We start from the raw sequence: 65,275 nt of genomic DNA, 5'->3' as shown, positions 1-65,275 counted from the left end.
GGCAGTTCAGTGGTGTTCGGGCAGTATAGGGGGTCGTGCTGGGGGTGGTGTTTCAGGGTTTAGGGCAGGGCAGTGGTATTCGGGCAGTGTAGGGGGTCGTGCTGGGGCTTGTGTTTCAGGGTTTAGGGCAGTGCACTGGTATTTGGGCATTGTAGGGGAACGTGCTGGGGCTAGTGTTTCAAGGTTTAGGGCAGTGCAGTGGTGTTCGGGAAGTGTAGGGGGTCATGCTGGGGGTGATGTTTCAGGGTTTAGGGCAGTGCAGTGGTGTTCGGGCAGTGTAGGGGCACATGCTGAGGCTGGTGTTTCAGGGTTTAGAGCAGTGCAGTGGTGTTCGGACAGTGTAGGGGATCATGCTATGGCTGGTGTTTCAGGGTTTAGGGTAGTGCAGTGGTGTTCGGGCAGTGTAGGGGGTCGTGCTGGGGCTGGTGTTTCAGGGTTTAGGGCAGTGCAGTGGTGTTCAGGCAGTGTAGGGGGTCTTGCTGGGGTGATGTTTCAGGGTTTAGGGCAGTGGTTTTCGGGCAGTGTAGGGGGTTGTGCTGGAGGTGGTGTTTTAGGGTTTAGGGCAGTGCAGTGGTGTTCGGGCAGTTTAGGGGGTCGTGCCGGGGCTGTTTTTTCAGGGTTTAGGGCAGTGCAATGGTGTTGGAACGGTGTAGGGGGTCATGCTGGGGCTGGTATTTCAGGGTTTAGTGCAGTGCGGTGGTGTTCGGGCAGTGTAGGGGGTCATGGGGTGTGTTGTTTCAGGGTTTAGGGCAGTGCAGTGGTGTTCGGGTATTGTAGGGGTCATGCTGGGGGTAGTGTTTTAGGGTTTAGGGCAGTTCAGTGGTGTTCGGGCAGTATAGGGGGTCGTGCTGGGGGTGGTGTTTCAGGGTTTAGGGCAGGGCAGTGGTATTCGGGCAGTGTAGGGGGTCGTGCTGGGGCTTGTGTTTCAGGGTTTAGGGCAGTGCACTGGTATTTGGGCATTGTAGGGGAACGTGCTGGGGGTAGTGTTTCAGGTTTTAGGGCAGGACAGTGGTGTTCGGGTATTGTAGGGGTCATGCTGGGGTAGTGTTTTAGGGTTTAGGGCAGTTCAGTGGTGTTCAGTCATTGTAGGGGTCATGCTGGGGGTAGTGTTTTAGTGTTTAGGGCAGTGTTGTGGCGTTCGGGCAGTGTAGGGGGTCGTGCAGGGTGTGATGTTTCAGGGTTTAGGGCAGTGCAGCGGTGTTCGGGCAGTGTAGGGAGTCTTGCTGAGGGTGGTGTTTCAGGGTTTAGGGAACTGGTGTTCGGACAGTGTAAGGGTCTTGCTGGGGGTGGTGTTTCAGGGTTTAGGGCAGTGCAGTGGTGTTCAGGCAGTGTAGGGGTTGTGCTGGGGCTGGTGTTTCAGTGTTTAGGGCAGTGCAGTGGTGTTCGGGCAGTGTAGGGGGTCTTGCTGGGGGTGATGTTTCAGGGTTTAGGGCAGTGGTTTTTGGGCAGTGTAGGGGGTTGTGCTAGATGTAGTGTTTTAGGGTTTAGGGCAGTGCAGTGGTGTTTGGGCAAGGTAGGGGGTCGTGCTGGGGCTGGTGTTTCAGTGTTTAGGGCAGTGCAGTGGTGTTCGGGCAGTGGAGGGGGTCTTGCTGGCGGTGATGTTTCAGGGTTTAGGGCAGTGGTTTTCGGGCAGTGTAGGGGGTTGTGCAGGGGCTGGTGTTTTAGGGTTTAGGGCAGTGCAGTGGTGTTCAGACAGTGTAGGGGGCCGTGCTGGGGCTGGTGTTTCAAGGTTTTGGGAAGAGCATTGGTGTTCGGGCACTGTAGGGGGTCGTGCTGGGGCTGGTGTTTCAGGGTTCAGGGCAGTGCAGTGGTGTTCGGGCAGTGTAGGGGGTTACACTGGGAGTGGTGTTTCAGGGTTTAGGGCAGTGGTGTTCGGGCAGTGTAGGGGGTCGTGCTGGGGCTGGTGTTTCAGGGTTTTGGGCAGAGAAGTGGTGTTCGGGCAGTGTAGTGGGTTATGCTGGGTCTGGTGTTTCAGGGTTTAGGGCAGTGCAGTGGTGTTCGGGCAGTGTAGGGGGTTGTGCTGGGGTGGTGTTTCAGGGTTTAGGGCAGTGGTGTTCGGGCAGTGTAGGGGGTCTTACTGTGGATGGTGCTTCATGGTTTAGGGCAGTGCATTGATGTTCGGGCAGTTTAGGGGGTCTTGCTGGGGTAGTCTTTCAGGGTTTAGGGCAGTGCAGTGGTGTTCGGGCAGTGTAGGGGGTCGTGATGGGGGTGTTGTTTCAGGGTTTTGGGCAGTGCAGTGGTGTTCGGGCAGTATATGGGGTCGTGCTGGGGGTGGTGTTTTAGGGTTTAGGGCAGTGCAGTGGTGTTCAGGCAGTGTAGGGGGTCGTGCTTGGGGTGGTGTTACAGGGTTTAGGGCAGCGCAGTGGTGTTCGGGCAGTGTAGGGGCTCGTTCTGGGGCTGGTTTTTCAGGGTTTAGGGTAGTGTAGTGGTGTTCGGGCAGTGTAGGGGGTCATGCTGGGTCTGGTGTTTCAGGGTTTAGGGCAGTGCACTGGTATTTGGGCAGTGTAGGGGAACGTGCTGGGGGTAGTGTTTCAGGGTTTAGGGCAGAGCAGTGGCGTTCGGACAGTGTAGGGGTCATGCTGGGGTAGTGTTTTAGGGTTTAGGGCAGTTCAGTGGTGTTCATTTATTGTAGGGGTCATGCTGGGGGTAGTGTTTTAGTGTTTAGGGCAGTGTTGTGGTGTTTGGGCAGTGTAGGGGGTCGTGCAGGGTGTGATGTTTCAGGGTTTAGGGCAGTGCAGCGGTGTTCGGGCAGTGTAGGGAGTCTTGCTGAGGGTGGTGTTTCAGGGTTTAGGGCAGTGGTGTTCGGACAGTGTAAGGGTCTTGCTGGGGGTGGTGTTTCAGGGTTTATGGCAGTGCAGTGGTATTCAGGCAGTGTAGGGGTTGTGCTGGGGCTGGTGTTTCAGTGTTTAGGGCAGTGCAGTGGTGTTCGGGCAGTGTAGGGGGTCTTGCTGGGGGTGATGTTTCAGGGTTTAGGGCAGTAGTTTTTGGGCAGTGTAGGGGGTTGTGCTGGATGTAGTGTTTTAGGGTTTAGGGCAGTGCAGTGGTGTTCGGGCAAGGTAGGGGGTCGTGCTGGGGCTGGTGTTTCAATGTTTAGGGCAGTGCAGTGGTGTTCGGGCAGTGGAGGGGGTCTTGCTGGGGGTGATGTTTCAGGGTTTAGGGCAGTGGTTCTCGGGCAGTGTAGGGGGTTGTGCAGGGGCTGGTGTTTTAGGGTTTAGGGCAGTGCAGTGGTGTTCGGACAGTGTAGGGGGCCATGCTGGGACTGGTGTTTCAGGGTTTTGGGAAGAGCATTGGTGTTCGGGCACTGTAGGGGGTCGTGCTGGGGCTGGTGTTTCAGGGTTCAGGTCAGTGCAGTGGTGTTCGGGCAGTGTAGGGGGTTTCACTGGGAGTGGTGTTTCAGGGTTTAGGGCAGTGGTGTTCGGGCAGTGTAGGGGGTCGTGCTGGGGCTGGTGTTTCAGGGTTTTGGGCAGAGAAGTGGTGTTCGGGCAGTGTAGTGGGTTATGCTGGGTCTGGTGTTTCAGGGTTTAGGGCAGTGCAGTGGTGTTCGGGCAGTGTAGGGGGTCTTGCTGGGGGTGGTGTTTCAGGGTTTAGGGCAGTGGTGTTCGGGCAGTGTAGGGGGTCTTACTGTGGATGGTGCTTCAGGGTTTAGGGCAGTGCATTGGTGTTCGGGCAGTGTAGGGGGTCTTGCTGGGGTAGTCTTTCAGGGTTTAGGGCAGTGCAGTGGTGTTCGGGCAGTGTAGGGGGTCGTGATGGGGGTGTTGTTTCAGGGTTTTGGGCAGTGCAGTGGTGTTCGGGCAGTATATGGGGTCGTGCTGGGGGTGGTGTTTTAGGGTTTAGGGCAGTGCAGTGGTGTTCAGGCAGTGTAGGGGGTCGTGCTTGGGTGGTGTTACAGGGTTTAGGGCAGTGCAGTGGTGTTCGGGCAGTGTAGGGGCTCGTGCTGGGGCTGGTTTTTCAGGGTTTAGGGTAGGGTAGTGGTGTTCGGGCAGTATAGGGGGTCATGCTGGGTCTGGTGTTTCAGGGGTTAGGGCAGTGCGGTGGTTTTTGGCCAGTGTAGGGGGACGTGCTGGGGCTGGTGTTTCAGGGTTTAGGGCAGTGCGGTGGTGTTCGGGCAGAGTAGGGGGTCGTGCTGGGGCTGGTGTTTCAGGGTTTAGGGCAGCGCAGTTGTGTTCGGGCAGTGTAGGGTGTCGTGCTGGGGCTAGTGTTTCAGGGTTTAGGGCAGTGCAGTGGTGTTCGGGAAGTGTAGGGGGTCGTGCTGGGGGTGATGTTTCAGGGTTTAGGGCAGTGCAGTGGTGTTCGGACAGTGTAGGGGGCCGTGCTGGGGCTGGTTTTTCAGGGTTTTGGGAAGAGCATTGGTGTTCGGGCAGTGTAGGGGGTCGTGCTGGGGCTGGTGTTTCAGGGTTCAGGGCAGTGCAGTGGTGTTCGGGCAGTGTAGGGGGTTTCACTGGGAGTGGTGTTTCAGGGTTTAGGGCAGTGGTGTTCGGGCAGTGTAGGGGGTCGTTCTGGGGCTGGTGTTTCAGGGTTTTGGGCAGAGAAGTGGTGTTCGGGCAGTGTAGTGGGTCATGCTGGGTCTGGTGTTTCAGGGTTTAGGGCAGTGCAGTGGTGTTCGCGCAGTGTAGGGGGTCTTGCTGGGGGTGGTGTTTCAGGGTTTAGGGCAGTGGTGTTCGGGCAGTGTAGGGGGTCTTACTGTGGATGGTGCTTCAGGGTTTAGGGCAGTGCATTGGTGTTCGGGCAGTGTAGGGGGTCTTGCTGGGGTAGTCTTTCAGGGTTTAGGGCAGTGCAGTGGTGTTCGGGCAGTGTAGGAGGTCGTGATGGGGGTGTTGTTTCAGGGTTTTGGGCAGTGCAGTGGTGTTCGGGCAGTATATGGGGTCGTGCTGGGGGTGGTGTTTTAGGGTTTAGGGCAGTGCAGTGGTGTTCAGGCAGTGTAGGGGGTCATGCTTGGGGTGGTGTTACAGGGTTTAGGGCAGTGCAGTGGTGTTCGGGCAGTGTAGGGGGTTGTGCTGGGGCTGGTTTTTCAGGGTTTAGGGTAGTGTAGTGGTGTTCGGGCAGTGTAGAGGGTCATGCTGGGTCTGGTGTTTCAGGGTTTAGGGCAGTGCGGAGGTGTTCGGCCAGTGTAGGGGGACGTGCTGGGGCTGGTGTTTCAGGGTTTAGGGCAGTGCGATGGTGTTTGGGCAGAGTAGGAGGTCGTGCTGGGGCTGGTGTTTCAGGGTTTAGGGCAGCGCAGTGGTGTTCGGGCAGTGTAGGGTGTCGTGCTGGGGCTAGTGTTTCAAGGTTTAGGGCAGTGCAGTGGTGTTCGGGAAGTGTAGGGGGTCGTGCTGGGGGTGATGTTTCAGGGTTTAGGGCAGTGCAGTGGTGTTCGGGTAGTGTAGGGGCACATGCTGAGGCTGGTGTTTCAGGGTTTAGAGCAGTGCAGTGGTGTTCGGACAGTGTAGGGGATCATGCTAGGGCTGGTGTTTCAGGGTTTAGGGTAGTGCAGTGGTGTTCGGGCAGTGTAGGGGGTCGTGCTGGGGCTGGTGTTTCAGGGTTTAGGGCAGTGCAGTGGTGTTCAGGCAGTGTAGGGGGTGTTGCTGAGGTGATGTTTCAGGGTTTAGGGCAGTGGTTTTCGGGCAGTGTAGGGGGTTGTGCTGGAGGTGGTGTTTTAGGGTTTAGGGCAGTGCAGTGGTGTTCGGGCAGTTTAGGGGGTCGTGCCGGGGCTGTTTTTTCAGGGTTTAGGGCAACGCAATGGTGTTGGAACGGTGTAGGGGGTCATGCTGGGGCTGATATTTCAGGGTTTAGTGCAGTGCGGTGGTGTTCGGACAGTGTAGGGTGTCATGGGGTGTGTTGTTTCAGGGTTTAGGGCAGTGCAGTGGTGTTCGGGCAGTGTAGGAGGTCGTGCTGTGGGTAGTGTTTCAGGGTATAGGGCAGTGCAGTGGTGTTCGGGTATTGTAGGGGTCATGCTGGGGGTAGTGTTTTAGGGTTTAGGGCAGTTCAGTGGTGTTCGGGCAGTATAGGGGGTCGTGCTGGGGGTGGTGTTTCAGGGTTTAGGGCAGGGCAGTGGTATTCGGGCAGTGTAGGGGGTCGTGCTGGGGCTTGTGTTTCAGGGTTTAGGGCAGTGCACTGGTATTTGGGCATTGTAGGGGAACGTGCTGGGGCTAGTGTTTCAAGGTTTAGGGCAGTGCAGTGGTGTTCGGGAAGTGTAGGGGGTCATGCTGGGGGTGATGTTTCAGGGTTTAGGGCAGTGCAGTGGTGTTCGGGCAGTGTAGGGGCACATGCTGAGGCTGGTGTTTCAGGGTTTAGAGCAGTGCAGTGGTGTTCGGACAGTGTAGGGGATCATGCTATGGCTGGTGTTTCAGGGTTTAGGGTAGTGCAGTGGTGTTCGGGCAGTGTAGGGGGTCGTGCTGGGGCTGGTGTTTCAGGGTTTAGGGCAGTGCAGTGGTGTTCAGGCAGTGTAGGGGGTCTTGCTGGGGTGATGTTTCAGGGTTTAGGGCAGTGGTTTTCGGGCAGTGTAGGGGGTTGTGCTGGAGGGGGTGTTTTAGGGTTTAGGGCAGTGCAGTGGTGTTCGGGCAGTTTAGGGGGTCGTGCCGGGGCTGTTTTTTCAGGGTTTAGGGCAGTGCAATGGTGTTGGAACGGTGTAGGGGGTCATGCTGGGGCTGGTATTTCAGGGTTTAGTGCAGTGCGGTGGTGTTCGGGCAGTGTAGGGGGTCATGGGGTGTGTTGTTTCAGGGTTTAGGGCAGTGCAGTGGTGTTCGGGTATTGTAGGGGTCATGCTGGGGGTAGTGTTTTAGGGTTTAGGGCAGTTCAGTGGTGTTCGGGCAGTATAGGGGTCGTGCTGGGGGTGGTGTTTCAGGGTTTAGGGCAGGGCAGTGGTATTCGGGCAGTGTAGGGGGTCGTGCTGGGGCTTGTGTTTCAGGGTTTAGGGCAGTGCACTGGTATTTGGGCATTGTAGGGGAACGTGCTGGGGGTAGTGTTTCAGGTTTTAGGGCAGGACAGTGGTGTTCGGGTATTGTAGGGGTCATGCTGGGGTAGTGTTTTAGGGTTTAGGGCAGTTCAGTGGTGTTCAGTCATTGTAGGGGTCATGCTGGGGGTAGTGTTTTAGTGTTTAGGGCAGTGTTGTGGTGTTCGGGCAGTGTAGGGGGTCGTGCAGGGTGTGATGTTTCAGGGTTTAGGGCAGTGCAGCGGTGTTCGGGCAGTGTAGGGAGTCTTGCTGAGGGTGGTGTTTCAGGGTTTAGGGAACTGGTGTTCGGACAGTGTAAGGGTCTTGCTGGGGGTGGTGTTTCAGGGTTTAGGGCAGTGCAGTGGTGTTCAGGCAGTGTAGGGGTTGTGCTGGGGCTGGTGTTTCAGTGTTTAGGGCAGTGCAGTGGTGTTCGGGCAGTGTAGGGGGTCTTGCTGGGGGTGATGTTTCAGGGTTTAGGGCAGTGGTTTTTGGGCAGTGTAGGGGGTTGTGCTGGATGTAGGGTTTTAGGGTTTAGGGCAGTGCAGTGGTGTTTGGGCAAGGTAGGGGGTCGTGCTGGGGCTGGTGTTTCAGTGTTTAGGGCAGTGCAGTGGTGTTCGGGCAGTGGAGGGGGTCTTGCTGGCGGTGATGTTTCAGGGTTTAGGGCAGTGGTTTTCGGGCAGTGTAGGGGGTTGTGCAGGGGCTGGTGTTTTAGGGTTTAGGGCAGTGCAGTGGTGTTCGGACAGTGTAGGGGGCCGTGCTGGGGCTGGTGTTTCAAGGTTTTGGGAAGAGCATTGGTGTTCGGGCACTGTAGGGGGTCGTGCTGGGGCTGGTGTTTCAGGGTTCAGGGCAGTGCAGTGGTGTTCGGGCAGTGTAGGGTGTTTCACTGGGAGTGGTGTTTCAGGGTTTAGGGCAGTGGTGTTCGGGCAGTGTAGGGGGTCGTGCTGGGGCTGGTGTTTCAGGGTTTTGGGCAGAGAAGTGGTGTTCGGGCAGTGTAGTGGGTTATGCTGGGTCTGGTGTTTCAGGGTTTAGGGCAGTGCAGTGGTGTTCGGGCAGTGTAGGGGGTTGTGCTGGGGTGGTGTTTCAGGGTTTAGGGCAGTGGTGTTCAGGCAGTGTAGGGGGTCTTACTGTGGATGGTGCTTCATGGTTTAGGGCAGTGCATTGATGTTCGGGCAGTGTAGGGGGTCTTGCTGGTGTAGTCTTTCAGGGTTTAGGGCAGTGCAGTGGTGTTCGGGCAGTGTAGGGGGTCGTGATGGGGGTGTTGTTTCAGGGTTTTGGGCAGTGCAGTGGTGTTCGGGCAGTATATGGGGTCGTGCTGGGGGTGGTGTTTTAGGGTTTAGGGCAGTGCAGTGGTGTTCAGGCAGTGTAGGGGGTCGTGCTTGGGGTGGTGTTACAGGGTTTAGGGCAGTGCAGTGGTGTTCGGGCAGTGTAGGGGCTCGTGCTGGGGCTGGTTTTTCAGGGTTTAGGGTAGTGTAGTGGTGTTCGGGCAGTGTAGGGGGTCATCCTGGGTCTGGTGTTTCAGGGTTTAGGGCAGTGCACTGGTATTTGGGCAGTGTAGGGGAACGTGCTGGGGGTAGTGTTTCAGGGTTTAGGGCAGAGCAGTGGCGTTCGGACAGTGTAGGGGTCATGCTGGGGTAGTGTTTTAGGGTTTAGGGCAGTTCAGTGGTGTTCAGTCATTGTAGGGGTCATGCTGGGGGTAGTGTTTTAGTGTTTAGGGCAGTGTTGTGGTGTTTGGGCAGTGTAGGGGGTCGTGCAGGGTGTGATGTTTCAGGGTTTAGGGCAGTGCAGCGGTGTTCGGGCAGTGTAGGGAGTCTTGCTGAGGGTGGTGTTTCAGGGTTTAGGGCAGTGGTGTTCGGACAGTGTAAGGGTCTTGCTGGGGGTGGTGTTTCAGGGTTTATGGCAGTGCAGTGGTATTCAGGCAGTGTAGGGGTTGTGCTGGGGCTGGTGTTTCAGTGTTTAGGGCAGTGCAGTGGTGTTCGGGCAGTGTAGGGGGTCTTGCTGGGGGTGATGTTTCAGGGTTTAGGGCAGTAGTTTTTGGGCAGTGTAGGGGGTTGTGCTGGATGTAGTGTTTTAGGGTTTAGGGCAGTGCAGTGGTGTTCGGGCAAGGTAGGGGGTCGTGCTGGGGCTGGTGTTTCAATGTTTAGGGCAGTGCAGTGGTGTTCGGGCAGTGGAGGGGGTCTTGCTGGGGGTGATGTTTCAGGGTTTAGGGCAGGGCAGTGGTATTCGGGCAGTGTAGGGGGTCGTGCTGGGGCTTGTGTTTCAGGGTTTAGGGCAGTGCACTGGTATTTGGGCATTGTAGGGGAACGTGCTGGGGGTAGTGTTTCAGGTTTTAGGGCAGGACAGTGGTGTTCGGGTATTGTAGGGGTCATGCTGGGGTAGTGTTTTAGGGTTTAGGGCAGTTCAGTGGTGTTCAGTCATTGTAGGGGTCATGCTGGGGGTAGTGTTTTAGTGTTTAGGGCAGTGTTGTGGTGTTCGGGCAGTGTAGGGGGTCGTGCAGGGTGTGATGTTTCAGGGTTTAGGGCAGTGCAGCGGTGTTCGGGCAGTGTAGGGAGTCTTGCTGAGGGTGGTGTTTCAGGGTTTAGGGAACTGGTGTTCGGACAGTGTAAGGGTCTTGCTGGGGGTGGTGTTTCAGGGTTTAGGGCAGTGCAGTGGTGTTCAGGCAGTGTAGGGGTTGTGCTGGGGCTGGTGTTTCAGTGTTTAGGGCAGTGCAGTGGTGTTCGGGCAGTGTAGGGGGTCTTGCTGGGGGTGATGTTTCAGGGTTTAGGGCAGTGGTTTTTGGGCAGTGTAGGGGGTTGTGCTGGATGTAGTGTTTTAGGGTTTAGGGCAGTGCAGTGGTGTTTGGGCAAGGTAGGGGGTCGTGCTGGGGCTGGTGCTTCAGTGTTTAGGGCAGTGCAGTGGTGTTCGGGCAGTGTAGGGGGTCTTGCTGGGGGTGATGTTTCAGGGTTTAGGGCAGTGGTTTTTGGGCAGTGTAGGGGGTTGTGCTGGATGTAGTGTTTTAGGGTTTAGGGCAGTGCAGTGGTGTTTGGGCAAGGTAGGGGGTCGTGCTGGGGCTGGTGTTTCAGTGTTTAGGGCAGTGCAGTGGTGTTCGGGCAGTGGAGGGGGTCTTGCTGGCGGTGATGTTTCAGGGTTTAGGGCAGTGGTTTTCGGGCAGTGTAGGGGGTTGTGCAGGGGCTGGTGTTTTAGGGTTTAGGGCAGTGCAGTGGTGTTCGGACAGTGTAGGGGGCCGTGCTGGGGCTGGTGTTTCAAGGTTTTGGGAAGAGCATTGGTGTTCGGGCACTGTAGGGGGTCGTGCTGGGGCTGGCGTTTCAGGGTTCAGGGCAGTGCAGTGGTGTTCGGGCAGTGTAGGGGGTTTCACTGGGAGTGGTGTTTCAGGGTTTAGGGCAGTGGTGTTCGGGCAGTGTAGGGGGTCGTGCTGGGGCTGGTGTTTCAGGGTTTTGGGCAGAGAAGTGGTGTTCGGGCAGTGTAGTGGGTTATGCTGGGTCTGGTGTTTCAGGGTTTAGGGCAGTGCAGTGGTGTTCGGGCAGTGTAGGGGGTTGTGCTGGGGTGGTGTTTCAGGGTTTAGGGCAGTGGTGTTCAGGCAGTGTAGGGGGTCTTACTGTGGATGGTGCTTCATGGTTTAGGGCAGTGCATTGATGTTCGGGCAGTGTAGGGGGTCTTGCTGGGGTAGTCTTTCAGGGTTTAGGGCAGTGCAGTGGTGTTCGGGCAGTGTAGGGGGTCGTGATGGGGGTGTTGTTTCAGGGTTTTGGGCAGTGCAGTGGTGTTCGGGCAGTATATGGGGTCGTGCTGGGGGTGGTGTTTTAGGGTTTAGGGCAGTGCAGTGGTGTTCAGGCAGTGTAGGGGGTCGTGCTTGGGGTGGTGTTACAGGGTTTAGGGCAGTGCAGTGGTGTTCGGGCAGTGTAGGGGCTCGTGCTGGGGCTGGTTTTTCAGGGTTTAGGGTAGTGTAGTGGTGTTCGGGCAGTGTAGGGGGTCATGCTGGGTCTGGTGTTTCAGGGTTTAGGGCAGTGCACTGGTATTTGGGCAGTGTAGGGGAACGTGCTGGGGGTAGTGTTTCAGGGTTTAGGGCAGAGCAGTGGCGTTCGGACAGTGTAGGGGTCATGCTGGGGTAGTGTTTTAGGGTTTAGGGCAGTTCAGTGGTGTTCAGTCATTGTAGGGGTCATGCTGGGGGTAGTGTTTTAGTGTTTAGGGCAGTGTTGTGGTGTTTGGGCAGTGTAGGGGGTCGTGCAGGGTGTGATGTTTCAGGGTTTAGGGCAGTGCAGCGGTGTTCGGGCAGTGTAGGGAGTCTTGCTGAGGGTGGTGTTTCAGGGTTTAGGGCAGTGGTGTTCGGACAGTGTAAGGGTCTTGCTGGGGGTGGTGTTTCAGGGTTTATGGCAGTGCAGTGGTATTCAGGCAGTGTAGGGGTTGTGCTGGGGCTGGTGTTTCAGTGTTTAGGGCAGTGCAGTGGTGTTCGGGCAGTGTAGGGGGTCTTGCTGGGGGTGATGTTTCAGGGTTTAGGGCAGTAGTTTTTGGGCAGTGTAGGGGGTTGTGCTGGATGTAGTGTTTTAGGGTTTAGGGCAGTGCAGTGGTGTTCGGGCAAGGTAGGGGGTCGTGCTGGGGCTGGTGTTTCAATGTTTAGGGCAGTGCAGTGGTGTTCGGGCAGTGGAGGGGGTCTTGCTGGGGGTGATGTTTCAGGGTTTAGGGCAGTGGTTCTCGGGCAGTGTAGGGGGTTGTGCAGGGGCTGGTGTTTTAGGGTTTAGGGCAGTGCAGTGGTGTTCGGACAGTGTAGGGGGCCGTGCTGGGGCTGGTGTTTCAGGGTTTTGGGAAGAGCATTGGTGTTCGGGCACTGTAGGGGGTCGTGCTGGGGCTGGTGTTTCAGGGTTCAGGTCAGTGCAGTGGTGTTCGGGCAGTGTAGGGGGTTTCACTGGGAGTGGTGTTTCAGGGTTTAGGGCAGTGGTGTTCGGGCAGTGTAGGGGGTCGTGCTGGGGCTGGTGTTTCAGGGTTTTGGGCAGAGAAGTGGTGTTCGGGCAGTGTAGTGGGTTATGCTGGGTCTGGTGTTTCAGGGTTTAGGGCAGTGCAGTGGTGTTCGGGCAGTGTAGGGGGTCTTGCTGGGGGTGGTGCTTCAGGGTTTAGGGCAGTGCATTGGTGTTCGGGCAGTGTAGGGGGTCTTGCTGGGGTAGTCTTTCAGGGTTTAGGGCAGTGCAGTGGTGTTCGGGCAGTGTAGGGGGTCGTGATGGGGGTGTTGTTTCAGGGTTTTGGGCAGTGCAGTGGTGTTCGGGCAGTATATGGGGTCGTGCTGGGGGTGGTGTTTTAGGGTTTAGGGCAGTGCAGTGGTGTTCAGGCAGTGTAGGGGGTCGTGCTTGGGTGGTGTTACAGGGTTTAGGGCAGTGCAGTGGTGTTCGGGCAGTGTAGGGGCTCGTGCTGGGGCTGGTTTTTCAGGGTTTAGGGTAGGGTAGTGGTGTTCGGGCAGTATAGGGGGTCATGCTGGGTCTGGTGTTTCAGGGTTTAGGGCAGTGTGGTGGTTTTTGGCCAGTGTAGGGGGACGTGCAGGGGCTGGTGTTTCAGGGTTTAGGGCAGTGCAGTGGGACTCGGGCAGTGTTGGGGGTCGTGCTGGGGGTGATGTTTCAGGGTTTAGGGCAGTGCAGTGGTGTTCGGGCAGTGTAGGGGGTCGTGCCGGGGCTGGTGTTTTAGGGTTTAGGGCAGTGCAGTGGTGTTCAGGCAGTGTAGGGGGTCTTGCTGGGGTGATGTTTCAGGGTTTAGGGCAGTAGTTTTCGGGCAGTGTAGGGGGTTGTGCTGGAGGTGGTGTTTTAGGGTTTAGGGCAGTGCAGTGGTGTTCGGGCAGTGTAGGGGGTCGTGCCGGGGCTGTTGTTTCAGGGTTTAGGGCAGTGCAATGGTGTTGGAACGGTGTAGGGGGTCATGCTGGGGCTGGTGTTTCAGGGTTTAGTGCAGTGCAGTGGTGTTCGGGCAGTGTAGGGGGTCATGGGGTGTTTTGTTTCAGGGTTTAGGGCAGTGCAGTGGTGTTCGGGCAGTGTAGGAGGTCCTGCTGTGGGTAGTGTTTCAGGGTTTAGGGCAGGGCAGTGGTGTTCGGGTATTGTAGGGGGTCATGCAGGGGGTGGTGTTTCAGGGTTTAGGGTAGGGCAGTGGTATTCGGGCAGTGTAGGGGGTCGTTCTGGGGCTTGTGTTTCAGGGTTTAGGGCAGTGCACTGGTATTTGGGCAGTGTAGGGGAACATGCTGGGGGTAGTGTTTCAGGTTTTAGGGCAGAGCAGTGGCGTTCGGGCAGTGTAGGGGTCATGCTGGGGAGGTGTTTTAGGGTTTAGGGCAGTTCAGTGGTGTTCAGTCATTGTAGGGGTCATGCTGGGGGTAGTGTTTTAGTGTTTAGGGCAGTGCAGTGGTGTTCGGGCAGTGTAGGGGGTCGTGCAGGGTGTGATGTTTCAGAGTTTAGGGCAGTGCAGCGGTGTTCGGGCAGTGTAGGGAGTCTTGCTGAGGGTGGTGTTTCAGGGTTTAGGGCAGTGGTGTTCGGACAGTGTAAGGGTCTTGCTGGGGCTGGTGTTTCAGTGTTTAGGGCAGTGCAGTGGTGTTCGGGCAGTGTAGGGGGTCTTGCTGGGGGTGATGTTTCAGGGATTAGGGCAGTGTAGGGTGTGGTGCTGGATGTAGTGTTTTAGGGTTTAGGGCAGTGCAGTGGTGTTCGGGCAGGGTAGGGGGTCGTGCTGGGGCTGGTATTTCAGGGATTAGGGCCGTGCAATGGTGTTGTAACAGTGTAGGGGGTTGTGTTGGGGCTGGTGTTTCAGGGTTTAGTGCAGTGCAGTGGTGTTCGGGCAGTGTAGGGGGTCGTGTGGGGGTGGTGTTTCATGGTTTTGGGCAGTGCAATGGTGTTCGGGCAGTGTAGGGGGTCTTGCTGGGGGTGGTGTTTCTGGGTTTAGGGCAGTGCAGTGGTGTTTGGGCAGTGTAGGGGGTCATGCGGGGTTGGTGTTTCAGGGTTTAGGGCAGTGCAGTGGTGTACGGGCAGTGTAGGGGTTCGTGCTGGGGCTGGTGTTTCAGGGTTTTGGGCACTGCAGTGGTGTTCGGGCAGTGTAGGGGTTTGTGCTAGGGCTGGTGTTTCAGGGTTTAGTGCAGTGCAGTGGTGTTCGGGCAGTGTAGGGGGTCATGCCGGGAGTGGTGTTTCATGGTTTTGGGCAGTGCAATGGTGTTCGCACAGTGTAGGAGGTCTTGCTCGGGGTGGTGTTTCAGGGTTTAGTGCAGTGCAGTGGTGTTCGGGCAGTGTAGGGGGTCATGGGGTGTGTTGTTTCAGGGTTTAGGGCAGTGCAGTGGTGTTCTGGCAGTGTAGGAGGTCGTGCTGTGGGTAGTGTTTCAGGGTTTAGGGCAGTGCAGTGGTGTTCGGGTATTGTAGGGGTCATGCTGGGGGTAGTGTTTCAGGTTTTAGGGCAGTGCAGCGGTGTTCGGGCAGTGTTGTGAGTCTTGCTGAGGGTGGTCTTTCAGGGTTTAGGGCAGTGGTGTTCAGGCAGTGTAGGGGGTCATGCTGGGGCTGCTGTTTCAGTGTTTAGGGCAGTGCAGTGGTGTTTGGGCAGTGGAGGGGGTCTTGCTGGGGGTGATGTTTCAGGGTTTAGGGCAGTGGTTTTCGGGCAGTGTAGGGGGTTGTGCAGGGGCTGGTGTTTTAGGGTTAGGGCAGTGCAGTGGTGTTCGGACAGTGTAGGGGGCCGTGGTGGGGCTGGGGTTTCAGGGTTTTGGGAAGAGCATTGGTGTTCGGGCACTGTAGGGGGTCGTGCTGGGGCTGGTGTTTCAGGGTTCAGGGCAGTGCAGTGGTGTTCAGGCAGTGTAGGGGGTTTCACTGGGAGTGGTGTTTCAGGGTTTAGGGCAGTGGTGTTCGGGCAGTGTAGGGGTTCGTTCTGGGGCTGGTGTTTCAGGGTTTTGGGCAGAGAAGTGGTGTTCGGGCAGTGTAGTGGGTCATGCTGGGTCTGGTGTTTCAGGGTTTAGGCCAGTGCAGTGGTGTTCGGGCAGTGTAGGGGGTCTTGCTGGGGGTGGTGTTTCAGGGTTTAGGGCAGTGGTGTTCGGGCAGTGTAGGGGGTCTTACTGTGGATGGTGCTTCAGGGTTTAGGGCAGTGCATTGGTGTTCGGGCAGTGTAGGGGGTCTTGCTGGGGTAGTCTTTCAGGGTTTAGGGCAGTGCAGTGGTGTTCGGGCAGTGTAGGGGGTCGTGATGGGGGTGTTGTTTCAGGGTTTTGGGCAGTGCAGTGGTGTTCGGGCAGTATATGGGGTTGTGCTGGGGGTGGTGTTTTAGGGTTTAGGGCAGTGCAGTGGTGTTCAGGCAGTGTAGGGGGTCATGCTTGGGGTGGTGTTACAGGGTTTAGGGCAGTGCAGTGGGGTTCGGGCAGTGTAGGGGGTCGTGCTGGGGCTGGTTTTTCAGGGTTTAGGGTAGTGTAGTGGTGTTCGGGCAGTGTAGGGGGTTGTGCTGGAGATGATGTTTTAGGGTTTAGGGCAGTGCAGTGGTGTTCGGGCAGTATAGGGGGTCGTGCCGGGGCTGTTGTTTCACGGTTTAGGGCAGTGCAATGGTGTTGGAACGGTGTAGGGGGTCGTGCTGGGGCTGGTATTTCAGGGTTTAGTGCAGTGCAGTGGTGTTCGGGCAGTGTAGGGGGTCATGGGGTGTGTTGTTTCAGGGTTTAGGGCAGTGCAGTGGTGTTCGGGCAGTGTAGGAGGTCGTGCTGTGGGTAGTGTTTCAGGGTTTAGGGCAGTGCAGTGGTGTTCGGGTATTGTAGGGGTCATGCTGGGGGTAGTATCTTAGGGTTTAGGGCAGTGCAGTGGTATTTGGGTAAGTGTAGGGGATCATGCAGGGGGTGGTGTTTCAGGGTTTAGGGCAGGGCAGTGGTATTCGGGCAGTGTAGGGGGTCTTGCTGGGGGTGGTGTTTCAGGGTTTAGGGCAGTGGTGTTCGGGCAGTGTAGGGGGTCTTACTGTGGATGGTGCTTCAGGGTTTAGGGCAGTGCATTGGTGTTCGGGCAGTGTAGGGGGTCTTGCTGGGGTAGTCTTTCAGGGTTTAGGGCAGTGCAGTGGTGTTCGGGCAGTGTAGGGGGTCGTGATGGGGGTGTTGTTTCAGGGTTTTGGGCAGTGCAGTGGTGTTCGGGCAGTATATGGGGTTGTGCTGGGGGTGGTGTTTTAGGGTTTAGGGCAGTGCAGTGGTGTTCAGGCAGTGTAGGGGGTCATGCTTGGGGTGGTGTTACAGGGTTTAGGGCAGTGCAGTGGGGTTCGGGCAGTGTAGGGGGTCGTGCTGGGGCTGGTTTTTCAGGGTTTAGGGTAGTGTAGTGGTGTTCGGGCAGTGTAGGGGGTTGTGCTGGAGATGATGTTTTAGGGTTTAGGGCAGTGCAGTGGTGTTCGGGCAGTATAGGGGGTCGTGCCGGGGCTGTTGTTTCACGGTTTAGGGCAGTGCAATGGTGTTGGAACGGTGTAGGGGGTCGTGCTGGGGCTGGTATTTCAGGGTTTAGTGCAGTGCAGTGGTGTTCGGGCAGTGTAGGGGGTCATGGGGTGTGTTGTTTCAGGGTTTAGGGCAGTGCAGTGGTGTTCGGGCAGTGTAGGAGGTCGTGCTGTGGGTAGTGTTTCAGGGTTTAGGGCAGTGCAGTGGTGTTCGGGTATTGTAGGGGTCATGCTGGGGGTAGTATCTTAGGGTTTAGGGCAGTGCAGTGGTATTTGGGTAAGTGTAGGGGATCATGCAGGGGGTGGTGTTTCAGGGTTTAGGGCAGGGCAGTGGTATTCGGGCAGTGTAGGGGGTCGTGCTGGGGCTGGTTTTTCAGGGTTTAGGGTAGTGTAGTGGTGTTCGGGCAGTGTAGAGGGCCATGCTGGGTCTGGTGTTTCAGGGTTTAGGGCAGTGCGGTGGTGTTCGGCCAGTGTAGGGGGACGTGCTGGGGCTGGTGTTTCAGGGTTTAGGGCAGTGCGGTGGTGTTTGGGCAGAGTAGGGGGTCGTGCTGGGGCTGGGGTTTCAGGGTTTAGGGCAGCGCAGTGGTGTTCGGTCAGTGTAGGGTGTCGTGCTGGGGCTAGTGTTTCAGGGTTTAGGGCAGTGCAGTGGTGTTCGGGAAGTGTAGGGGGTCGTGCTGGGGGTGCTGTTTCAGGGTTTAGGGCAGTGCAGTGGTTTTCAGGCAGTGTAGGGGCACATGCTGAGGCTGTTGTTTCAGGGTTTAGAGCAGTGCAGTGGTGTTCGGACAGTGTAGGGGATCATGCTAGGGCTGATGTTTCAGGGTTTAGGGTAGTGCAGTGGTGTTCGGGCAGTGTAGGGGGTCGTGCTGGGGCTGGTGTTTCAGGGTTTAGGGCAGTGCAGTGGTGTTCAGGCAGTGTAGGGGGTCTTGCTGGGGTGATGTTTCAGGGTTTAGGGCAGTGGTTTTCGGGCAGTGTAGGGGGTTGTGCTGGAGGTGATGTTTTAGGGTTTAGGGCAGTGCAGTGGTGTTCGGGCAGTATAGGGGGTCGTGCCGGGGCTGTTGTTTCAGGGTTTAGGGCAGTGCAATGGTGTTGGAACGGTGTAGGGGGTCGTGCTGGGGCTGGTATTTCAGGGTTTAGTGCAGTGCAGTGGTGTTCGGGCAGTGTAGGGGGTCATGGGGTGTGTTGTTTCAGGGTTTAGGGCAGTGCAGTGGTGTTCGGGTATTGTAGGGGTCATGCTGGGGGTAGTATCTTAGGGTTTAGGGCAGTGCAGTGGTATTTGGGTAAGTGTAGGGGATCATGCAGGGGGTGGTGTTTCAGGGTTTAGGGCAGGGCAGTGGTATTCGGGCAGTGTAGGGGGTCGTGCTGGGGCTTGTGTTTCAGGGTTTAGGGCAGTGCACTGGTATTTGGGCAGTCTAGGGGAACGTGCTGGGGGTAGTGTTTCAGGTTTTAGGGCAGAGCAGTGGCGTTCGGGCAGTGTAGGGGTCATGCTGGGGTAGTGTTTTAGGGTTTAGGGCAGTTCAGTGGTGTTCAGTCATTGTAGGGGTCATGCTGGGGGTAGTGTTTTAGTGTTTAGGGCAGTGTTGTGGTGTTCGGGCAGTGTAGGGGGTGGTGCAGGTTGTGATGTTTCAGGGTTTAGGGCAGTGCAGCGGTGTTCGGGCAGTGTAGGGGGCCGTGCTGGGGCTGGTGTTTCAGGGTTTTGGGAAGAGCATTGGTGTTCGGGCACTGTAGGGGGTCGTGCTGGGGCTGGTGTTTCAGGGTTCAGGGCAGTGCAGTGGTGTTCGGGCAGTGTAGGGGGTTTTACTGGGAGTGGTGTTTCAGGGTTTAGGGCAGTGGTGTTCGGGCAGTGTAGGGGGTCGTGCTGGGGCTGGTGTTTCAGGGTTTTGGGCAGAGAAGTGGTGTTCGGGCAGTGTAGTGGGTTATGCTGGGTCTGGTGTTTCAGGGTTTAGGGCAGTGCAGTGGTGTTCGGGCAGCGTAGGGAGTTGTGCTGGGGGTGGTGTTTCAGGGTTTAGGGCAGTGGTGTTCGGGCAATGTAGGGGGTCTTACTGTGGATGGTGCTTCATGGTTTAGGGCAGTGCATTGGTGTTCGGGCAGTGTAGGGGGTCGTGATGGGGGTGTTGTTTCAGGGTTTTGGGCAGTGCAGTGGTGTTCGGGCAGTATATGGGGTCGTGCTGGGGGTGGTGTTTTAGGGTTTAGGGCAGTGCAGTGGTGTTCAGGCAGTGTAGGGGGTCGTGCTTGGGGTGGTGTTACAGGGTTTAGGGCAGTGCAGTGGTGTTCGGGCAGTGTAGGAGCTCGTGCTGGGGCTGGTTTTTCAGGGTTTAGGGTAGTGTAGTGGTGTTCGGGCAGTGTAGGGGGTCATGATGGGTCTGGTGTTTCAGGGTTTAGGGCAGTGCACTGGTATTTGGGCAGTGTAGGGGAACGTGCTGGGGTAGTTTTTCAGGTTTTAGGGCAGAGCAGTGGGGTTCGGGCAGTGTAGGGGTCATGCTGGGGTAGTGTTTTAGGGTTTAGGGCAGTTCAGTGGTGTTCAGTCATTGTAGGGGTCATGCTGGGGGTAGTGTTTTAGTGTTTAGGGCAGTGTTGTGGTGTTCGGGCAGTGTAGGGGGTCGTGCAGGGTGTGATGTTTCAGGGTTTAGGGAAGTGCAGCGGTGTTCGGGCAGTGTAGGGAGTCTTGCTGAGGGTGGTGTTTCAGGGTTTAGGGCAGTGGTGTTCGGACAGTGTAAGGGTCTTGCTGGGGGTGGTGTTTCAGGGTTTAGGGCAGTACAGTGGTGTTCAGGCAGTGTAGGGGTTGTGCTGGGGCTGGTGTTTCAGTGTTTAGGGCAGTGCAGTGGTGTTCGGGCAGTGTAGGGGGTCTTGCTGGGGGTGATGTTTCAGGGTTTAGGGCAGTGGTTTTTGGGCAGTGTAGGGGGTTGTGCTGGATGTAGTGTTTTAGGGTTTAGGGCAGTGCAGTGGTGTTCGGGCAAGGTAGGGGGTCGTGCTGGGGCTGGTGTTTCAGTGTTTAGGGCAGTGCAGTGGTGTTCGGGCAGTGTAGGGGGTCGTGCTGGGGCTGGTGTTTCAGGGTTTTGGGCAGAGAAGTGGTGTTCGGGCAGTGTAGTGGGTTATGCTGGGTCTGGTGTTTCAGGGTTTAGGGCAGTGCAGTGGTGTTCGGGCAGTGTAGGGGGTCTTGCTGGGGGTGGTGTTTCAGGGTTTAGGGCAGTGGTGTTCGGGCAGTGTAGGGGGTCTTACTGTGGTTGGTGCTTCAGGGTTTAGGGCAGTGCATTGGTGTTCGGGCAGTGTAGGGGGTCTTGCTGGGGGTGGTGTTTCAGGGTTTAGGGCAGTGGTGTTCGGGCAGTGTAGGGGGTCTTACTGTGGATGGTGCTTCAGGGTTTAGGGCAGTGCAGTGGTGTTCGGGCAGTGTAGGGGGTCGTGATGGGGGTGTTGTTTCAGGGTTTTAGGCAGTGCAGTGGTGTTCGGGCAGTATATGGGGTCGTGCTGGGGGTGGTGTTTTAGGGTTTAGGGCAGTGCAGTGGTGTTCAGGCAGTGTAGGGGGTCGTGCTTGGGGTGGTGTTACAGGGTTTAGGGCAGTGCAGTGGTGTTCGGGCAGTGTCGGGGCTCGTGCTGGGCTGGTTTTTCAGGGTTTAGAGTAGTGTAGTGGTGTTCGGGCAGTGTAGGGGGTCATGCTGGGTCTGGTGTTTCAGGGTTTAGGGCAGTGCGGTGGTGTTTGGCCAGTGTAGGGGGACGTGCTGGGGCTGGTGTTTCAGGGTTTAGGGCAGTGCGGTGGTGTTCGGGCAGAGTAGGGGGTCGTGCTGGGGCTGGTGTTTCAGAGTTTAGGGCAGCGCAGATGTGTTCGGGCAGTGTCGGGGGTCTTGCTGGGGTGATGTTTCAGGGTTTAGGGCAGTGGTTTTCGGGCAGTGTAGGGGGTTGTGCTGGAGGTGGTGTTTTAGGGTTTAGGGCAGTGCAGTGGTGTTCGGGCAGTGTAGGGGGTCGTGCCGGGGATGTTGTTTCAGGGTTTAGGGCAGTGCAATGGTGTTGGAACGGTGTAGGGGGTCATGCTGGGGCTGGTGTTTCAGGGTTTAGTGCAGTGCAGTGGTGTTCGGGCAGTGTAGGGGGTCATGGGGTGTGTTGTTTCAGGGTTTAGGGCAGTGCAGCGGTGTTCGGGCAGTGTAGGAGGTCCTGCTATGGGTAGTGTTTCAGGGTTTAGGGCAGGGCAGTGGTGTTCGGGTATTGTAGGGTTCATGCTGGGGATAGTATCTTAGGGTTTAGGGCAGTGCAGTGGTGTTTGGGTAAGTGTAGGGGGTCATGCAGGGGGTGGTGTTTCAGGGTTTAGGGCAGGGCAGTGGTATTCGGGCAGTGTAGGGGGTCGTGCTGGGGCTTGTGTTTCAGGGTTTAGGGCAGTGCACTGGTATTTGGGCAGTGTAGGGGAACGTGCTGGGGGTAGTGTTTCAGGTTTTAGGGCAGAGCAGTGGCGTTCGGGCAGTGTAGGGGTCATGCTGGGGTAGTGTTTTAGGGTTTAGGGCAGTTCAGTGGTGTTCAGTCATTGTAGGGGTCATGCTGGGGGTAGTGTTTTAGTGTTTAGGGCAGTGCGGTGGTGTTCGGGCAGTGTAGGGGGTCGTGCAGGGTGTGATGTTTCAGGGTTTAGGGCAGTGCAGCGGTGTTCGGGCAGTGTAGGGGGCCGTGCTGGGGCTGGTGTTTCAGGGTTTTGGGAAGAGCATTGGTGTTCGGGCACTGTAGGGGGTCGTGCTGGGGCTGGTGTTTCAGGGTTCAGGGCAGTGCAGTGGTGTTCGGGCAGTGTAGGGGGTTTTACTGGGAGTGGTGTTTCAGGGTTTAGGGCAGTGGTGTTCGGGCAGTGTAGGGGGTCGTGCTGGGGCTGGTGTTTCAGGGTTTTGGGCAGAGAAGTGGTGTTCCGGCAGTGTAGTGGGTTATGCTGTGTCTGGTGTTTCAGGGTTTAGGGCAGTGCAGTGGTGTTCGGGCAGCGTAGGGAGTTGTGCTGGGGGTGGTGTTTCAGGGTTTAGGGCAGTGGTGTTCGGGCAATGTAGGGGGTCTTACTGTGGATGGTGCTTCATGGTTTAGGGCAGTGCATTGGTGTTCGGGCAGTGTAGGGGGTCTTGCTGGGGTAGTCTTTCAGGGTTTAGGGCAGTGCATTGGTGTTCGGGCAGTGTAGGGGGTCGTGATGGGGGTGTTGTTTCAGGGTTTTGGGCAGTGCAGTGGTGTTCGGGCAGTATATGGGGTCGTGCTGGGGGTGGTGTTTTAGGGTTTAGGGCAGTGCAGTGGTGTTCAGGCAGTGTAGGGGGTCGTGCTTGGGGTGGTGTTACAGGGTTTAGGGCAGTGCAGTGGTGTTCGGGCAGTGTAGGAGCTCGTGCTGGGGCTGGTTTTTCAGGGTTTAGGGTAGTGTAGTGGTGTTCGGGCAGTGTAGGGGGTCATGATGGGTCTGGTGTTTCAGGGTTTAGGGCAGTGCACTGGTATTTGGGCAGTGTAGGGGATCGTGCTGGGGGTAGTTTTTCAGGTTTTAGGGCAGAGCAGTGGGGTTCGGGCAGTGTAGGGGTCATGCTGGGGTAGTGTTTTAGGGTTTAGGGCAGTTCAGTGGTGTTCAGTCATTGTAGGGGTCATGCTGGGGGTAGTGTTTTAGTGTTTAGGGCAGTGTTGTGGTGTTCGAGCAGTGTAGGGGGTCGTGCAGGGTGTGATGTTTCAGGGTTTAGGGAAGTGCAGCGGTGTTCGGGCAGTGTAGGGAGTCTTGCTGAGGGTCGTGTTTCAGGGTTTAGGGCAGTGGTGTTCGGACAGTGTAAGGGTCTTGCTGGGGGTGGTGTTTCAGGGTTTAGGGCAGTGCAGTGGTGTTCAGGCAGTGTAGGGGTTGTGCTGGGGCTGGTGTTTCAGTGTTTAGGGCAGTGCAGTGGTGTTCGGGCAGTGTAGGGGGTCTTGCTGGGGGTGATGTTTCAGGGTTTAGGGCAGTGGTTTTTGGGCAGTGTAGGGGGTTGTGCTGGATGTAGTGTTTTAGGGTTTAGGGCAGTGCAGTGGTGTTCGGGCAAGGTAGGGGGTCGTGCTGGGGCTGGTGTTTCAGTGTTTAGGGCAGTGCAGTGGTGTTCGGGCAGTGTAGGGGGTCGTGCTGGGGCTGGTGTTTCAGGGTTTTGGGCAGAGAAGTGGTGTTCGGGCAGTGTAGTGGGTTATGCTGGGTCTGGTGTTTCAGGGTTTAGGGCAGTGCAGTGGTGTTCGGGCAGTGTAGGGGGTCTTGCTGGGGGTGGTGTTTCAGGGTTTAGGGCAGTGGTGTTCGGGCAGTGTAGGGGGTCTTACTGTGGTTGGTGCTTCAGGGTTTAGGGCAGTGCATTGGTGTTCGGGCAGTGTAGGGGGTCTTGCTGGGGGTGGTGTTTCAGGGTTTAGGGCAGTGGTGTTCGGGCAGTGTAGGGGGTCTTACTGTGGATGGTGCTTCAGGGTTTAGGGCAGTGCAGTGGTGTTCGGGCAGTGTAGGGGGTCGTGATGGGGGTGTTGTTTCAGGGTTTTGGGCAGTGCAGTGGTGTTCGGGCAGTATATGGGGTCGTGCTGGGGGTGGTGTTTTAGGGTTTAGGGCAGTGCAGTGGTGTTCAGGCAGTGTAGGGGGTCGTGCTTGGGGTGGTGTTACAGGGTTTAGGGCAGTGCAGTGGTGTTCGGGCAGTGTCGGGGCTCGTGCTGGGCTGGTTTTTCAGGGTTTAGGGTAGTGTAGTGGTGTTCGGGCAGTGTAGGGGGTCATGCTGGGTCTGGTGTTTCAGGGTTTAGGGCAGTGCGGTGGTGTTTGGCCAGTGTAGGGGGACGTGCTGGGGCTGGTGTTTCAGGGTTTAGGGCAGTGCGGTGGTGTTCGGGCAGAGTAGGGGGTCGTGCTGGGGCTGGTGTTTCAGAGTTTAGGGCAGCGCAGATGTGTTCGGGCAGTGTCGGGGGTCTTGCTGGGGTGATGTTTCAGGGTTTAGGGCAGTGGTTTTCGGGCAGTGTAGGGGGTTGTGCTGGAGGTGGTGTTTTAGGGTTTAGGGTAGTGCAGTGGTGTTCGGGCAGTGTAGGGGGTCGTGCCGGGGATGTTGTTTCAGGGTTTAGGGCAGTGCAATGGTGTTGGAACGGTGTAGGGGGTCATGCTGGGGCTGGTGTTTCAGGGTTTAGTGCAGTGCAGTGGTGTTCGGGCAGTGTAGGGGGTCATGGGGTGTGTTGTTTCAGGGTTTAGGGCAGTGCAGCGGTGTTCGGGCAGTGTAGGAGGTCCTGCTATGGGTAGTGTTTCAGGGTTTAGGGCAGGGCAGTGGTGTTCGGGTATTGTAGGGGTCATGCTGGGGATAGTATCTTAGGGTTTAGGGCAGTGCAGTGGTGTTTGGGTAAGTGTAGGGGGTCATGCAGGGGGTGGTGTTTCAGGGTTTAGGGCAGGGCAGTGGTATTCGGGCAGTGTAGGGGGTCGTGCTGGGGCTTGTGTTTCAGGGTTTAGGGCAGTGCACTGGTATTTGGGCAGTGTAGGGGAACGTGCTGGGGGTAGTGTTTCAGGTTTTAGGGCAGAGCAGTGGCGTTCGGGCAGTGTAGGGGTCATGCTGGGGTAGTGTTTTAGGGTTTAGGGCAGTTCAGTGGTGTTCAGTCATTGTAGGGGTCATGCTGGGGGTAGTGTTTTAGTGTTTAGGGCAGTGCGGTGGTGTTCGGGCAGTGTAGGGGGTCGTGCAGGGTGTGATGTTTCAGGGTTTAGGGCAGTGCAGCGGTGTTCGGGCAGTGTAGGGAGTCTTGCTGAGGGTGGTGTTTCAGGGTTTAGGGCAGTGGTGTTCGGACAGTGTAAGGGTCTTGCTGGGGCTGGTGTTTCAGTGTTTAGGGCAGTGCAGTGGTGTTCGGGCAGTGTAGGGGGTCTTGCTGGGGGTGATGTTTCAGGGTTTAGGGCAGTGGTTTTTGGGCAGTGTAGGGGGTTGTGCTGGATGTAGTGTTTTAGGGTTTAGGGCAGTGCAGTGGTGTTCGGGCAGGGTAGGGGGTCGTGCTGGGGCTGGTGTTTCAGGGATTAGGGCCGTGCAATGGTGTTGTAACAGTGTAGGGGGTCGTGTTGGGGCTGGTGTTTCAGGGTTTAGTGCAGTGCAGTGGTGTTCGGGCAGTGTAGGGGGTCGTGCGGGGGTGGTGTTTCATGGTTTTGGGCAGTGCAATGGTGTTCGGGCAGTGTAGGGGGTCTTGCTGGGGGTGGTGTTTCTGGGTTTAGGGCAGTGCAGTGGTGTTTGGGCAGTGTAGGGGGTCATGCGGGGTTGGTGTTTCAGGGTTTAGGGCAGTGCAGTGGGGTACGGGCAGTGTAGGGGGTCTTTCTGGGGCTGGTGTTTCAGGGTTTAGGGCAGTGCAGTTGTGTTCGGGCAGTGTAGGGGGTCGTGCTGGGGCTGGTGTTTCAGGGTTTAGGTCAGTGCAGTGGTGTTCGGGCAGTGTAGGGGTTCGTGCTGGGGCTGGTGTTTCAGGGTTTAGGGCACTGCAGTGGTGTTCGGGCAGTGTAGGGGTTTGTGCTGGGGCTGGTGTTTCAGGGTTTAGTGCAGTGCAGTGGTGTTCGGGCAGTGTAGGGGGTCATGCCGGGAGTGGTGTTTCATGGTATTGGGCAGTGCAATGGTGTTCGCACAGTGTAGGGGGTCTTGCTCGGGGTGGTGTTTCAGGGTTTAGTGCAGTGCAGTGGTGTTCGGGCAGTGTAGGGGGTCATGGGGTGTGTTGTCTCAGGGTTTAGGGCAGTGCAGTGGTGTTCTGGCAGTGTAGGAGGTCGTGCTGTGGGTAGTGTTTCAGGGTTTAGGGCAGTGCAGTGGTGTTCGGGCAGTGTTGTGAGTCTTGCTGAGGGTGGTCTCTCAGGGTTTAGGGCAGTGATGTTCAGGCAGTGTAGGGGGTCATCCAGGGGGTTGTATTTCAGGCATTAGAGCAGTGCAGTGGTGTTTGGGCAGTGTAGGGGGTCATGCTGGGGCTGCTGTTTCAGTGTTTAGGGCAGTGCAGTGGTGTTCAGGCAGTGGAGGGGTTCTTGCTGGGGGTGATGTTTCAGGGTTTAGGGCAGTGGTTTTCGGGCAGAGTAGGGGGTTGTGCAGGGGCTGGTGTTTTAGGGTTTAGGGCAGTGCAGTGGTGTTCGGACAGTGTAGGGGGCCGTGCTGGGGCTGGTGTTTCAGGGTTTTGGGAAGAGCATTGGTGTTCGGGCACTGTAGGGGGTCGTGCTGGGGCTGGTGTTTCAGGGTTCAGGGCAGTGCAGTGGTGTTCGGGCAGTGTAGGGGTTTCACTGGGAGTGGTGTTTCAGGGTTTAGGGCAGTGGTGTTCGGGCAGTGTAGGGGGTCGTTCTGGGGCTGGTGTTTCAGGGTTTTGGGCAGAGAAGTGGTGTTCGGGCAGTGTAGTGGGTCATGCTGGGTCTGGTGTTTCAGGGTTTAGGGCAGTGCAGTGGTGTTCGGGCAGTGTAGGGGGTCTTGCTGGGGTGGTGTTTCAGGGTTTAGGGCAGTGGTGTTCGAGCAGTGTAGGGGGTCTTACTGTGGATGGTGCTTCAGGGTTTAGGGCAGTGCATTGGTGTTCGGGCAGTGTAGGGGGTCTTGCTGGGGTAGTCTTTCAGGGTTTAGGGCAGTGCAGTGGTGTTCAGGCAGTGTAGGGGGTCGTGATGGGGGTGTTGTTTCAGGGTTTTGGGCACTGCAGTGGTGTTCGGGCAGTATATGGGGTCGTGCTGGGGGTGGTGTTTTAGGGTTTACGGCAGTGCAGTGGTGTTCAGGCAGTGTAGGGGGTCATGCTTGGGGTGGTGTTACAGGGTTTAGGGCAGTGCAGTGGTGTTCGGGCAGTGTAGGGGGTCATGCTAGGGCTGGGTTTTCAGGGTTTAGGGTAGTGTAGTGGTGTTCGGGCAGTGTAGAGGGTCATGCTGGGTCTGGTGTTTCAGGGTTTAGGGCAGTGCGGAGGTGTTCGGCCAGTGTAGGGGGACGTGCTGGGGCTGGTGTTTCAGGGTTTAGGGCAGTGCGGTGGTGTTTGGGCAGAGTAGGGGGTCGTGCTGGGGCTGGTGTTTCAGGGTTTAGGGCAGCGCAGTGGTGTTCGGTCAGTGTAGGGTGTCGTGCTGGGGCTAGTGTTTCAGGGTTTAGGGCAGTGCAGTGGTGTTCGGGAAGTGTAGGGGGTCGTGCTGGGGGTGCTGTTTCAGGGTTTAGGGCAGTGCAGTGGTGTTCGGGCAGTGTAGGGGCACATGCTGAGGCTGGTGTTTCAGGGTTTAGAGAAGTGCAGTGGTGTTCGGACAGTGTAGGGGATCATGCTAGGGCTGGTGTTTCAGGGTTTAGGGTAGTGCAGTGGTGTTCAGGCAGTGTAGGGGGTCGTGCTGGGGCTGGTGTTTCAGGGTTTAGGGCAGTGCAGTGGAGTTCAGGCAGTGTAGGGGGTCTTGCTGGGGTGATGTTTCAGGGTTTAGGGCAGTGGTTTTCAGGCAGTGTAGGGGGTTGTGCTGGAGGTGATGTTTTAGGGTTTAGGGAAGTGCAGTGGTGTTTGGGCAGTGTAGGGGGTCGTGCCGGGGCTGTTGTTTCAGGGTTTAGGGCAGTGCAATGGTGTTGGAACAGTGTAGGGGGTCGTGCTGGGGCTGGTATTTCAGGGTTTAGTGCAGTGCAGTGGTGTTCGGGCAGTGTAGGGGGTCATGCGGTGTGTTGTTTCAGGGTTTAGGGCAGTGCAGTGGTGTTCGGGCAGTGTAGGAGGTCGTGCTGTGGGTAGTGTTTCAGGGTTTAGGGCAGTGCAGTGGTGTTCGGGTATTGTAGGGGTCATGCTGGGGGTAGTATCTTAGGGTTTAGGGCAGTGCAGTGGTGTTTGGGTAAGTGTAGGGGGTGGTGTTTCAGGGTTTAGGGCAGGGCAGGGGTATTCGGGCAGTGTAGGGGGTCGTGCTGGGGCTTGTGTTTCAGGGTTTAGGACAGTGCAATGGCATTTGGGCAGTGTAGGGGAACGTGCTGGGGGTAGTGTTTCAGGTTTTAGGGCAGAGCAGTGGCGTTCGGGCAGTGTAGGGGTCAAGCTGGGGTAGTGTTTTAGGGTTAGGGCAGTTCAGTGGTGTTCAGGCATTGTAGGGGTCATGCTGGGGTTAGTGTTTTAGTGTTTAGGGCAGTGCGGTGGTGTTCGGGCAGTGTAGGGGGTCGTGCAGGGTGTGATGTTTCAGGGTTTAGGGCAGTGCAGAGGTTTACGGGCAGTGTCTTGAGTCTTGCTGAGGGTGGTATTTCAGGGTTTAGGGCAGTGGTGTTCGGACAGTGTAAGGGTCTTGCTGGGGGTGGTGTTTCAGGGTTTAGGGCAGTGCAGGGGTGTTCAGGCAGTGTAGGGGTTGTGCTGGGGCTGGTGTTTCAGTGTTTAGGGCAGTGTAGTGGTGTTCGGGCAGTGTAGGGGGTCTTGCTGGGGGTGATGTTTCAGCGTTTAGGGCAGTAGTTTTTGGGCAGTGTAGGGGGTTGTGCTGGGTGTAGTGTTTTAGGGTTTAGGGCAGTGCAGTGGTGTTCGGGCAGGGTAGGGGGTCGTGCTGGGGCTGGTGTTTCAGGGTTAAGGGCCGTGCAATGGAGTTGTAACAGTGTAGGGGGTCGTGCCTGGGCTGGTGGTTCAGGGTTTAGGGCAGTGCAGTGGTGTTCGGGCAGTGTAGGGGGTCGTGCAGGGGGTGGTGTTTCATGGTTTTGGGCAGTGCAATGGTATTCGGGCAGTGTAGGGGGTCTTGCTGGGGGTGGTGTTTCTGGGTTTAGGGCAGTGCAGTGGTGTTTGGGCAGTGTAGGGGGTCATGCAGGGTTGGTGTTTCAGGGTTTAGGGCAGTGCAGTGGTGTACGGGCAGTGTAGGGGGTCTTTCTGGGGCTGGTGTTTCAGGGTTTAGGGCAGTGCAGTGGTGTTCGGGTGGTGTAGGGGGTCGTGCTGGGGCTGGTGTTTCAGGTTTTAGGTCAGTGCAGTGGTGTTCGGGCAGTGTAGGGGTTCGTGCTGGGGCTGGTGTTTCAGGGTTTAGGGCACTGCAGTGGTGTTCGGGCAGTGTAGGGGTTCGTTCTGGGGCTGGTGTTTCAGGGTTTAGGGCAGTGCAGGGATGTTCGGACAGTGTAAGGGGTCATGCTGGGGCTGGTGTTTCAGGGTTTTGGGCAGTGCAGTGGTGTTCGGGCGGTGTAGGGGGTCGTGCTGGGGCTGGTGTTTCAGGGTTTAGGTCAGTACAGTGTTGTTCGGGCAGTGTAGGGGTTCGTGCTGGGGCTGGTGTTTCAGGGTTTAGAGCACTGCAGTGGTGTTCGGGCAGTGTAGGGGTTCATGCTGGGGCTGGTGTTTCAGGGTTTAGGGCAGTGCAGTGGTGTTCGGGCACTGTAGGGGGTCATGCAGGGGGTGGTGTTTCAGGGTTTAGGACAGCGCAGTGGTGTTCGGGCAGTGTAGGGGGTCGTGCAGGGTGTGATGTTTCAGGGTTTAGGACAGTGCAGCGGTGTTCGGGCAGTGTAGGGGGTCATGCTGGGGCTTGTGTTTCAGGGTTTAGGGCAGTGCACTGGTATTTGGGCAGTGTAGGGGAACGTGCTGGGGGTAGTGTTTCAGGTTTTAGGGCAGAGCAGTGGCGTTCGGGCAGTGTAGGGGTCATGCTGGGGTAGTGTTTTAGGGTTTAGGGCAGTTCAGTGGTGTTCAGTCATTGTCGGGGTCATGCTGGGGGTAGTGTTTTAGTGTTTAGGGCAGTGCCGTGGTGTTCGGGCAGTGTAGGGGGTCGTGCAGGGTGTGATGTTTCAGGGTTTAGGGCAGTGCAGCGGTGTTCGGGCAGTGTAGGGAGTCTTGCTGAGGGTGGTGTTTCAGGGTTTAGGGCAGTGGTGTTCGGACAGTGTAAGGGTCTTGCTGGGGGTGGTGTTTCAGGGTTTAGGGCAGTGCAGTGGTGTTCAGGCAGTGTAGGGGTTGTGCAGGGGTTGGTATTTCAGGGTTTAGGGCAGTGCAGTGGTGTTCGGGCAGTGTAGGGGTCGTACTGGGGCTGGTGTTTCAGGGTTTAGGGCAGTGCAGTGGTGTTCGGGCAGTGTAGGGGGTCTTGCTGGGGGTGATGTTTCAGGGTTTAGGGCAGTGGTTTTTGGGCAGTGTAGGGGGTTGTGCTGGGTGTAGTGTTTTAGGGTTTAGGGCAGTGCAGTGGTGTTCGGGCAGGGTAGGGGGTTGTGCTGGGGCTGGTGTTTCTGGGTTTAGGGCCGTGCAATGGTGTTGTAACAGTGTAGGGGGTCGTGCTGGGGCTGGTGTTTCAGGGTTTAGTGCAGTGCAGTGGTGTTCGGGCAGTGTAGGGGGTCGTGCTGTGGGTAGTGTTTCAGGGTTTAGTGCAGTGCAGTGGTGTTCGGGTATTGTAGGGGTCATGCTGGGGGTAGTGTCTTAGGGTTTAGGGCAGTGCAGTGGTGTTCGTACAGTGTAGGGAGTCTTGCTGGGGTAGTCTTTCAGGGTTTAGGGCAGTGCAGTGGTGTTCGGGCAGTGTAGGGGGTCGTGCTGGGGCTGTTTTTTCAGGGTTTAGGGTAGTGTAGTGGTGTTCGGGCAGTGTAGGGGGTCATGCTGGGTCTGGTGTTTCAGGGTTTAGGGCAGTGCTGTGGTGTTCGGCCAGTGTAGGGGGTCGGGCTGGGGCTGGTGTTTCAGGGTTTAGGGCAGTGTGGTGGTGTTTGGGCAGAGTAGGGGTCGTGCTGGGGCTGGTGTTTCAGGGTTTAGGGCAGCGCAGGGGTTTTCGGACAGTGTAGGGTGTCATGCTGGGGCTGGTGTTTCAGGGTTTAGGGCAGTGCAGTGGTGTTCGGGAAGTGTAGGGGGTCGTGCTGGGGGTGATGTTTCAGGGTTTAGGGCAGTGCAGTGGTGTTCAGGCAGTGTAGGGGCACATGCTGAGGCTGGTGTTTCAGGGTTTAGAGCAGTGCAGTGGTGTTCGGACAGTGTAGGGGATCATGCTGGGGCTGGTGTTTCAGGGTTTAGGGTAGTGCAGTGGTGTTCGGGCAGTGTAGGGGGTCGTGCTGGGGCTGGTGTTTCAGGGTTTAGTGCAGTGCAGTGGTGTTCAGGCAGTGAAGGGGGTCTTGCTGGGGGTGATGTTTCACGGTTGAGGGCAGTGGTTTTCGGGCAGTGTAGGGGGTTGTGCTGGGGCTGGTGTTTTAGGGTTTAGGGCAGTGCAGTGGTGTTCGGAGAGTGTAGGGGGCCTTGCTGGGGCTGGTATTTCAGGGTTTTGGGCAGAGCATTGGTGTTCGGGCACTGTAGGGGGTCGTGCTGGGGCTGGTATTTCAGGGTTCAGGGCAGTGCAGAGGTTTTCGGGCAGTGTAGGGGTTTTGCTGGGAGTGGTGTTTCAGGGTTTAGGGCAGTGGTGTTCGGGCAGTGTAGGAGGTCGTGCTGGGGCTGGTGTTTCAGGGTTTTGGGCAGAGCAGTGGTGTTCGGGCAGTGTAGTGGGTCATGCTGGGTCTGGTGTTTCAGGGTTTAGAGCAGTGCAGTGGTGTTCGGGCAGTGTAGGGGGTCTTGCTGGGGGTGGTGTTTCAGGGTTTAGGGCAGTGGTGTTCGGGCAGTGTAGGGGGTCTTACTGTGGAAGGTGCTTCAGGGTTTAGGGCAGTGCCTTGGTGTTCGGGCAGTGTAGGAGGTCGTGCTGGGGCTAGTTTTTCAGGGTTTAGGGTAGTGTAGTGGTGTTTGGGCAGTGTAGGGGGTCATGCTGGGGCTGGTATTTCAGGGTTTAGGGCAGTGCGGTGGTGTTCAGCCAGTGTAGGGGGTCGTGCCTGGCTGTTGTTTCAGGGTTTAGGGCAGTGCAATGGTGTTGGAACGGTGTAGGGGGTCGTGCTGGGGCTGGTGTTTCAGGGTTTAGTGCAGTGCAGTGGTGTTCGGGCAGTGTAGGGGGTGGTGCCGGAAGTGGTGTTTCATGGTTTTGGGCAGTGCAATGGTGTTCGCACAGCGTAGGGGGTCTTGCTCAGGGTGGTGTTTCAGGTTTTAGTGCAGTGCAGTGGTGTTCGGGCAGTGTAGGGGGTCATGGGGTGTGTTGTTTCAGGGTTTCGGGCAGTGCAGTGGTGTTCGGGCAGTGTAGGGGGTCATGGGGTGTGTTGTTTTAGGGTTTAGAGTAGTGCAGTGGTGTTCGGGCAGTGAAGGGGGTCTTGCTGGGGGTGGTGTTTCAGGGTTTAGGGCAGTGGTGTTCGGGCAGTGTAGGGGGTCTTACTGTGGAAGGTGCTTCAGGGTTTAGGGCAGTGCCTTGGTGTTCGGGCAGTGTAGGAGATCGTGCTGGGGCTAGTTTTTTAGGGTTTAGGGTAGTGTAGTGGTGTTTGGGCAGTGTAGGGGGTCGTACAGGGTGTGATGTTTCAGGGTTTAGGGCAGTGCAGCGGTTTACGGGCAGTGTAGGGAGTCTTGCTGAGGGTGGTATTTCAGGGTTTAGGGCAGTGGTGTTCGGACAGTGTAAGGGTCTTGCTGGGGGTGGTGTTTCAGGGTTTAGGGCAGTGCAGTGGTGTTCAGGCAGTGTAGGGGTTGTGCTGGGGCTGGTGTTTCAGTGTTTAGGGCAGTGTAGTGGTGTTCGGGCAGTGTAGGGGGTCTTGCTGGGGGTGATGTTTCAGCGTTTAGGGCAGTAGTTTTTGGGCAGTGTAGGGGGTTGTGCTGGGTATAGTGTTTTAGGGTTTAGGGCAGTGCAGTGGTGTTCGGGCAGGGTAGGGGGTTGTGCTGGGGCTGGTGTTTCAGGGTTAAGGGCCGTGCAATGGAGTTGTAACAGTGTAGGGGGTCGTGCCTGGGCTGGTGGTTCAGGGTTTAGGGCAGTGCAGTGGTGTTCGGGCAGTGTAGGGGGTCGTGCAGGGGGTGGTGTTTCATGGTTTTGGGCAGTGCAATGGTATTCGGGCAGTGTAGGGGGTCTTGCTGGGGGTGGTGTTTCTGGGTTTAGGGCAGTGCAGTGGTGTTTGGGCAGTGTAGGGGGTCATGCAGGGTTGGTGTTTCAGGGTTTAGGGCAGTGCAGTGGTGTACGGGCAGTGTAGGGGGTCTTTCTGGGGCTGGTGTTTCAGGGTTTAGGGCAGTGCAGTGGTGTTCGGGTGGTGTAGGGGGTCGTGCTGGGGCTGGTGTTTCAGGTTTTAGGTCAGTGCAGTGGTGTTCGGGCAGTGTAGGGGTTCGTGCTGGGGCTGGTGTTTCAGGGTTTAGCGCAGTGCAGGGATGTTCGGACAGTGTAAGGGGTCATGCTGGGGCTGGTGTTTCAGGGTTTTGGGCAGTGCAGTGGTGTTCGGGTGGTGTAGGGGGTCGTGCTGGGGCTGGTGTTTCAGAGTTTAGGTCAGTACAGTGTTGTTCGGGCAGTGTAGGGGTTCGTGCTGGGGCTGGTGTTTCAGGGTTTAGAGCACTGCAGTGGTGTTCGGGCAGTGTAGGGGTTCATGCTGGGGCTGGTGTTTCAAGGTTTAGGGCAGTGCAGTGGTGTTCGGGCACTGTAGGGGGTCATGCAGGGGGTGGTGTTTCAGGGTTTAGGACAGCGCAGTGGTGTTCGGGCAGTGTAGGGGGTCGTGCAGGGTGTGATGTTTCAGGGTTTAGGACAGTGCAGCGGTGTTCGGGCAGTGTAGGGAGTCTTGCTGAGGGTGGTGTTTCAGGGTTTAGGGCAGTGGTGTTCGGACAGTGTAAGGGTCTTGCTGGGGGTGGTGTTTCAGGGTTTAGGGCAGTGCAGTGGTGTTCAGGCAGTGTAGGGGTTGTGCAGGGGTTGGTATTTCAGGGTTTAGGGCAGTGCAGTGGTGTTCGGGCAGTGTAGGGGTCGTACTGGGGCTGGTGTTTCAGGGTTTAGGGCAGTGCAGTGGTGTTCGGGCAGTGTAGGGGGTCTTGCTGGGGGTGATGTTTCAGGGTTTAGGGCAGTGGTTTTTGGGCAGTGTAGGGGGTTGTGCTGGGTGTAGTGTTTTAGGGTTTAGGGCAGTGCAGTGGTGTTCGGGCAGGGTAGGGGGTTGTGCTGGGGCTGGTGTTTCTGGGTTTAGGGCCGTGCAATGGTGTTGTAACAGTGTAGGGGGTCGTGCTGGGGCTGGTGTTTCAGGGTTTAGTGCAGTGCAGTGGTGTTCGGGCAGTGTAGGGGGTGGTGCCGGAAGTGGTGTTTCATGGTTTTGGGCAGTGCAATGGTGTTCGCACAGCGTAGGGGGTCTTGCTCAGGGTGGTGTTTCAGGTTTTAGTGCAGTGCAGTGGTGTTCGGGCAGTGTAGGGGGTCATGGGGTGTGTTGTTTCAGGGTTTCGGGCAGTGCAGTGGTGTTCGGGCAGTGTAGGGGGTCATGGGGTGTGTTGTTTTAGGGTTTAGAGTAGTGCAGTGGTGTTCGGCCAGTGAAGGGGGTCTTGCTGGGGGTGGTGTTTCAGGGTTTAGGGCAGTGGTGTTCGGGCAGTGTAGGGGGTCTTACTGTGGAAGGTGCTTCAGGGTTTAGGGCAGTGCCTTGGTGTTCGGGCAGTGTAGGAGGTCGTGCTGGGGCTAGTTTTTTAGGGTTTAGGGTAGTGTAGTGGTGTTTGGGCAGTGTAGGGGGTCATGCTGGGGCTGGTGTTTAAGGGTTTAGGGCAGTGCGGTGGTGTTCAGCCAGTGTAGGGGGTCGTGCCTGGCTGTTGTTTCAGGGTTTAGGGCAGTGCAATGGTGTTGGAACGGTGTAGGGGGTCCTGCTGGGGCTGGTGTTTCAGGGTTTAGTGCAGTGCAGTGGTGTTCGGGCAGTGGAGGGGGTGGTGCCGGGAGTGGTGTTTCATGGTTTTGGGCAGTGCAATGGTGTTCGCACAGTGTAGGGGGTCTTGCTCAGGGTGGTGTTTCAGGGTTTAGTGCAGTGCAGTGGTGTTTGGGCAGTGTAGGGGGTCATGGGGTGTGTTGTTTCAGGGTTTAGGGCAGTGCAGTGGTGTTCGGGCAGTGTAGGAGGTCGTGCTGTGGGTAGTGTTTCAGGGTTTAGGGCAGTGCAGTGGTGTTCGGGTATTGTAGGGGTCATGCTGGGGGTAGTATCTTAGGGTTTAGGGCAGTGCAGTGGTGTTTGGGTAAGTGTAGGGGGTCATGCAGGGGGTGGTGTTTCAGGGTTTAGGGCAGTGCAATGGTATTTGGGCAGTGTAGGGGAACGTGCTGGGGTAGTGTTTCAGGTTTTAGGGCAGAGCAGTGGCGTTCGGGCAGTGTAGGGGTCAAGCTGGGGTAGTGTTTTAGGGTTTAGGGCAGTTCAGTGGTGTTCAGGCATTGTAGGGGTCATGCTGGGGTTAGTGTTTTAGTGTTTAGGGCAGTGCGGTGGTGTTCGGGCAGTGTAGGGGGCCGTGCAGGGTGTGATGTTTCAGGGTTTAGGGCAGTGCAGCGGTGTTCGGGCAGTGTAGGGAGTCTTGCTGAGGGTGGTATTTCAGGGTTTAGGGCAGTGGTGTTCGGATAGTGTAAGGGTCTTGCTGGGGGTGGTGTTTCAGGGTTTAGGGCAGTGCAGTGGTGTTCAGGCAGTGTAGGGGTTGTGCTGGGGCTGGTGTTTCAGTGTTTAGGGCAGTGCAGTGTTGTTCGGGCAGTGTAGGGGGTCTTGCTGGGACGATGTTTCAGGGTTTAGGGCAGTGGTTTTTGGGCAGTGTAGGGGTTTGTGCTGGGTGTAGTGTTTTAGGGTTTAGGGCAGTGCAGTGGTGTTCGGGCAGGGTAGGGGGTCGTGCTGGGGCTGGTGTTTCAGGGTTTAGGGCCGTGCAATGGTGTTGTAACAGTGTAGGGGGTCGTGCTGGGGCTGGTGTTTCAGGGTTTAGTGCAGTGCATTGGTGTTCGGGCAGTGTAGGGGGTCGTGCGGGGGTGGTGTTTCATGGTTTTGGGCAGTGCAATGGTGTTCGGGCAGTGTAGGGGGTCTTGCTGGGGGTGGTGTTTCTGGGTTTAGGGCTGTGCAGTGGTGTTTGGGCAGTGTAGGGGGTCATGCAGGGTTGGTGTTTCAGGGTTTAGGGCAGTGCAGTGGTGTACGGGCAGTGTAAGGGGTCTTTCTGGGGCTGGTGTTTCAGGGTTTAGGGCAGTGCAGTGGTGTTCGGGCGGTGTAGGGGGTCGTGCTGGGGCTGGTGTTTCAGGGTTTAGGTCAGTGCAGTGGTGTTCGGGCAGTGTAGGGGTTCGTGCTGGGGCTGGTGTTTCAGGGTTTCGGGCACTGCAGTGGTGTTCAGGCAGTGTAGGGGTTCGTGCTGGGGCTGGTGTTTCAGAGTTTAGGGCAGTGCAGGGATGTTCGGACAGTGTAGGGGGTCATGCTGGGGCTGGTGTTTCATGGTTTAGGGCAGTGCAGTGGTGTTCGGGCGGTGTAGGGGGTCGTGCTGGGGCTGGTGTTTCAGGGTTTAGAGCACTGCAGTGGTGTTCGGGCAGTGTAGGGGTTCATGCTGGGGCTGGTGTTTCAGGGTTTAGGGCAGTGCAGTGGTGTTCGGGCACTGTAGGGGGTCATGCAGGGGGTGGTGTTTCAGGGTTTAGGACAGCGCAGTGGTGTTCGGGCAGTGTAGGGGGTCGTGCAGGGTGTGATGTTTCAGGGTTTAGGACAGTGCACCGGTGTTCGGGCAGTATAGGGAGTCTTGCTGAGGGTGGTGTTTCAGGGTTTAGGGCAGTGGTGTTCGGACAGTGTAAGGGTCTTGCTTGGGGTGGTGTTTCAGGGTTTAGGGCAGTGCAGTGGTGTTCAGACAGTGTAGGGGTTGTGCAGGGGTTGGTTTTTCAGGGTTTAGGGCAGTGCAGTGGTGTTCGGGCAGTGTAGGGGGTCGTGCTAGGGCTGGTGTTTCAGGGTTTAGGGCAGTGCAGTGGTGTTCGCGCAGTGTAGGGTGTCTTGCGGGGGGTGATGTTTCAGGGTTTAGGGCAGTGGTTTTTGGGCAGTGTAGGGGGTTGTGCTGGGTGCAGTGTTTTAGGGTTTAGGGCAGTGCAGTTGTGTTCGGGCAGGGTAGGGGGTTGTGCTGGGGCTGGTGTTTCTGGGTTTAGGGCCGTTCAATGGTGTTGTAACAGTGTAGGGGGTCGTGCTGGGGCTGGTGTTTCAGGGTTTAGTGCAGTGCAGTGGTGTTCGGGCACTGTAGGGGGTCGTGCTGTGGATAGTGTTTCAGGGTTTAGGGCAGTGCAGTGGTGTTCGGGTATTGTAGGGGTCATGCTGGGGGTAGTGTCTTAGGGTTTAGGGCAGTGCAGTGGAGTTCGGGCAGTGTAGGGAGTCTTGCTGGGGTAGTCTTTCAGGGTTTAGGGCAGTGCAGTGGTGTTCGGGCAGTGTAGGGGGTCGTGCTGGGGCTGGTTTTTCAGTGTTTAGGGTAGTGTAGTGGTGTTTGGGCAGTGTAGGGGGTCATGCTGGGTCTGGTGTTTCAGGGTTTAGGGCAGTGTGGTGGTGTTCGGCCAATGTAGGGGGTCGTGCTGGGGCTGGTGTTTCAGGGTTTAGGGCAGTGCGGTGGTGTTCGGGCAGAGTAGGGGTTGTGCTGGGTCTGGTTTTTCAGGGTTTAGGGCAGCGCAGTGGTGTTCGGGCAGTGTAGGGTGTCGTGCTGGGGCTGGTGTTTCAGGGTTTAGGGCAGTGCAGTGGTGTTCGGGAAGTGTAGGGGGTCATGCTGGGGGTGATGTTTCAGGGTTTAGGGCAGTGTAGTGGTTTTCGGGCAGTGTAGGGGCACATGCTGAGGCTGTTGTTTCAGGGTTTAGAGCAGTGCAGTGGTGTTCGGACAGTGTAGGGGATCATGCTGGGGCTGGTGTTTCAGGGTTTAGGATAGTGCTGTGGTGTTCGGACAGTGTAAGGGTCTTGCTGGGGCTGGTGTTTCAGGGTTTAGGGAAGTGCAGTGGTGTTCGGACGGTGTAGGGGGTCTTGCTGGGGGTGATGTTTCAGGGTTTAGGGCAGTGCAGTGGTGTTCGGGCAGTGTAGGGGGTCGTGCTGTGGCTGTTGTTTCAGGGTTTAGGGCAGTGCAATGGTGTTGGAACGGTGTAGGGGTTGTGCTGGGGCTGATGTTTCAGGGTTTAGTGCAGTGCAGTGGTGTTCGGGCAGTGTAGGGGGTCGTGCCGGGAGTAGTGTTTCATGGTTTTGGGCAGTGCAATGGTGTTCGCACAGTGTAGGGGGTCTTGCTCGGGTGGTGTTTCAGGGTTTAGTGCAGTGCAGTGGTGTTTGGGCAGTGTAGGGGGTCATGGGGTGTGTTGTTTCAGGGTTTAGGGCAGTGTAGTGGTGTTCGGGCAGTGTAGGAGGTCGTGCTGTGGGTAGTGTTTCAGGGTCTAGGGCAGTGCAGTGGTGTTCGGGTATTGTAGGGGTCATGCTGGGGGTAGTATCTTAGGGTTTAGGGCAGTGCAGTGGTGTTTGGGTAAGTGTAGGGGGTCATGCAGGGGGTGGTGTTTCAGGGTTTAGGGCAGGGCAGTGGTATTCGGGCAGTGTAGGGGGTCGTGCTGGGGCTGGTGTTTCAGGGTTTAGGGCAGTGCAGTGGTGTTCGGGCAGTGTAGGGGGTCGTGCTGGTGTTTCAGGGCTTAGGGCAGTGAAGTGGTGTTCGGGCAGTGTAGGGGGTCAGGCTGGGGCTGTTGTTTCAGGGTTTAGGGCAGTGCAGTGGTGTTCGGGCAGTGTAGGAGGTCGTGTTGTGGGTAGTGTTTCAGGGTTTAGGGCAGTGCAGTGGTGTTCGGGTATTGTAGGGGTCATGCTGGGGGTAGTGTTTTAGGGTTTAGGGCAGTGCAGTGGAGTTCGGGCAGTGTAGGGGGTCGTTCTGGGGCTGGTGTTTCAGGGTTTAGGGCAGAACAGTGCTGTTCGGGTAGTGTAGGTGGTCGTGCTGGGGCTTGTGTTTCAGGGTTTAGGGCAGTGCACTTGTGTTTGGGCAGTGTAGGGGGACATGCTGGGGGTAGTGTTTCAGGGTTTAGGGCAGAGCAGAGGCGTTCAGGCAGTGTAGGGGTCATGCTGGGGTAGTGTTTTAGGGTTTAGGGCAGTTCAGTGGTGTTCGGGCATTGTAGGGGTCATGCTGGGGGTCGTGTTTTAGTGTTTAGGGCATTGCTGTGGTGTTCGGGCAGTGTAGGGGGTCGTGCAGGGGGTGGTGTTTCAGGGTTTAGGGCAGTGCGGCGGTGTTCGGGCAGTGTTGGGAGTCTTGCTGAGGGTGGTGTTTCAGGGTTTAGGGCAGTGGTGTTCAGGCAGTGTAAGGGTCTTGCTGGGGCTGGTGTTTCAGGGTTTAGGGCAGTGCAGTGGTGGTCAGGCAGTGTAGGGGGTCATGCAGGGGGTGGTATTTGAGGCATTAGAGCAGTGCAGTGGTGTTCGGGCAGTGTACGGGGTCTTGCTGGGGCTGGTGTTTCAGTGTTTAGGGCAGTGCAGTGGTGTTCGGGCAGTGAAGGGGTCTTGCTGGGGGTGATGTTTCAGGGTTTTGGGCAGTGGTTTTCGGGCAGTGTAGGGGGTTGTGCTGGGGCTGGTGTTTTAGGGTTTAGGGCAGTGCAGTGGTGTTCAGACAGTGTAGGGGGCGGTGCTGGGGCTGGTGTTTCAGGGTTTTGGGCAGAGCATTAGTGTTCGGGTACTGTAGGGGGTCGTGCTGGGGCTGGTGTTTCAGGGTTCAGGGCAGTGCAGTGGCGTTCGGGCAGTGTAGGGGTTTTGCTGGGAGTGGTGTTTCAGGGTTTAGGGCAGTGGTGTTCGGGCAGTGTAGTGGGTCATGCTGGGTCTGGTGTTTCAGGGTTTAGAGCAGTGCAGTGGTGTTCGGGCAGTGTAGGGGGTCTTGCTGGGGGTGGTGTTTCAGGGTTTAGGGCAGTGGGGTTCGGGCAGTGTAGGGGGTCTTACTGTGGATGGTGCTTCAGGGTTTAGGGCAGTGCCTTGGTGTTCGGGCAGTGTAGGAGGTCATGCTGGGGCTGGTTTTTCAGGGTTTAGGGTGGTGTAGTGGTGTTTGGGCAGTGTAGGGGGTCATGCTGGGGCTGGTGTTTCAGGGTTTAAGGCAGTGCGGTGGTGTTCAGCCAGTGTAGGGGGTCGTGCCGGGAGTGGTGTTTCATGGTTTTGGGCAGTGCAATGGTGTTCGCACAGTGTAGGGGGTCTTGCTCGGGGTGGTGTTTCAGGGTTTAGTGCAGTGCAGTGGTGTTCGGGCAGTGTAGGGGGTCATGGGGTGTGTTGTTTCAGGGTTTAGGGCAGTGCAGTGGTGTTCGGGCAGTGTAGGAGGTCGTGCTGTGGGTAGTGTTTCAGGGTTTAGGGCAGTGCAGTGGTGTTCGGTTTTTGTAGGGGTCATGCTGGGGGCAGTATCTTAGGGTTTAGAGCAGTGCAGTTGTGTTTGGGTAAGTGTAGGGAGTCATGTAGGGGGTGGTGTTTCAGGGTTTAGGGCAGGGCAGGGGTATTCGGGCAGTGTAGGGGGTCGTGCTGGGGCTTGTGTTTCAGGGTTTAGTGCAGTGCAATGGTATTTGGGCAGTGTAGGGGGTCGTGCCGGGAGTGGTGTTTCAGGGTTTAGGGCAGCGCAATGGTGTTAGAACGGTGTAGGGGGTCGTGCTGGGGCTGGTGTTTCAGGGTTTAGTGCAGGGCAGTGGTGTTCGGGCAGTGTAGGGGGTCGTGCCCGGAGTGGTGTTTCATGGTTTTGGGCAGTGCAATGGTGTTCGCACAGTGTAGGGGGTCTTGCTCGGGGTGGTGTTTCAGGGTTTAGTGCAGTGCAGTGGTGTTCGGGCAGTGTAGGGGGCCATGGGGTGTGTTGTTTCAGGGTTTAGGGCAGTGCAGTGGTGTTCGGGCAGTGTAGGAGGTCGTGCTGTGGGTAGTGTTTCAGGGTTTAGGGCAGTGCAGTGGTGTTTGGGTTTTGTAGGGGTCATGCTGGGGGTAGTATCTTAGCGTTTAGGGCAGTGCAGTCGTGTTTGGGTAAGTGTAGGGGGTCATGTAGGGGGTGGTGTTTCAGGGTTTAGGGCAGGGCAGGGGTATTCGGGCAGTGTAGGGGGTCGTGCTGGGGCTTGTGTTTCAGGGTTAGGGTAGTGCAATGGTATTCGGGCAGTGTAGGGGAACGTCCTGGGGGTAGTGTTTCAGGTTTTAGGGCAGAGCAGTGGCGTTCGGGCAGTGTAGAGGTCAAGCTGGGGTAGTGTTTTAGGGTTTAGGGCAGTTCAGCGGTGTTCAGGCATTGTAGGGGTCATGCTGGGGTTAGTGTTTTAGTGTTTAGGGCAGTGCGGTGGTGTTCGGGCATTGTAGGGGGTCGTGCAGGGTGTGATGTTTCAGGGTTTAGGGCAGTGCAGCGGTGTACGGGCAGTGTAGGGAGTCTTGCTGAGGGTGGTATTTCAGGGTTTAGGGCAGTGGTGTTCGGACAGTGTAAGGGTCTTGCTGGGGGTGGTGTTTCAGGGTTTAGGGCAGTGCAGTGGTGTTCAGGCAGTGTAGGGGTTGTGCTGGGGCTGGTGTTTCAGTGTTTAGGGCAGTGCAGTGGTGTTCGGGCAGTGTAGGGGGTCTTGCTGGGGGTGATGTTTCAGCGTTTAGGGAAGTGGTTTTTGGGCAGTGTAGGGGGTTGTGCTGGGTGTAGTGTTTTAGGGTTTAGGGCAGTGCAGTGGTGTTCGGGCAGGGTAGGGGGTCGTGCTGGGGCTGGTGTTTCAGGGTTTAGGGCCGTGAAATGGAGTTGTAACAGTGTAGGGGGTCGTGCTGGGGCTGGTGTTTCAGGGTTTAGGGCAGTGCAGTGGTGTTCGGGCAGTGTAGGGGGTCGTGCGGGGGTGGTGTTTCATGGTTTTGGGCAGTGCAATGGTATTCGGGCAGTGTAGGGGGTCGTGCGGGGGTGGTGTTTCATGGTTTTGGGCAGTGCAATGGTATTCGGGCAGTGTAGGGGGTCTTGCTGGGGGTGGTGTTTCTGGGTTTAGGGTAGTGCAGTGGTGTTTGGGCAGTGTAGGGGGTCATGCAGGGTTGGTGTTTCAGGGTTTAGGGCAGTGCAGTGGTGTACAGGCAGTGTAGGGGGTCTTTATGGGGCTGGTGTTTCAGGGTTTAGGGCAGTGCAGTGGTGTTCGGGTGGTGTAGGGGGTTGTGCTGGGGCTGGTGTTTCAGGTTTTAGGTCAGTTCAGTGGTGTTCGGGCAGTGTAGGGGTTCGTGCTGGGGCTGGTGTTTCAGGGTTTAGGGCACTGCAGTGGTGTTCGGGCAGTGTAGGGGTTCATTCTGGGGCTGGTGTTTCAGGGTTTAGGGCAGTGCAGGGATGTTCGGACAGTGTAGGGGGTCATGCTGGGGCTGGTGTTTCAGGTTTTTGGGCAGTGCAGTGGTGTTCGGGCGGTGTAGGGGGTCGTGCTGGGGCTGGTGTTTCAGGGTTTAGGTCAGTACAGTGGTGTTCGGGCAGTGTAGGGGTTCATGCTGGGGCTGGTGTTTCAGGGTTTAGAGCACTGCAGTGGTATTCGGGCAGTGTAGGGGTTCATGCTGGGGCTGGTGTTTCAGGGTTTAGGGCAGTGCAGTGGTGTTCGGGCACTGTAGGGGGTCATGCAGGGGGTGGTGTTTCAGGGTTTAGGACAGCGCAGTAGTGTTCAGGCAGTGTAGGGGGTCGTGTAGGGTGTGATGTTTCAGGGTTTAGGACAGTGCAGCGGTGTTCGGGCAGTGTAGGGAGTCTTGCTGAGGGTGGTGTTTCAGGGTTTAGGGCAGTGGTGTTCGGACAGTGTAAGGGTCTTGCTGGGGGTGGTGTTTCAGGGTTTAGGGCAGTGCAGTGGTGTTCAGGCAGTGTAGGGGTTGTGCAGGGGGTGGTATTTCAGGGTTTAGGGCAGTGCAGTGGTGTTCGGGCAGTGTAGGGGTCGTACTGGGGCTGGTGTTTCAGGGTTTAGGGCAGTGCAGTGGTGTTTGGGCAGTGTAGGGGGTCTTGCTGGGGGTGATGTTTCAGGGTTTAGGGCAGTGGTTTTTGGGCAGTGTAGGAGGTTGTGCTGGGTGTACTGTTTTAGGGTTTAGGGCAGTGAAGTGGTGTTCGGGCAGGGTAGGGGGTTGTGCTGGGGCTGGTGTTTCAGGGTTTAGTGCAGTGCAGTGGTGTTCGGGCAGTGTAGGGGGTCATGCTGTGGGTAGTGTTTCAGGGTTTAGGGCAGTGCAGTGGTGTTCGGGTATTGTAGGGGTCATGCTGGGGGTAGTGTCTTAGGGTTTAGGGCAGTGCAGTGGTGTTCGTGCAGTGTAGGGAGTCTTGCTGGGGTAGTCTTTCAGGGTTTAGGGTAGTGTAGTGGTGTTCGGGCAGTGTAGGGGGTCATGCTGGGTCTGGTGTTTCAGGGTTTAGGGCAGTGCGGTGGTGTTCGGCCAGTGTAGGGGGTCGTGCTGGGGCTGGTGTTTCAGGGTTTAGGGCAGTGCCGTGGTGTTCGGGCAGAGTAGGGGTCGTGCTGGGGCTGGTGTTTCAGGGTTTAGGGCAGCGCAGTGGTGTTCGGGCAGTGTAGGGTGTCGTGCTGGGGCTGGTGTTTCAGGGTTTAGGGCAGTGCAGTGGTGTTCGGGAAGTGTAAGGGGTCGTGCTGGGGGTGATGTTTCAGGGTTTAGGGCAGTGCAGTGGTGTTCAGGCAGTGTAGGGGCACATGCTGAGGCTGGTGTTTCAGGGTTTAGAGCAGTGCAGTGGTGTTCGGACAGTGTAGGGGATCATGCTGGGGCCGGTGTTTCAGGGTTTAGGGTAGTGCAGTCGTGTTCAGAGAGTGTAGGGGGTCGTGCTGGGGCTGGTGTTTCAGGGTTTAGTGCAGTGCAGTGGTGTTCGGGCAGTGAAGGGGGTCTTGCTGGGGGTGATGTTTCAGGGTTTAGGGCAGTGGTTTTTGGGCAGTGTAGGGGGTTGTGCTGGGTGTACTGTTTTAGGGTTTAGGGCAGTGAAGTGGTGTTCGGGCAGGGTAGGGGGTTGTGCTGGGGCTGGTGTTTCAGGGTTTAGTGCAGTGCAGTGGTGTTCGGGCAGTGTAGGGGGTCATGCTGTGGGTAGTGTTTCAGGGTTTAGGGCAGTGCAGTGGTGTTCGGGTATTGTAGGGGTCATGCTGGGGGTAGTGTCTTAGGGTTTAGGGCAGTGCAGTGGTGTTCGTGCAGTGTAGGGAGTCTTGCTGGGGTAGTCTTTCAGGGTTTAGGGTAGTGTAGTGGTGTTCGGGCAGTGTAGGGAGTCATGCTGGGTCTGGTGTTTCAGGGTTTAGGGCAGTGCAGTGGTGTTCGGGAAGTGTAGGGGGTCGTGCTGCGGGTGATGTTTCAGGGTTTAGGGCAGTGCAGTGGTGTTCAGGCAGTGTAGGGGCACATGCTGAGGCTGGTGTTTCAGGGTTTAGAGCAGTGCAGTGGTGTTCGGACAGTGTAGGGGATCATGCTGGGGCTGGTGTTTCAGGGTTTAGGGTAGTGCAGTGGTGTTCAGAGAGTGTAGGGGGTCGTGCTGGGGCTGGTGTTTCAGGGTTTAGTGCAGTGCAGTGGTGTTCGGGCAGTGAAGGGGGTCTTGCTGGGGGTGATGTTTCACGGTTGAGGGCAGTGGTTTTCGGGCAGTGTAGGGGGTTGTGCTGGGGCTGGTGTTTTAGGGTTTAGGGCAGTGCTGTGGTGTTCGGAGAGTGTAGGGGGCCTTGCTGGGGCTGGTGTTTCAGGGTTTTGGGCAGAGCATTGGTGTTCGGGCACTGTAGGGGGTCGTGCTGGGGCTGGTATTTCAGGGTTTAGAGCAGTGCAGTGCTGTTCGGGCAGTGTAGGGGGTCTTGCTTGGGGTGGTGTTTCAGGGTTTAGGGCAGTGGTGTTCGGGCAGTGTAGGGGGTCTTACTGTGAAAGGTGCTTCAGGGTTTAGGGCAGTGCCTTGGTGTTCGGGCAGTGTAGGAGGTCGTGCTGGGGCTAGTTTTTCAGGGTTTAGGGTAGTGTAGTGGTGTTTGGGCAGTGTAGGGGGTCATGCTGGGGCTGGTGTTTCAGGGTTTAGGGCAGTGCGGTGGTGTTCAGCCAGTGTAGGGGGTCGTGCCTGGCTGTTGTTTCAGGGTTTAGGGCAGTGCAATGGTGTTGGAACGGTGTAGGGGGTCGTGCTGGGGCTGGTGTTTCAGGGTTTAGTGCAGTGCAGTGGTGTTCGGGCAGTGTAGGGGGTGGTGCCGGGAGTGGTGTTTCATGGTTTTGGGCAGTGCAATGGTGTTCGCACAGTGTAGGGGGTCTTGTTCAGGGTGGTGTTTCAGGGTTTAGTGCAGTGCAGTGGTGTTCGGGCAGTGTAGGGGGTCATGGGGTGTGTTGTTTCAGGGTTTAGGGCAGTGCAGTGGTGTTCCGGCATTGTAGGAGATCGTGCTGTGGGTAGTGTTTCAGGGTTTAGGGCAGTGCAGTGGTGTTCGGGTATTGTAGAGGTCATGCTGGGGGTAGTATCTTAGGGTTTAGGGCAGTGCAGTGGTGTTTGGGTAAGTGTAGGGGGTCATGCAGGGGGTGGTGTTTCAGGGTTTAGGGCAGGGCAGTGGTATTCGGGCAGTGTAGGGGGTCGTGCTGGGGCTTGTGTTTCAGGGTTTAGGGCAGTGCAATGGTATTTGGGCAGTGTAGGGGAACGTGCTGGGGGTAGTGTTTCAGGTTTTAGGGCAGAGCAGTGGCGTTCGGGCAGTGTAGGGGTCAAGCTGGGGTAGTGTTTTAGGGTTTAGGGCAGTTCAGTGGTGTTCAGGCATTTTAGGGGTCATGCTGGGGTTAGTGTTTTAGTGTTTAGGGCAGTGCGGTGGTGTTCGGACAGAGTAAGGGTCTTGCTGGGGGTGGTGTTTCAGGGTTTAGTGCAGTGCAGTGGTGTTCAGGCAGTGTAGGGGTTGTGTTGGGGCTGGTGTTTCAGTGTTTAGGGCAGTGCAGTGGTGTTCGGGCAGTGTAGGGGGTCTTGCTGGGGGTGATGTTTCAGTGTTTAGGGCAGTGGTTTTTGGGCAGTGTAGGGGGTTGTGCTGGGTGTAGTGTTTTAGGGTTTAGGGCAGTGCAGTGGTGTTCGGGCAGGGTAGGGGGTCGTGCTGGGGCTGGTGTTTCAGGGTTTAGGGCCGTGAAATGGAGTTGTAACAGTGTAGGGGGTCGTGCTGGGGCTGGTGTTTCAGGGTTTAGGGCAGTGCAGTGGTATTCGGGCAGTGTAGGGGGTCGTGCGGGGGTGGTGTTTCATGGTTTTGGGCAGTGCAATGGTATTCGGGCAGTGTAGGGGGTCTTGCTGGGGGTGGTGTTTCTGGGTTTAGGGCAGTGCAGTGGTGTTTGGGCAGTGTAGGGGGTCATGCAGGGTTGGTGTTTTAGGGTTTAGGGCAGTGCAGTGGTGTACGGGCAGTGTAGGGGGTCTTTATGGGGCTGGTGTTTCAGGGTTTAGGGCAGTGCAGTGGTGTTCGGATGGTGTAGGGGGTTGTGCTGGGGCTGGTGTTTCAGGTTTTAGGTCAGTTCAGTGGTGTTCGGGCAGTGTAGGGGTTCGTGCTGGGGCTGGTGTTTCAGGGTTTAGGGCACTGCAGTGGTGTTCGGGCAGTGTAGGGGTTCGTTCTGGGGCTGGTGTTTCAGGGTTTAGGGCAGTGCAGGGATGTTCGGACAGTGTAGGGGGTCATGCTGGGGCTGGTGTTTCAGGTTTTTGGGCAGTGCAGTGGTGTTCGGGCGGTGTAGGGGGTCGTGCTGGGGCTGGTGTTTCAGGGTTTAGGTCAGTACAGTGGTGTTCGGGCAGTGTAGGGGTTCGTGCTGGGGCTGGTGTTTCAGGGTTTAGAGCACTGCAGTGGTATTCGGGCAGTGTAGGGGTTCATGCTGGGGCTGGTGTTTCAGGGTTTAGGGCAGTGCAGTGGTGTTCGGGCACTGTAGGGGGTCATGCAGGGGGTGGTGTTTCAGGGTTTAGGACAGCGCAGTAGTGTTCGGGCAGTGTAGGGGGTCGTGTAGGGTGTGATGTTTCAGGGTTTAGGACAGTGCAGCGGTGTTCGGGCAGTGTAGGGAGTCTTGCTGACGGTGGTGTTTCAGGGTTTAGGGCAGTGGTGTTCGGACAGTGTAAGGGTCTTGCTGGGGGTGGTGTTTCAGGGTTTAGGGCAGTGCAGTGGTGTTCAGGCAGTGTAGGGGTTGTGCAGGGGGTGGTATTTCAGGGTTTAGGGCAGTGCAGTGGTGTTCGGGCAGTGTAGGGGTCGTACTGGGGCTGGTGTTTCAGGGTTTAGGGCAGTGCAGTGGTGTTTGGGCAGTGTAGGGGGTCTTGCTGGGGGTGATGTTTCAGGGTTTAGGGCAGTGGTTTTTGGGCAGTGTAGGGGGTTGTGCTAGGTGTACTGTTTTAGGGTTTAGGGCAGTGCAGTGGTGTTCGGGCAGGGTAGGGGGTTGTGCTGGGGCTGGTGTTTCAGGTTTTAGGTCAGTTCAGTGGTGTTCGGGCAGTGTAGGGGGTCGTTATGGGGCTGGTGTTTCAGGGTTTAGGGCAGTGCAGTGGTGTTCGGGTGGTGTAGGGGGTTGTGCTGGGGCTGGTGTTTCAGGTTTTAGGTCAGTTCAGTGGTGTTCGGGCAGTGTAGGGGTTCGTGCTGGGGCTGGTGTTTCAGGGTTTAGGGCACTGCAGTGGTGTTCGGGCAGTGTAGGGGTTCGTTCTGGGGCTGGTGTTTCAGGGTTTAGGGCAGTGCAGGGATGTTCGGACAGTGTAGGGGGTCATGCTGGGGCTGGTGTTTCAGGTTTTTGGGCAGTGCAGTGGTGTTCGGGCGGTGTAGGGGGTCGTGCTGGGGCTGGTGTTTCAGGGTTTAGGTCAGTACAGTGGTGTTCGGGCAGTGTAGGGGTTTGTGCTGGGGCTGGTGTTTCAGGGTTTAGAGCACTGCAGTGGTATTCGGGCAGTGTAGGGGTTCATGCTGGGGCTGGTGTTTCAGGGTTTAGGGCAGTGCAGTGGTGTTCGGGCACTGTAGGGGGTCATGCAGGGGGTGGTGTTTCAGGGTTTAAGACAGCGCAGTAGTGTTCGGGCAGTGTAGGGGGTCGTGTAGGGTGTGATGTTTCAGGGTTTAGGACAGTGCAGCGGTGTTCGGGCAGTGTAGGGAGTCTTGCTGAGGGTGTTGTTTCAGGGTTTAGGGCAGTGGTGTTCGGACAGTGTAAGGGTCTTGCTGGGGGTGGTGTTTCAGGGTTTAGGGCAGTGCAGTGGTGTTCAGGCAGTGTAGGGGTTGTGCAGGGGGTGGTATTTCCGGGTTTAGGGCAGTGCAGTGGTGTTCGGGCAGTGTAGGGGTCGTACTGGGGCTGGTGTTTCAGGGTTTAGGGCAGTGCAGTGGTGTTTGGGCAGTGTAGGGGGTCTTGCTGGGGGTGATGTTACAGGGTTTAGGGCAGTGGTTTTTGGGCAGTGTAGGGGGTTGTGCTAGGTGTACTGTTTTAGGGTTTAGGGCAGTGCAGTGGTGTTCGGGCAGGGTAGGGTGTTGTGCTGGGGCTGGTGTGTCAGGGTTTAGTGCAGTGCAGTGGTGTTCGGGCAGTGTAGGGGGTCATGCTGTGGGTAGTGTTTCAGGGTTTAGGGCAGTGCAGTGGTGTTCGGGTATTGTAGGGGTCATGCTGGGGGTAGTGTCTTAGGGTTTAGGGCAGTGCAGTGGTGTTCGTGCAGTGTAGGGAGTCTTGCTGGGGTAGTCTTTCAGGGTTTAGGGTAGTGTAGTAGTGTTCGGGCAGTGTAGGGGGTCATGCTGGGTCTGTTGTTTCAGGGTTTAGGGCAGTGCGGTGGTGTTCGGCCAGTGTAGGGGGTCGTGCTGGGGCTGGTGTTTCAGGGTTTAGGGCAGTGCGGTGGTGTTCGGGCAGAGTAGGGGTCGTGCTGGGGCTGGTGTTTCAGGGTTTAGGGCAGCGCAGTGGTGTTCGGGCAGTGTAGGGTGTCGTGCTGGGGCTGGTGTTTCAGGGTTTAGGGCAGTGCAGTGGTGTTCGGGAAGTGTAGGGGGTCATGCTGGGGGTGATGTTTCAGGGTTTAGGGCAGTGCAGTGGTGTTCAGGCAGTGTAGGGGCACATGCTGAGGCTGGTGTTTCAGGGTTTAGAGCAGTGCAGTGGTGTTCGGACAGTGTAGGGGATCATGCTGGGGCTGGTGTTTCAGGGTTTAGGGTAGTGCAGTGGTGTTCGGAGAGTGTAGGGGGTCGTGCTGGGGCTGGTGTTTCAGGGTTTAGTGCAGTGCAGTGGTGTTCGGGCAGTGAAGGGGGTCTTGCTGGGGGTGATGTTTCACGGTTGAGGGCAGTGGTTTTCGGGCAGTGTAGGGGGTTGTGCTGGGGCTGGTGTTTTGGGGTTTAGGGCAGTGCTGTGGTGTTCAGAGAGTGTAGGGGGCCTTGCTGGGGCTGATGTTTCAGGGTTTTGGGCAGAGCATTGGTGTTCGGGCACTGTAGGGGGTCGTGCTGGGGCTGGTATTTCAGGGTTCAGGGCAGTGCAGAGGTTTTCGGGCAGTGTAGGGGCTTTGCTGGGAGTGGTGTTTCAGGGTTTAGTGTAGTGGTGTTTGGGCAGTGTAGGGGGTCATGCTGGGGCTGGTGTTTCAGGGTTTAGGGCAGTGCGGTGGTGTTCAGCCAGTGTAGGGGGTCGTGCCTGGCTGTTGTTTCAGGGTTTAGGGCAGTGCAATGGTGTTGGAACGGTGTAGGGGGTCGTGCTGGGGCTGGTGTTTCAGGGTTTAGTGCAGTGCAGTGGTGTTCGGGCAGTGTAGGGGGTGGTGCCGGGAGTGGTGTTTCATGGTTTTGGGCAGTGCAATGGTGTTCGCACAGTGTAGGGGGTCTTGTTCAGGGTGGTGTTTCAGGGTTTAGTGCAGTGCAGTGGTGTTCGGGCAGTGTAGGGGGTCATGGGGTGTGTTGTTTCAGGTTTTAGGGCAGTGCAGTGGTGTTCGGGCAGTGTAGGAGGTCCTGCTGTGGGTAGTGTTTCAGGGTTTAGGGCAGGGCAGGGCAGTGGTGTTCGGGTATTGTAGGGGTCATGCTGGGGATAGTATCTTAGGGTTTAGGGCAGTGCAGTGGTGTTTGGGTAAGTGTAGGGGGTCATGCAGGGGGTGGTGTTTCAGGGTTTAGGTCAGTTCATTGGTGTTCGGGCAGTGTAGGGGGTCGTTATGGGGCTGGTGTTTCAGGGTTTAGGGCAGTGCAGTGGTGTTCGGGTGGTGTAGGGGGTTGTGCTGGGGCTGGTGTTTCAGGTTTTAGGTCAGTTCAGTGGTGTTCGGGCAGTGTAGGGGTTCGTGCTGGGGCTGGTGTTTCAGGGTTTAGGGCACTGCAGTGGTGTTCGGGCAGTGTAGGGGTTCGTTCTGGGGCTGGTGTTTCAGGGTTTAGGGCAGTGCAGGGATGTTCGGACAGTGTAGGGGGTCATGCTGGGGCTGGTGTTTCAGGTTTTTGGGCAGTGCAGTGGTGTTCGGGCGGTGTAGGGGGTCGTGCTGGGGCTGGTGTTTCAGGGTTTAGGTCAGTACAGTGGTGTTCGGGCAGTGTAGGGGTTCGTGCTGGGGCTGGTGTTTCAGGGTTTAGAGCACTGCAGTGGTATTCGGGCAGTGTAGGGGTTCATGCTGGGGCTGGTGTTTCAGGGTTTAGGGCAGTGCAGTGGTGTTCGGGCACTGTAGGGGGTCATGCAGGGGGTGGTGTTTCAGGGTTTAAGACAGCGCAGTAGTGTTCGGGCAGTGTAGGGGGTCGTGTAGGGTGTGATGTTTCAGGGTTTAGGACAGTGCAGCGGTGTTCGGGCAGTGTAGGGAGTCTTGCTGAGGGTGTTGTTTCAGGGTTTAGGGCAGTGGTGTTCGGACAGTGTAAGGGTCTTGCTGGGGGTGGTGTTTCAGGGTTTAGGGCAGTGCAGTGGTGTTCAGGCAGTGTAGGGGTTGTGCAGGGGGTGGTATTTCAGGGTTTAGGGCAGTGCAGTGGTGTTCGGGCAGTGTAGGGGTCGTACTGGGGCTGGTGTTTCAGGGTTTAGGGCAGTGCAGTGGTGTTTGGGCAGTGTAGGGGGTCTTGCTGGGGGTGATGTTACAGGGTTTAGGGCAGTGGTTTTTGGGCAGTGTAGGGGGTTGTGCTAGATGTACTGTTTTAGGGTTTAGGGCAGTGCAGTGGTGTTCGGGCAGGGTAGGGTGTTGTACTGGGGCTGGTGTGTCAGGGTTTAGTGCAGTGCAGTGGTGTTCGGGCAGTGTAGGGGGTCATGCTGTGGGTAGTGTTTCAGGGTTTAGGGCAGTGCAGTGGTGTTCGGGTATTGTAGGGGTCATGCTGGGGGTAGTGTCTTAGGGTTTAGGGCAGTGCAGTGGTGTTCGTGCAGTGTAGGGAGTCTTGCTGGGGTAGTCTTTCAGGGTTTAGGGTAGTGTAGTGGTGTTCGGGCAGTGTAGGGGGTCATGCTGGGTCTGTTGTTTCAGGGTTTAGGGCAGTGCTGTGGTGTTCGGCCAGTGTAGGGGGTCGTGCTGGGGCTGGTGTTTCAGGGTTTAGGGCAGTGCGGTGGTGTTCGGGCAGAGTAGGGGTCGTGCTGGGGCTGGTGTTTCAGGGTTTAGGGCAGCGCAGTGGTGTTCGGGCAGTGTAGGGTGTCGTGCTGGGGCTGGTGTTTCAGGGTTTAGGGCAGTGCAGTGGTGTTCGGGAAGTGTAGGGGGTCATGCTGGGGGTGATGTTTCAGGGTTTAGGGCAGTGCAGTGGTGTTCAGGCAGTGTAGGGGCACATGCTGAGGCTGGTGTTTCAGGGTTTAGAGCAGTGCAGTGGTGTTCGGACAGTGTAGGGGATCATGCTGGGGCTGGTGTTTCAGGGTTTAGGGTAGTGCAGTGGTGTTCGGAGAGTGTAGGGGGCCGTGCTGGGGCTGGTGTTTCAGGGTTTAGTGCAGTGCAGTGGTGTTCGGGCAGTGAAGGGGGTCTTGCTGGGGGTGATGTCTCACGGTTGAGGGCAGTGGTTTTCGGGCAGTGTAGGGGGTTGTGCTGGGGCTGGTGTTTTGGGGTTTAGGGCAGTGCTGTGGTGTTCAGAGAGTGTAGGGGGCCTTGCTGGGGCTGGTGTTTCAGGGTTTTGGGCAGAGCATTGGTGTTCGGGCACTGTAGGGGGTCGTGCTGGGGCTGGTATTTCAGGGTTCAGGGCAGTGCAGAGGTTTTCGGGCAGTGTAGGGGCTTTGCTGGGAGTGGTGTTTCAGGGTTTAGTGTAGTGGTGTTTGGGCAGTGTAGGGGGTCATGCTGGGGCTGGTGTTTCAGGGTTTAGGGCAGTGCGGTGGTGTTCAGCCAGTGTAGGGGGTCGTGCCTGGCTGTTGTTTCAGGGTTTAGGGCAGTGCAATGGTGTTGGAACGGTGTAGGGGGTCGTGCTGGGGCTGGTGTTTCAGGGTTTAGTGCAGTGCAGTGGTGTTCGGGCAGTGTAGGGGGTGGTGCCGGGAGTGGTGTTTCATGGTTTTGGGCAGTGCAATGGTGTTCGCACAGTGTAGGGGGTCTTGTTCAGGGTGGTGTTTCAGGGTTTAGTGCAGTGCAGTGGTGTTCGGGCAGTGTAGGGGGTCATGGGGTGTGTTGTTTCAGGGTTTAGGGCAGTGCAGTGGTGTTCCGGCAGTGTAGGAGATCGTGCTGTGGGTAGTGTTTCAGGGTTTAGGGCAGTGCAGTGGTGTTCGGGTATTGTAGGGGTCATGCTGGGGGTAGTATCTTAGGGTTTAGGGCAGTGCAGTGGTGTTTGGGTAAGTGTAGGGGGTCATGCAGGGGGTGGTGTTTCAGGGTTTAGGGCAGGGCAGTGGTATTCGGGCAGTGTAGGGGGTCGTGCTGGGGCTTGTGTTTCAGGGTTTAGGGCAGTGCAATGGTATTTGGGCAGTGTAGGGGAACGTGCTGGGGGTAGTGTTTCAGGTTTTAGGGCAGAGCAGTGGCGTTCGGGCAGTGTAGGGGTCAAGCTGGGGTAGTGTTTTAGGGTTTAGGGCAGTTCAGTGGTGTTCAGGCATTTTAGGGGTCATGCTGGGGTTAGTGTTTTAGTGTTTAGGGCAGTGCGGTGGTGTTCGGACAGTGTAAGGGTCTTGCTGGGGGTGGTGTTTCAGGGTTTAGGGCAGTGCAGTGGTGTTCAGGCAGTGTAGGGGTTGTGTTGGGGCTGGTGTTTCAGTGTTTAGGGCAGTGCAGTGGTGTTCGGGCAGTGTAGGGGGTCTTGCTGGGGGTGATGTTTCAGTGTTTAGGGCAGTGGTTTTTGGGCAGTGTAGGGGGTTGTGCTGGGTGTAGTGTTTTAGGGTTTAGGGCAGTGCAGTGGTGTTCGGGCAGGGTAGGGGGTCGTGCTGGAGCTGGTGTTTCAGGGTTTAGGGCCGTGAAATGGAGTTGTAACAGTGTAGGGGGTCGTGCTGGGGCTGGTGTTTCAGGGTTTAGGGCAGTGCAGTGGTATTCGGGCAGTGTAGGGGGTCGTGCGGGGGTGGTGTTTCATGGTTTTGGGCAGTGCAATGGTATTCGGGCAGTGTAGGGGGTCTTGCTGGGGGTGGTGTTTCTGGGTTTAGGGCAGTGCAGTGGTGTTTGGGCAGTGTAGGGGGTCATGCAGGGTTGGTGTTTCAGGGTTTAGGGCAGTGCAGTGGTGTACGGGCAGTGTAGGGGGTCTTTATGGGGCTGGTGTTTCAGGGTTTAGGGCAGTGCAGTGGTGTTCGGGTGGTGTAGGGGGTTGTGCTGGGGCTGGTGTTTCAGGTTTTAGGTCAGTTCAGTGGTGTTCGGGCAGTGTAGGGGTTCGTGCTGGGGCTGGTGTTTCAGGGTTTAGGGCACTGCAGTGGTGTTCGGGCAGTGTAGGGGTTCGTTCTGGGGCTGGTGTTTCAGGGTTTAGGGCAGTGCAGGGATGTTCGGACAGTGTAGGGGGTCATGCTGGGGCTGGTGTTTCAGGTTTTTGGGCAGGGCAGTGCAGTGGTGTTCGGGCGGTGTAGGGGGTCGTGCTGGGGCTGGTGTTTCAGGGTTTAGGTCAGTACAGTGGTGTTCGGGCAGTGTAGGGGTTCGTGCTGGGGCTGGTGTTTCAGGGTTTAGAGCACTGCAGTGGTATTCGGGCAGTGTAGGGGTTCATGCTGGGGCTGGTGTTTCAGGGTTTAGGGCAGTGCAGTGGTGTTCGGGCACTGTAGGGGGTCATGTAGGGGGTGGTGTTTCAGGGTTTAGGACAGCGCAGTAGTGTTCGGGCAGTGTAGGGGGTCGTGTAGGGTGTGATGTTTCAGGGTTTAGGACAGTGCAGCGGTGTTCGGGCAGTGTAGGGAGTCTTGCTGAGGGTGGTGTTTCAGGGTTTAGGGCAGTGGTGTTCGGACAGTGTAAGGGTCTTGCTGGGGGTGGTGTTTCAGGGTTTAGGGCAGTGGTGTTCAGGCAGTGTAGGGGTTGTGCAGGGGGTGGTATTTCAGGGTTTAGGGCAGTGCAGTGGTGTTCGGGCAGTGTAGGGGTCGTACTGGGGCTGGTGTTTCAGGGTTTAGGGCAGTGCAGTGGTGTTTGGGCAGTGTAGGGGGTCTTGCTGGGGGTGATGTTTCAGGGTTTAGGGCAGTGGTTTTTGGGCAGTGTAGGGGGTTGTGCTAGGTGTACTGTTTTAGGGTTTAGGGCAGTGCAGTGGTGTTCGGGCAGGGTAGGGGGTTGTGCTGGGGCTGGTGTTTCAGGTTTTAGGTCAGTTCAGTGGTGTTCGGGCAGTATAGGGGGTCGTTATGGGGCTGGTGTTTCAGGGTTTAGGGCAGTGCAGTGGTGTTCGGGTGGTGTAGGGGGTTGTGCTGGGGCTGGTGTTTCAGGTTTTAGGTCAGTTCAGTGGTGTTCGGGCAGTGTAGGGGTTCGTGCTGGGGCTGGTGTTTCAGGGTTTAGGGCACTGCAGTGGTGTTCGGGCAGTGTAGGGGTTCGTTCTGGGGCTGGTGTTTCAGGGTTTAGGGCAGTGCAGGGATGTTCGGACAGTGTAGGGGGTCATGCTGGAGCTGGTGTTTCAGGTTTTTGGGCAGTGCAGTGGTGTTCGGGCGGTGTAGGGGGTCGTGCTGGGGCTGGTGTTTCAGGGTTTAGGTCAGTACAGTGGTGTTCGGGCAGTGTAGGGGTTCGTGCTGGGGCTGGTGTTTCAGGGTTTAGAGCACTACAGTGGTATTCGGGCAGTGTAGGGGTTCATGCTGGGGCTGGTGTTTCAGGGTTTAGGGCAGTGCAGTGGTGTTCGGGCACTGTAGGGGGTCATGCAGGGGGTGGTGTTTCAGGGTTTAGGACAGCGCAGTAGTGTTCGGGCAGTATAGGGGGTCGTGTAGGGTGTGATGTTTCAGGGTTTAGGACAGTGCAGCGGTGTTCGGGCAGTGTAGGGAGTCTTGCTGAGGGTGTTGTTTCAGGGTTTAGGGCAGTGGTGTTCGGACAGTGTAAGGGTCTTGCTGGGGGTGGTGTTTCAGGGTTTAGGGCAGTGCAGTGGTGTTCAGGCAGTGTAGGGGTTGTGCAGGGGGTGGTATTTCAGGGTTTAGGGCAGTGCAGTGGTGTTCGGGCAGTGTAGGGGTCGTACTGGGGCTGGTGTTTCAGGGTTTAGGGCAGTGCAGTGGTGTTTGGGCAGTGTAGGGGGTCTTGCTGGGGGTGATGTTACAGGGTTTAGGGCAGTGGTTTTTGGGCAGTGTAGGGGGTTGTGCTAGGTGTACTGTTTTAGGGTTTAGGGCAGTGCAGTGGTGTTCGGGCAGGGTAGGGTGTTGTGCTGGGGCTGGTGTGTCAGGGTTTAGTGCAGTGCAGTGGTGTTCGGGCAGTGTAGGGGGTCATGCTGTGGGTAGTGTTTCAGGGTTTAGGGCAGTGCAGTGGTGTTCGGGTATTGTAGGGGTCATGCTGGGGGTAGTGTCTTAGGGTTTAGGGCAGTGCAGTGGTGTTCGTGCAGTGTAGGGAGTCTTGCTGGGGTAGTCTTTCAGGGTTTAGGGTAGTGTAGTGGTGTTCGGGCAGTGTAGGGGGTCATGCTGGGTCTGGTGTTTCAGGGTTTAGGGCAGTGCGGTGGTGTTCGGCCAGTGTAGGGGGTCGTGCTGGGGCTGGTGTTTCAGGGTTTAGGGCAGTGCGGTGGTGTTCGGGCAGAGTAGGGGTCGTGCTGGGGCTGGTGTTTCAGGGTTTAGGGCAGCGCAGTGGTGTTCGGGCAGTGTAGGGTGTCGTGCTGGGGCTGGTGTTTCAGGGTTTAGGGCAGTGCAGTGGTGTTCGGGAAGTGTAGGGGGTCATGCTGGGGGTGATGTTACAGGGTTTAGGGAAGTGCAGTGGTGTTCAGGCAGTGTAGGGGCACATGCTGAGGCTGGTGTTTCAGGGTTTAGAGCAGTGCAGTGGTGTTCGGACAGTGTAGGGGATCATGCTGGGGCTGGTGTTTCAGGGTTTAGGGTAGTGCAGTGGTGTTCGGAGAGTGTAGGGGGTTGTGCTGGGTGTAGTGTTTTAGGGTTTAGGGCAGTGCAGTGGTGTTCGGGCAGGGTAGGGGGTCGTGCTGGGGCTGGTGTTTCAGGGTTTAGGGCCGTGCAATTGTGTTGTAACAGTGTAGGGGGTCGTGCTGGGGCTGGTGTTTCAGGGTTTAGTGCAGTGCAATGGTGTTCGGGCAGTGTAGGGGGTCTTGCTGGGGGTGGTGTTTCTGGGTTTAGGGCAGTGCAGGGGTGTTTGGGCAGTTTAGGGGGTCATGCGTGGTTGGTGTTTCAGGGTTTAGGGCAGTGCAGTGGTGTACAGGCAGTGTAGGGGGTCTTTCTGGGGCTGGTGTTTCAGGGTTTAGGGCAGTGCAGTGGTGTTCGGGCGGTGTAGGGGGTCATGCTGGGGCTGGTGTTTCAGGGTTTAGGGCAGTGCAGTGGTGATCGGGCAGTGTAGGGGGTCATGCTGGGGCTGGTGTTTCAGGGTTTAGGGCAGTGCAGTGGTGTTCGGGTGTTGTAGGGGGTCGTGCTGGGGCTGGTGTTTCAGGGTTTAGGTCAGTACAGTGGTGTTCGGGCAGTGTAGAGGTTCGTGCTGGGGCTGGTGTTTCAGGGTTTAGAGCACTGCAGTGGTGTTCGGGCAGTGTAGGGGTTCATGCTGGGGCTGGTGTTTCAGGGTTTAGGGCAGTGCAGTGGTGTTCTGGCATTGTAGGGGGTCATGCAGGGGCTGGTGTTTCAGGGTTTAGGGCAGTGCAGTGGTGTTCAGGCAGTGTAGGGTTTGTGCAGGGGGTGGTATTTCAGGGTTTAGGGCAGTGCAGTGGTGTTCGGGCAGTGTAGGGGGTCGTGCTGGGGCTGGTGTTTCAGGGTTTAGGGCAGTGCAGTGGTGTTCGGGCAGTGTAGGGGGTCTTGCTGGGGGTGATGTTTCAGGGTTTAGGGCAGTGGTTTGTGGGCAGTGTAGGGGGTTGTGCTGGGTGTAGTGTTTTAGGGTTTAGGGCAGTGCAGTGGTGTTCGGGCAGGGTAGGGGGTTGTGATGGGGCTGGTGTTTCTGGGTTTAGGGCCGTGCAATGGTTTTGTAACAGTGTAGGGGGTCGTGCTGGGGCTGGTGTTTCAGGGTTTAGGGCAGTGCAGTGGTGTTCGGAAAGTGTAGGGGGTCTTGCTGGGGGTGGTGTTTTAGGGTTTAGGGCAGTGCAGCGGTGTTCGGGCAGTGTAGGGGGTCATGCTGGGGCTGTTGTTTCAGGGTTTAGGGCATTGCAATGGTGTTGGAATGGTGTAGGGGGTCGTGCTGGGGCTGGTGTTTCAGGGTTTAGTGCAGTGCAGTGGTGTTCGGGCAGTGTAGAGGGTCTTGCTCGGGGTGGTGTTTCAGGGTTTAGTGCAGTGCAGTGGTGTTCGGGCAGTGTAGGGGGTCATGGGATATGTTGTTTCAGGGTTTAGGGCAGTGCAGTGGTGTTCGAGGAGTGTAGGAGGTCGTGCTGTGGGTGGTGTTTCATGGCTTAGGGCAGTGCAGTGGTGTTGGGGTATTGTAGCGGTCATGCTGGGGGTAGTATCTTAGGGTTTAGGGCAGTGCAGTGGTGTTTGGGTTAGTGTAGGGGGTCATGCAGGGGGTGGTGTTTCAGGGTTTAGGGCAGGGCAGTGGTATTCAGGCAGTGTAGGGGGTCGTGCTGGGGCTTGTGTTTCAGGGTGTAGGGCAGTGCCCTGGTGTTTGGGCAGTATAGAGGAACGTGCTGGGGGTAGTGTTTCAGGTTTTAGGGTAGAGCAGTGGCGTTCGGGCAGTGTAGGGGTCATGCTGGGGTAGTGTTTTAGGGTTTAGGGCAGTTCAGTGGTGTTCAGGCATTGTAGGGGTCATGCTGGGGGTAGTGGTTTAGTGTTTAGGGCAGTGCGGTGGTGTTCGGGCAGTGTAGGGGGTCGTGCAGGGTGTGATGTTTCAGGGTCTAGGGCAGTGCAGCGGTGTTCGGGCAGTGTAGGGAGTCATGCTGAGGGTGGTGTTCCAGGGTTTAGGGCAGTGGTGTTCGGACAGTGTAAGGGTCTTGCTGGGGGTGGTATTTCAGGGTTTAGGGCAGTGCAGTGGTGTTCAGGCAGTGTAGGGATTGTGCAGGGGTGGTATTTCAGGGTTTAGGGCAGTGCAGTGGTGTTCGGGTAGTGTAGGGGGTCGTGCTGGGGCTGGTGTTTCAGTGTTTAGTGCAGTGCAGTGGTGTTCGGGCAGTGTAGGGGGTCTTGCCGGGGATGATGTTTCAGGGTTTAGGTCAGTGGTTTTTGGGCAGTTTAGTGGGTTGTGCTGGGTGTAGTGTTTTAGGGTTTAGGGCAGTGCAGTGGTGTTCTGGCAGGGTAGGGGGTCATGCTGGGGCTGGTGTTTCAGGGTTTAGGGCAGTGCAATGGTGTTGTAACAGTGTAGGGGGTCGTGCTGGGGCTGGTGTTTCAGGGTTTAGTGCAGTGCAGTGGTGTTCGGGCAGTGTAGGGGGTCGTGCGGGGTGGTGTTTCATGGTTTTGGGCAGTGCAATGGTTTTCGGGCAGTGTAGGGGGTCTTGCAGGGGGTGGTGTTTCTGGGTTTAGGGCAGTGCAGTGGTGTTTGGGCAGTGTAGGGGGTCATGCGGGGTTGGTGTTTCAGGGTTTAGGGCAGTGCAGTGGTGTACGGGCAGTGTAGGGGGTCTTTCTGGGGCTGGTGTTTCAGGGTTTAGGGCAGTGCAGTGGTGTTCGGGCGGTGTAGGGGGTCGTTCTGGGGCTGGTGTTTCAGGGTTTAGGTCAGTGCAGTGGTGATCGGGCAGTGTAGGGGTTCGTGCTGGGGCTGGTGTTTCAGGGTTTAGGGCACTGCAGTGGTGTTCGGGCAGTGTAGGGGTTCGTGCTGGGGCTGGTGTTTCAGGGTTTAGGGCAGTGCAATGGTGTTCGGGCAGTGTAGGGGGTCATGCTGGGGCTGGTGTTTCAGGGTTTAGGGCAGTGCAGTGGTGTTCGGGCGGTGTAGGGGGTCGTGCTGGGGCCGGTGTTTCAGGGTTTAGGTCAGTACAGTGGTGTTCGGGCAGTGTAGGGGTTCGTGTTGGGGCTGGTGTTTCAGGGTTTAGAGCACTGCAGTAGTGTTCGGGCAGTGTTGGGGTTCATGCTGGGGCTGGTGTTTCAGGGTTTAGGGCAGTGCAGTCTTGTTCGGGCACTGTAGGGGGTCATGCAGGGGATGGTGTTTCAGGGTTCAGGGCAGTGGTGTTCGGACAGTGTAGGGGGTGTTGCTGGGTGTGGAGTTTCAGGGTTTAGGGCAGTGCAGTGGTGTTCGGGCAGTGTAGGGGGTCTTGCTGGGGCTGGAGTTTCAGGGTTTAGGACAGCGCAGTGGTGTTCAGCCAGTGTAGGGGGTCTTGCTGGGGGTGGTGTCTCAGGGTTTATGGCAGTGGTGTTCGGACAGTGTTGGGGTTCTTGCTGGGGGTGGTGTTTCAGGGTTCAGGGCAGTGGTGTTCGGACAGTGTAGGGGGTGTTGCTGGGTGTGGAGTTTCAGGGTTTAGGGCAGTGCAGTGGTGTTCGGGCAGTGTAGGGGGTCTTGCTGGGGCTGGAGTTTTTGGGTTTAGGGCAGTGCAGTGGTGTTCGGGCAGTGTAGGGGGTCTTGCTGGGGCAGGTGTTTCATGGTTTAGAGCAGTGCAGTGGTGTTCGGGCAGCGTAGGGGGTCTTGCTGGGGCTTGTGTTTCAGGGTTAGGGCAGTGCAGTGGTTTTCACACAGTGAAAGGGGTTTTGCTGAGGCTGGTGTTTCAGGGTTTAGGGCAGAGCAGTGGCGTTCGGGCACTGTAGGGGTCATGCTGGGGTAGTGTTTTAGGGTTTAGGGCAGTTCAGTGGTGTTCAGGCATTGTAGGGGTCATGCTGGGGGTAGTGGTTTAGTGTTTAGGGCAGTGCGGTGGTGTTCGGGCAGTGTAGGGGTCGTGCAGGGTGTGATGTTTCAGGGTCTAGGGCAGTGCAGCGGTGTTCGGGCAGTGTAGGGAGTCATGCTGAGGGTGGTGTTTCAGGGTTTAGGGCAGTGGTGTTCGGACAGTGTAAGGGTCTTGCTGGGGGTGGTGTTTCAGGGTTTAGGGCAGTGCAGTGGTGTTCAGGCAGTGTAGGGATTGTGCAGGGGTGGTATTTCAGGGTTCAGGGCAGTGCAGAGGTTTTCGGGCAGTGTAGGGGCTTTGCTGGGAGTGGTGTTTCAGGGTTTAGTGTAGTGGTGTTTGGGCAGTGTAGGGGGTCATGCTGGGGCTGGTGTTTCAGGGTTTAGGGCAGTGCGGTGGTGTTCAGCCAGTGTAGGGGGTCGTGCCTGGCTGTTGTTTCAGGGTTTAGGGCAGTGCAATGGTGTTGGAACGGTGTAGGGGATCGTGCTGGGGCTGGTGTTTCAGGGTTTAGTGCAGTGCAGTGGTGTTCGGGCAGTGTAGGGGGTGGTGCCGGGAGTGGTGTTTCATGGTTTTGGGCAGTGCAATGGTGTTCGCACAGTGTAGGGGGTCTTGTTCAGGGTGGTGTTTCAGGGTTTAGTGCAGTGCAGTGGTGTTCCGGCAGTGTAGGGGGTCATGGGGTGTGTTGTTTCAGGGTTTAGGGCAGTGCAGTGGTGTTCCGGCAGTGTAGGAGATCGTGCTGTGGGTAGTGTTTCAGGGTTTAGGGCAGTGCAGTGGTGTTCGGGTATTGTAGGGGTCATGCTGGGGGTAGTATCTTAGGGTTTAGGGCAGTGCAGTGGTGTTTGGGTAAGTGTAGGGGGTCATGCAGGGGGTGGTGTTTCAGGGTTTAGGGCAGGGCAGTGGTATTCGGGCAGTGTAGGGGGTCGTGCTGGGGCTTGTGTTTCAGGGTTTAGGGCAGTGCAATGGTATTTGGGCAGTGTAGGGGAACGTGCTGGGGGTAGTGTTTCAGGTTTTAGGGCAGAGCAGTGGCGTTCGGGCAGTGTAGGGGTCAAGCTGGGGTAGTGTTTTAGGGTTTAGGGCAGTTCAGTGGTGTTCAGGCATTTTAGGGGTCATGCTGGGGTTAGTGTTTTAGTGTTTAGGGCAGTGCGGTGGTGTTCGGACAGTGTAAGGGTCTTGCTGGGGGTGGTGTTTCAGGGTTTAGGGCAGTGCAGTGGTGTTCAGGCAGTGTAGGGGTTTTGTTGGGGCTGGTGTTTCAGTGTTTAGGGCAGTGCAGTGGTGTTCGGGCAGTGTAGGGGGTCTTGCTGGGGGTGATGTTTCAGTGTTTAGGGCAGTGGTTTTTGGGCAGTGTAGGGGGTTGTGCTGGGTGTAGTGTTTTAGGGTTTAGGGCAGTGCAGTGGTGTTCGGGCAGGGTAGGGGGTCGTGCTGGAGCTGGTGTTTCAGGGTTTAGGGCCGTGAAATGGAGTTGTAACAGTGTAGGGGGTCGTGCTGGGGCTGGTGTTTCAGGGTTTAGGGCAGTGCAGTGGTATTCGGGCAGTGTAGGGGGTCGTGCGGGGGTGGTGTTTCATGGTTTTGGGCAGTGCAATGGTATTCGGGCAGTGTAGGGGGTCTTGCTGGGGGTGGTGTTTCTGGGTTTAGGGCAGTGCAGTGGTGTTTGGGCAGTGTAGGGGGTCATGCAGGGTTGGTGTTTCAGGGTTTAGGGCAGTGCAGTGGTGTACGGGCAGTGTAGGGGGTCTTTATGGGGCTGGTGTTTCAGGGTTTAGGGCAGTGCAGTGGTGTTCGGGTGGTGTAAGGGGTTGTGCTGGGGCTGGTGTTTCAGGTTTTAGGTCAGTTCAGTGGTGTTCGGGCAGTGTAGGGGTTCGTGCTGGGGCTGGTGTTTCAGGGTTTAGGGCACTGCAGTGGTGTTCGGGCAGTGTAGGGGTTCGTTCTGGGGCTGGTGTTTCAGGGTTTAGGGCAGTGCAGGGATGTTCGGACAGTGTAGGGGGTCATGCTGGGGCTGGTGTTTCAGGTTTTTGGGCAGGGCAGTGCAGTGGTGTTCGGGCGGTGTAGGGGGTCGTGCTGGGGCTGGTGTTTCATGGTTTAGGTCAGTACAGTGGTGTTCGGGCAGTGTAGGGGTTCGTGCTGGGGCTGGTGTTTCAGGGTTTAGAGCACTGCAGTGGTATTCGGGCAGTGTAGGGGTTCATGCTGGGGCTGGTGTTTCAGGGTTTAGGGCAGTGCAGTGGTGTTCGGGCACTGTAGGGGGTCATGTAGGGGGTGGTGTTTCAGGGTTTAGGACAGCGCAGTAGTGTTCGGGCAGTGTAGGGGGTCGTGTAGGGTGTGATGTTTCAGGGTTTAGGACAGTGCAGCGGTGTTCGGGCAGTGTAGGGAGTCTTGCTGAGGGTGGTGTTTCAGGGTTTAGGGCAGTGGTGTTCGGACAGTGTAAGGGTCTTGCTGGGGGTGGTGTTTCAGGGTTTAGGGCAGTGGTGTTCAGGCAGTGTAGGGGTTGTGCAGGGGGTGGTATTTCAGGGTTTAGGGCAGTGCAGTGGTGTTCGGGCAGTGTAGGGGTCGTACTGGGGCTGGTGTTTCAGGGTTTAGGGCAGTGCAGTGGTGTTTGGGCAGTGTAGGGGGTCTTGCTGGGGGTGATGTTTCAGGGTTTAGGGCAGTGGTTTTTGGGCAGTGTAGGGGGTTGTGCTAGGTGTACTGTTTTAGGGTTTAGGGCAGTGCAGTGGTGTTCGGGCAGGGTAGGGGGTTGTGCTGGGGCTGGTGTTTCAGGTTTTAGGTCAGTTCAGTGGTGTTCGGGCAGTATAGGGGGTCGTTATGGGGCTGGTGTTTCAGGGTTTAGGGCAGTGCAGTGGTGTTCGGGTGGTGTAGGGGGTTGTGCTGGGGCTGGTGTTTCAGGTTTTAGGTCAGTTCAGTGGTGTTCGGGCAGTGTAGGGGTTCGTGCTGGGGCTGGTGTTTCAGGGTTTAGGGCACTGCAGTGGTGTTCGGGCAGTGTAGGGGTTCGTTCTGGGGCTGGTGTTTCAGGGTTTAGGGCAGTGCAGGGATGTTCGGACAGTGTAGGGGGTCATGCTGGAGCTGGTGTTTCAGGTTTTTGGGCAGTGCAGTGGTGTTCGGGCGGTGTAGGGGGTCGTGCTGGGGCTGGTGTTTCAGGGTTTAGGTCAGTACAGTGGTGTTCGGGCAGTGTAGGGGTTCGTGCTGGGGCTGGTGTTTCAGGGTTTAGAGCACTACAGTGGTATTCGGGCAGTGTAGGGGTTCATGCTGGGGCTGGTGTTTCAGGGTTTAGGGCAGTGCAGTGGTGTTCGGGCACTGTAGGGGGTCATGCAGGGGGTGGTGTTTCAGGGTTTAGGACAGCGCAGTAGTGTTCGGGCAGTATAGGGGGTCGTGTAGGGTGTGATGTTTCAGGGTTTAGGACAGTGCAGCGGTGTTCGGGCAGTGTAGGGAGTCTTGCTGAGGGTGTTGTTTCAGGGTTTAGGGCAGTGGTGTTCGGACAGTGTAAGGGTCTTGCTGGGGGTGGTGTTTCAGGGTTTAGGGCAGTGCAGTGGTGTTCAGGCAGTGTAGGGGTTGTGCAGGGGGTGGTATTTCAGGGTTTAGGGCAGTGCAGTGGTGTTCGGGCAGTGTAGGGGACGTACTGGGGCTGGTGTTTCAGGGTTTAGGGCAGTGCAGTGGTGTTTGGGCAGTGTAGGGGGTCTTGCTGGGGGTGATGTTACAGGGTTTAGGGCAGTGGTTTTTGGGCAGTGTAGGGGGTTGTGCTAGGTGTACTGTTTTAGGGTTTAGGGCAGTGCAGTGGTGTTCGGGCAGGGTAGGGTGTTGTGCTGGGGCTGGTGTGTCAGGGTTTAGTGCAGTGCAGTGGTGTTCGGGCAGTGTAGGGGGTCATGCTGTGGGTAGTGTTTCAGGGTTTAGGGCAGTGCAGTGGTGTTCGGGTATTGTAGGGGTCATGCTGGGGGTAGTGTCTTAGGGTTTAGGGCAGTGCAGTGGTGTTCGTGCAGTGTAGGGAGTCTTGCTGGGGTAGTCTTTCAGGGTTTAGGGTAGTGTAGTGGTGTTCGGGCAGTGTAGGGGGTCATGCTGGGTCTGGTGTTTCAGGGTTTAGGGCAGTGCGGTGGTGTTCGGCCAGTGTAGGGGGTCGTGCTGGGGCTGGTGTTTCAGGGTTTAGGGCAGTGCGGTGGTGTTCGGGCAGAGTAGGGGTCGTGCTGGGGCTGGTGTTTCAGGGTTTAGGGCAGCGCAGTGGTGTTCGGGCAGTGTAGGGTGTCGTGCTGGGGCTGGTGTTTCAGGGTTTAGGGCAGTGCAGTGGTGTTCGGGAAGTGTAGGGGGTCATGCTGGGGGTGATGTTACAGGGTTTAGGGCAGTGCAGTGGTGTTCAGGCAGTGTAGGGGCACATGCTGAGGCTGGTGTTTCAGGGTTTAGAGCAGTGCAGTGGTGTTCGGACAGTGTAGGGGATCATGCTGGGGCTGGTGTTTCAGGGTTTAGGGTAGTGCAGTGGTGTTCGGAGAGTGTAGGGGGTCGTGCTGGGGCTGGTGTTTCAGGGTTTAGTGCAGTGCAGTGGTGTTCGGGCAGTGAAGGGGGTCTTGCTGGGGGTGATGTTTCACGGTTGAGGGCAGTGGTTTTCGGGCAGTGTAGGGGGTTGTGCTGGGGCTGGTGTTTTAGGGTTTAGGGCAGTGCTGTGGTGTTCGGAGAGTGTAGGGAGCCTTGCTGGGGCTGGTGTTTCAGGGTTTTGGGCAGAGCATTGGTGTTCGGGCACTGTAGGGGGTCGTGCTGGGGCTGGTATTTCAGGGTTCAGGGCAGTGCAGAGGTTTTCGGGCAGTGTAGGGGCTTTGCTGGGAGTGGTGTTTCAGGGTTTAGGGCAGTGGTGTTCGGGCAGTGTAGGGGATCGTGCTGGGGCTGGTGTTTCAGGATTTTGGGCAGAGCAGTAGTGTTCGGGCAGTGTATTGGGTCATGCTGGGTCTGGTGTTTCTGGGTTTAGAGCAGTGCAGTGCTGTTCGGGCAGTGTAGGGGGTCTTGCTGGGGGTGGTGTTTCAGGGTTTAGGGCAGTGGTGTTCGGGCAGTGTAGGGGGTCTTACTGTGAAAGGTGCTTCAGGGTTTAGGGCAGTGCCTTGGTGTTCGGGCAGTGTAGGAGGTCGTGCTGGGGCTAGTTTTTCAGGGTTTAGGGTAGTGTAGTGGTGTTTGGGCAGTGTAGGGGGTCATGCTGGGGCTGGTGTTTCAGGGTTTAGTGCAGTGCAGTGGTGTTCAGCCAGTGTAGGGGGTCGTTCCTGGCTGTTGTTTCAGGGTTTAGGGCAGTGCAATGGTGTTGGAACGGTGTAGGGGGTCGTGCTGGGGCTGGTGTTTCAGGGTTTAGTGCAGTGCAGTGGTGTTCGGGCAGTGTAGGGGGTGGTGCCGGGAGTGGTGTTTCATGGTTTTGGGCAGTGCAATGGTGTTCGCACAGTGTAGGGGGTCTTGCTCAGGGTGGTGTTTCAGGGTTTAGTGCAGTGCAGTGGTGTTCGGGCAGTGTAGGGGGTCATGGGGTGTGTTGTTTCAGGGTTTAGGGCAGTGCAGTGGTGTTCCGGCAGTGTAGGAGGTCGTGCTGTGGGTAGTGTTTCAGGGTTTAGGGCAGTGCAGTGGTGTTCGGGTATTGTAGGGGTCATGCTGGGGGTAGTATCTTAGGGTTTAGGGCAGTGCAGTGGTGTTTGGGTAAGTGTAGGGGGTCATGCAGGGGGTGGTGTTTCAGGGTTTAGGGCAGGGCAGTGGTATTCCGGCAGTGTAGGGGGTCGTGCTGGGGCTTGTGTTTCAGGGTTTAGGGCAGTGCAATGGTATTTGGGCAGTGTAGGGGAACGTGCTGGGGTAGTGATTCAGGTTTTAGGGCAGAGCAGTGGCGTTCGGGCAGTGTAGGGGTCAAGCTGGGGTAGTGTTTTAGGGTTTAGGGCAGCTCAGTGGTGTTCAGGCATTTTAGGGGTCATGCTGGGGTTAGTGTTTTAGTGTTTAGGGCAGTGCGGTGGTGTTCGGGCAGTGTAGGGGGTCGTGCAGGGTGTGATGTTTCAGGGTTTAGGGCAGTGCAGCGGTGTTCGGGCAGTGTAGGGAGTCTTGCTGAGGGTGGTATTTCAGGGTTTAGGGCAGTGGTGTTCGGATAGTGTAAGGGTCTTGCTGGGGGTGGTGTTTCAGGGTTTAGGGCAGTGCAGTGGTTTTCAGGCAGTGTAGGGGTTGTGCTGGGGCTGGTGTTTCAGTGTTTAGGGCAGTGCAGTGGTGTTCGGGCAGTGTAGGGGGTCTTTCTGGGGGCGATGTTTCAGGGTTTAGGGCAGTGGTTTTTGGGCCGTGTAGGGGTTTGTGCTGGGTGTAGTGTTTTAGGGTTTAGGGCAGTGCAGTGGTGTTCGGGAAGGGTAGGGGGTCGTGCTGGGGCTGGTGTTTCAGGGTTTAGTGCAGTGCAGTGGTGTTCAGGCAGTGTAGGAGGTCGTGCGGGGGTGGTGTTTCATGGTTTTGGGCAGTGCAATGGTGTTCGGGCAGTGTAGGGGGTCTTGCTGGGGGTGGTGTTTCTGGGTTTAGGGCTGTGCAGTGGTGTTTGGGCAGTGTAGGGGGTCATGCAGGGTTGATGTTTCAGGGTTTAGGGCAGTGCA

This window comes from Triturus cristatus, chromosome 1_1 (genome assembly GCF_964204655.1).
Source record: "Triturus cristatus chromosome 1_1, aTriCri1.1, whole genome shotgun sequence".
Classification (NCBI taxonomy): Eukaryota; Metazoa; Chordata; class Amphibia; order Caudata; family Salamandridae; genus Triturus; species Triturus cristatus.
Note: the sequence above shows the minus strand (reverse complement) of the source record.